Source organism: Phyllobates terribilis, unplaced genomic scaffold (assembly GCF_046119375.1).
Source record: "Phyllobates terribilis strain yellow unplaced genomic scaffold, ASM4611937v1 Scaffold_11__3_contigs__length_659146591, whole genome shotgun sequence".
Taxonomy (NCBI): domain Eukaryota; kingdom Metazoa; phylum Chordata; class Amphibia; order Anura; family Dendrobatidae; genus Phyllobates; species Phyllobates terribilis.
Window position 1 is genome coordinate 652949514 of NW_027362771.1, and position 72089 is coordinate 653021602.

Below are 72089 nucleotides of genomic sequence, written 5' to 3' on the forward strand. Positions count from 1 at the left end.
TGCGGATTGTGCGTGCGGATTGTACATGCGGATTGTACATGCGGATTGTACATGCGGATTGTACATGCGGATTGTACGTGCGGATTGTGCATGCGGATTGTACATGCGGATTGTACATGCGGATTGTACATGCGGATTGTGCATGCGGATTGTACATGCGGATTGTACATGCGGATTGTACATGCGGATTGTACGTGCGGATTGTACGTACGGATTGTACGTGCGGATTGTACGTGCGGATTGTACATGGGGATTGTACATGTGGATTGTACATGCGGATTGTACATGCGGATTGTACGTGCGGATTGTACATGCGGATTGTACATGCGGATTGTACGTGCGGATTGTACGTACGGATTGTACATGCGGATTGTACATGCGGATTGTACATGCGGATTGTACGTGCGGATTGTACGTGCGGATTGTACATGCGGATTGTACGTGCGGATTGTACGTGCGGATTGTACATGCGGATTGTACGTGCGGATTGTACGTGCGGATTGTGCATGCGGATTGTACATGCGGATTGTACATGCGGATTGTACATGCGGATTGTGCATGCGGATTGTGCATGCGGATTGTACATGCGGATTGTACATGCGGATTGTACGTGCGGATTGTACGTGCGGATTGTACGTGCGGATTGTACATGCGGATTGTACATGCGGATTGTACGTGCGGATTGTACGTACGGATTGTACATGCGGATTGTACATGCGGATTGTACATGCGGATTGTGCATGCGGATTGTACATGCGGATTGTACATGCGGATTGTACGTGCGGATTGTACATGCGGATTGTACATGCGGATTGTACGTGCGGATTGTACATGGGGATTGTACATGTGGATTGTACATGCGGATTGTACATGCGGATTGTACGTGCGGATTGTACATGCGGATTGTACGTGCGGATTGTACGTGCGGATTGTACGTGCGGATTGTACCTGCGGATTGTACGTGCGGATTGTACGTACGGATTGTACATGCGGATTGTACATGCGGATTGTACATGCGGATTGTACATGCGGATTGTACATGCGGATTGTGCGTGCGGATTGTACATGTGGATTGTACATGCGGATTGTACATGCGGATTGTGCATGCGGATTGTACATGCGGATTGTACATGCGGATTGTACGTGCGAATTGTACATGCGGATTGTACATGCGGATTGTACGTGCGGATTGTACATGGGGATTGTACATGCGGATTGTACATGCGGATTGTACGTGCGGATTGTACGTGCGGATTGTACGTGCGGATTGTACGTGCGGATTGTACGTACGGATTGTACATGCGGATTGTACATGCGGATTGTACGTGCGGATTGTACGTGCGGATTGTACGTGCGGATTGTACGTGCGGATTGTACGTGCGGATTGTACGTGCGGATTGTGCATGCGGATTGTACATGCGGATTGTACATGCGGATTGTACATGCGGATTGTGCATGCGGATTGTAAATGCGGATTGTACATGCGGATTGTACATGCGGATTGTACGTGCGGATTGTACGTACGGATTGTACGTGCGGATTGTACGTGCGGATTGTACATGGGGATTGTACATGTGGATTGTACATGCGGATTGTACATGCGGATTGTACGTGCGGATTGTACATGCGGATTGTACGTGCGGATTGTACGTGCGGATTGTACGTACGGATTGTACATGCGGATTGTACATGCGGATTGTACATGCGGATTGTACGTGCGGATTGTACGTGCGGATTGTACGTGCGGATTGTACGTGCGGATTGTACGTGCGGATTGTACGTGCGGATTGTACATGCGGATTGTACGTGCGGATTGTACGTGCGGATTGTGCATGCGGATTGTACATGCGGATTGTAGATGCGGATTGTACATGCGGATTGTGCATGCGGATTGTACATGCGGATTGTACATGCGGATTGTACGTGCGGATTGTACGTGCGGATTGTACGTGCGGATTGTACATGGGGATTGTACATGTGGATTGTACATGCGGATTGTACATGCGGATTGTACGTGCGGATTGTACATGCGGATTGTACATGCGGATTGTACGTGCGGATTGTACGTACGGATTGTACATGCGGATTTTACATGCGGATTGTACATGCGGATTGTACGTGCGGATTGTACGTGCGGATTGTACGTGCGGATTGTACGTGCGGATTGTACGTGCGGATTGTACATGCGGATTGTACATGCGGATTGTACATGCGGATTGTACATGCGGATTGTACGTGCGGATTGTACGTGCGGATTGTACGTGCGGATTGTACGTGCGGATTGTACATGGGGATTGTACATGTGGATTGTACATGCGGATTGTACATGCGGATTGTACGTGCGGATTGTACATGCGGATTGTACATGCGGATTGTACGTGCGGATTGTACGTGCGGATTGTACGTGCGGATTGTACGTGCGGATTGTACATGCGGATTGTACATGCGGATTGTACGTGCGGATTGTGCGTGCGGATTGTACATGCGGATTGTACATGCGGATTGTACATGCGGATTGTACATGCGGATTGTACGTGCGGATTGTACGTGCGGATTGTACGTGCGGATTGTACGTGCGGATTGTACGTGCGGATTGTACATGCGGATTGTACATGCGGATTGTACGTGCGGATTGTGCGTGCGGATTGTACATGCGGATTGTACATGCGGATTGTACATGCGGATTGTGCATGCGGATTGTACATGCGGATTGTACATGCGGATTGTACATGCGGATTGTACATGCGGATTGTACATGCGGATTGTGCATGCGGATTGTACATGCAGATTGTACATGCGGATTGTACGTGCGGATTGTACGTGCAGATTGTACGTGCGGATTGTACGTGCGGATTGTACGTACGGATTGTACATGCGGATTGTGCATGCGGATTGTACATGCGGATTGTACGTGCGGATTGTACATGTGGATTGTACATGCGGATTGTACATGCGGATTGTGCATGCGGATTGTACATGCAGATTGTACATGCGGATTGTACGTGCGGATTGTACGTGCAGATTGTACGTGCGGATTGTACGTGCGGATTGTACGTACGGATTGTACATGCGGATTGTACATGCGGATTGTACATGCGGATTGTACCTGCGGATTGTACGTGCGGATTGTACATGCGGATTGTACATGCGGATTGTACATGTGGATTGTACGTGCGGATTGTACGTGCGGATTGTACATGCGGATTGTACATGCGGATTGTACATGCAGATTGCACGTGCGGATTGCATGTGCTGATTGTACATGCTGATTGTACATGCTGATTGTACATGCGGATTGCACATGCGGATTGCGCATGCGGATTGTGCATGCGGATTGTAGGTGCGGATTGTACATGCGGATTGTACATGCAGATTGTACATGCGGATTGTACATGCGGTTTGTACATGCGGATTGTACATGCAGATTGTACGTGCGGATTGTACATGCGGATTGTACATGCAGATTGTACATGCAGATTGTACATGCGGATTGTAGGTGCGAATTGTACATGCGGATTGTACATGCGGATTGTACGTGCGGATTGTACGTGCGGATTGTACGTGCGGATTGTACATGTGGATTGTACATGCGGATTGTACATGCGGATTGTACGTGCGGATTGTACGTACGGATTGTACATGCGGATTGTACATGCGGATTGTACATGCGGATTGTACATGCGGATTGTACGTGCGGATTGTACATGCGGATTGTACATGTGGATTGTACATGCGGATTGTGCGTGCGGATTGTACGTGCGGATTGTACATGCGGATTGTGCATGCGGATTGTACATGCGGATTGTACATGCGGATTGTACATGCGGATTGTACATGCGGATTGTACGTGCGGATTGTACATGCGGATTGTACATGCGGAATGTACATGCGGATTGTACATGCGGATTGTGCGTGCGGATTGTACATGTGGATTGTACATGCGGATTGTACATGCGGATTGTGCATGCGGATTGTGCATGCGGATTGTACATGCGGATTGTACATGCGGATTGTACATGCGGATTGTACGTGCGGATTGTACATGCGGATTGTACATGCGGATTGTACGTGCGGATTGTACATGCAGATTGTACATGCGGATTGTACATGCGGATTGTACGTGTGGATTGTACATGCGGATTGTACATGCGGATTGTACATGTGGATTGTACATGCGGATTGTACGTGCGGATTGTACGTGCGGATTGTACATGCGGATTGTACATGCGGATTGCACATGCGGATTGCACGTGCGGATTGCACGTGCTGATTGTACATGCTGATTGTACATGCTGATTGTACATGCGGATTGCACATGCGGATTGCGCATGCGGATTGTGCATGCGGATTGTAGGTGCGGATTGTACGTACGGATTGTACATGCGGATTGTACATGCGGATTGTACGTGCGGATTGTGCATGCGGATTGTACATGCGGATTGTACATGCGGATTGTACATGCGGATTGTGCATGCGGATTGTACATGCGGATTGTACATGCGGATTGTACATGCGGATTGTACGTGCGGATTGTACGTACGGATTGTACGTGCGGATTGTACGTGCGGATTGTACATGGGGATTGTACATGTGGATTGTACATGCGGATTGTACATGCGGATTGTACGTGCGGATTGTACATGCGGATTGTACATGCGGATTGTACGTGCGGATTGTACGTACGGATTGTACATGCGGATTGTACATGCGGATTGTACATGCGGATTGTACGTGCGGATTGTACGTGCGGATTGTACATGCGGATTGTACGTGCGGATTGTACGTGCGGATTGTACATGCGGATTGTACGTGCGGATTGTACGTGCGGATTGTGCATGCGGATTGTACATGCGGATTGTACGTGCGGATTGTACATGCGGATTGTGCATGCGGATTGTACATGCGGATTGTACATGCGGATTGTACATGCGGATTGTACGTGCGGATTGTACGTGCGGATTGTACGTGCGGATTGTACATGGGGATTGTACATGTGGATTGTACATGCGGATTGTACGTGCGGATTGTACGTGCGGATTGTACATGCGGATTGTACATGCGGATTGTACGTGCGGATTGTACGTACGGATTGTACATGCGGATTGTACATGCGGATTGTACGTGCGGATTGTACGTGCGGATTGTACGTGCGGATTGTACGTGCGGATTGTACGTGCGGATTGTACGTGCGGATTGTACATGCGGATTGTACATGTGGATTGTACGTGCGGATTGTGCATGCGGATTGTACATGCGGATTGTACATGCGGATTGTGCATGCGGATTGTACATGCGGATTGTACATGCGGATTGTACATGCGGATTGTACGTGCGGATTGTACGTGCGGATTGTACGTACGGATTGTACGTGCGGATTGTACGTGCGGATTGTACGTGCGGATTGTACGTGCGGATTGTACGTGCGGATTGTACGTGCGGATTGTGCGTGCGGATTGTACGTGCGGATTGTACATGCGGATTGTACGTGCGGATTGTGCGTGCGGATTGTACATGCGGATTGTACATGCGGATTGTGCATGCGGATTGTACATGCGGATTGTACATGCGGATTGTACATGCGGATTGTACATGCGGATTGTACATGCGGATTGTACGTGCGGATTGTACATGCGGATTGTACATGCGGATTGTACATGCGGATTGTGCATGCGGATTGTACATGCAGATTGTACTTGCGGATTGTACGTGCGGATTGTACGTGCAGATTGTACGTGCGGATTGTACGTGCGGATTGTACGTACGGATTGTACATGCGGATTGTACATGCGGATTGTACCTGCGGATTGTACGTGCGGATTGTACATGCGGATTGTACATGCGGATTGTACATGTGGATTGTACATGCGGATTGTACATGCGGATTGTACCTGCAGATTGCACGTGCGGATTGCACGTGCTGATTGTACATGCTGATTGTACATGCGGATTGCACATGCGGATTGCGCATGCGGATTGTGCATGCGGATTGTAGGTGCGGATTGTACATGCGGATTGTACATGCAGATTGTACATGCGGATTGTACATGCGGTTTGTACATGCGGATTGTACATGCAGATTGTACGTGCGGATTGTACATGCGGATTGTACATGCGGATTGTACATGCGGATTGTACGTGCGGATTGTACGTGCGGATTGTACATGTGGATTGTACATGCGGATTGTGCATGCGGATTGTACATGCGGATTGTACATGCGGATTGTACATGCGGATTGTACGTGCGGATTGTACGTGCGGATTGTACATGCGGATTGTACGTGCGGATTGTACGTACGGATTGTACATGCGGATTGTACATGCAGATTGTACATGCGGATTGTACATGCGGATTGTACGTGTGTATTGTACATGCGGATTGTACATGCGGATTGTACATGTGGATTGTACATGCGGATTGTACGTGCGGATTGTACGTGCGGATTGTACATGCGGATTGTACATGCGGATTGCACATGCGGATTGCACGTGCGGATTGCACGTGCTGATTGTACATGCTGATTGTACATGCTGATTGTACATGCGGATTGCACATGCGGATTGCGCATGCGGATTGCGCATGCGGATTGTGCATGCGGATTGTAGGTGCGGATTGTACGTACGGATTGTACATGCGGATTGTACATGCGGATTGTACATGCGGATTGTACATGCGGATTGTACGTGCGGATTGTACATGCGGATTGTACATGCGGATTGTACATGTGGATTGTACATGCGGATTGTACGTGCGGATTGTACGTGCGGATTGTACATGCGGATTGTACGTGCGGATTGTACATGTGGATTGTACATGCGGATTGTACATGCGGATTGTGCATGCGGATTGTACATGCAGATTGTACATGCGGATTGTACGTGCGGATTGTACGTGCGGATTGTACGTGCGGATTGTACGTGCGGATTGTACGTGCGGATTGTACGTACGGATTGTACATGCGGATTGTACATGCGGATTGTACATGCGGATTGTACATGCGGATTGTACGTGCGGATTGTACATGCGGATTGTACATGCGGATTGTACATGTGGATTGTACATGCGGATTGTACGTGCGGATTGTACATGCGGATTGTACGTGCGGATTGTACATGGGGATTGTACATGTGGATTGTACATGCGGATTGTACATGCGGATTGTACGTGCGGATTGTACGTGCGGATTGTACGTGCGGATTGTACGTGCGGATTGTACGTGCGGATTGTACGTGCGGATTGTACATGCGGATTGTACGTGCGGATTGTACGTGCGGATTGTACGTGCGGATTGTACGTGCGGATTGTACGTGCGGATTGTACATGCGGATTGTACATGCGGATTGTACGTGCGGATTGTGCATGCGGATTGTACATGCGGATTGTACATGCGGATTGTACATGCGGATTGTGCATGCGGATTGTACATGCGGATTGTACATGCGGATTGTACATGCGGATTGTACGTGCGGATTGTACGTACGGATTGTACGTGCGGATTGTACGTGCGGATTGTACATGGGGATTGTACATGTGGATTGTACATGCGGATTGTACATGCGGATTGTACGTGCGGATTGTACATGCGGATTGTACATGCGGATTGTACGTGCGGATTGTACGTACGGATTGTACATGCGGATTGTACATGCGGATTGTACATGCGGATTGTACGTGCGGATTGTACGTGCGGATTGTACATGCGGATTGTACGTGCGGATTGTACGTGCGGATTGTACATGCGGATTGTACGTGCGGATTGTACGTGCGGATTGTGCATGCGGATTGTACGTGCGGATTGTACGTGCGGATTGTACGTGCGGATTGTACATGCGGATTGTACATGTGGATTGTACATGCGGATTGTACATGCGGATTGTACGTGCGGATTGTACGTACGGATTGTACATGCGGATTGTACATGCGGATTGTACATGCGGATTGTACATGCGGATTGTACGTGCGGATTGTACATGCGGATTGTACATGTGGATTGTACATGCGGATTGTGCGTGCGGATTGTACGTGCGGATTGTACATGCGGATTGTGCATGCGGATTGTACATGCGGATTGTACATGTGGATTGTACATGCGGATTGTACATGCGGATTGTACGTGCGGATTGTACATGCGGATTGTACATGCGGATTGTACATGCGGATTGTACATGCGGATTGTGCGTGCGGATTGTACATGTGGATTGTACATGCGGATTGTACATGCGGATTGTGCATGCGGATTGTGCATGCGGATTGTACATGCGGATTGTACATGCGGATTGTACGTGCGGATTGTACGTGCGGATTGTACATGCGGATTGTACGTGCGGATTGTACGTGCGGATTGTACGTGCGGATTGTACGTGCGGATTGTACATGTGGATTGTACATGCGGATTGTACATGCGGATTGTGCATGCGGATTGTACATGCGGATTGTACATGCGGATTGTACGTGCGGATTGTACATGTGGATTGTACATGCGGATTGTACATGCGGATTGTGCATGCGGATTGTACATGCAGATTGTACATGCGGATTGTACGTGCGGATTGTACGTGCGGATTGTACGTGCGGATTGTACGTGCGGATTGTACGTGCGGATTGTACGTACGGATTGTACATGCGGATTGTACATGCGGATTGTACATGCGGATTGTACATGCGGATTGTACGTGCGGATTGTACATGCGGATTGTACATGCGGATTGTACATGTGGATTGTACATGCGGATTGTACGTGCGGATTGTACATGCGGATTGTACATGCGGATTGTACATGCGGATTGCACATGCGGATTGCACGTGCTGATTGTACATGCTGATTGTACATGCTGATTGTACATGCGGATTGCACATGCGGATTGCGCATGCGGATTGTAGGTGCGGATTGTAGGTGCGGATTGTAGGTGCGGATTGTACATGCGGATTGTACATGCAGATTGTACATGCGGATTGTACTTGCGGTTTGTACATGCGGATTGTACATGCAGATTGTACGTGCGGATTGTACATGCGGATTGTACATGCGGATTGTACATGCAGATTGTACGTGCGGATTGTACATGCGGATTGTACATGCAGATTGTACATGCAGATTGTACATGCGGATTGTAGGTGCGGATTGTACATGCGGATTGTACATGCGGATTGTACATGCGGATTGTACATGCGGATTGTACGTGCGGATTGTACATGCGGATTGTACATGCGGATTGTACATGCGGATTGTACATGCGGATTGTACGTACGGATTGTACATGCGGATTGTACATGCGGATTGTACGTGCGGATTGTACGTGCGGATTGTACATGCGGATTGTACATGCGGATTGTACATGCGGATTGTGCGTGCGGATTGTACATGTGGATTGTACATGCGGATTGTACATGCGGATTGTACATGCGGATTGTGCATGCGGATTGTGCATGCGGATTGTACATGTGGATTGTACATGCGGATTGTGCATGCGGATTGTACATGCGGATTGTACATGCGGATTGTACGTGCGGATTGTACGTGCGGATTGTACATGCGGATTGTACGTGCGGATTGCACGTACGGATTGTACATGCGGATTGTACATGCGGATTGTACGTGCGGATTGTACATGTGGATTGTACATGCGGATTGTACATGCGGATTGTGCATGCGGATTGTGCGTGCGGATTGTACATGCGGATTGTACATGCGGATTGTACATGCGGATTGTACGTGCGGATTGTACATGCGGATTGTACATGCGGATTGTACGTGCGGATTGTACGTGCGGATTGTACGTGCGGATTGTACATGCGGATTGTACATGCGGATTGCACATGCGGATTGCACGTGCGGATTGCACGTGCTGATTGTACATGCTGATTGTACATGCTGATTGTACATGCGGATTGCACATGCGGATTGCGCATGCGGATTGTGCATGCGGATTGTAGGTGCGGATTGTACGTACGGATTGTACATGCGGATTGTACATGCGGATTGTACATGCGGATTGTACATGCGGATTGTACGTGCGGATTGTACATGCGGATTGTACATGCGGATTGTACATGCGGATTGTACATGCGGATTGTACGTGCGGATTGTACATGCGGATTGTACGTGCGGATTGTACATGCGGATTGTACGTGCGGATTGTACATGTGGATTGTACATGCGGATTGTACATGCGGATTGTGCATGCGGATTGTACATGCAGATTGTACATGCGGATTGTACGTGCGGATTGTACGTGCGGATTGTACGTGCGGATTGTACGTGCGGATTGTACGTGCGGATTGTACGTACGGATTGTACATGCGGATTGTACATGCGGATTGTACATGCGGATTGTACATGCGGATTGTACGTGCGGATTGTACATGCGGATTGTACATGCGGATTGTACATGTGGATTGTACATGCGGATTGTACGTGCGGATTGTACATGCGGATTGTACATGCGGATTGTACATGCAGATTGCACATGCGGATTGCACGTGCTGATTGTACATGCTGATTGTACATGCTGATTGTACATGCGGATTGCACATGCGGATTGCGCATGCGGATTGTAGGTGCGGATTGTAGGTGCGGATTGTACGTGCGGATTGTACATGCGGATTGTACATGCAGATTGTACATGCGGATTGTACATGCGGTTTGTACATGCGGATTGTACATGCAGATTGTACGTGCGGATTGTACATGCGAATTGTACATGCGGATTGTACATGCAGATTGTACGTGCGGATTGTACATGCGGATTGTACATGCAGATTGTACATGCAGATTGTACATGCGGATTGTACATGCAGATTGTACGTGCGGATTGTACATGCGGATTGTACATGCAGATTGTACATGCGGATTGTACATGCGGATTGTACGTGCGGATTGTACATGCGGATTGTACATGCGGATTGTACATGCGGATTGTACGTGCGGATTGTACGTACGGATTGTACATGCGGATTGTACATGCGGATTGTACGTGCGGATTGTACGTGCGGATTGTACATGCGGATTGTACATGCGGATTGTACATGCGGATTGTGCGTGCGGATTGTACATGTGGATTGTACATGCGGATTGTACATGCGGATTGTACATGCGGATTGTGCATGCGGATTGTGCATGCGGATTGTACATGTGGATTGTACATGCGGATTGTGCATGCGGATTGTACATGCGGATTGTGCATGCGGATTGTACATGCGGATTGTACATGCGGATTGTACGTGCGGATTGTACGTGCGGATTGTACATGCGGATTGTACGTGCGGATTGCACGTACGGATTGTACATGCGGATTGTACATGCGGATTGTACGTGCGGATTGTACATGTGGATTGTACATGCGGATTGTACATGCGGATTGTGCATGCGGATTGTACATGTGGATTGTACATGCGGATTGTACATGCGGATTGTGCATGCGGATTGTGCATGCGGATTGTACATGCGGATTGTACATGTGGATTGTACATGCGGATTGTACATGCGGATTGTGCATGCGGATTGTACATGTGGATTGTATATGCGGATTGTACATGCGGATTGTGCATGCGGATTGTGCATGCGGATTGTACATGCGGATTGTACGTGCGGATTGTACGTACGGATTGTACGTGCGGATTGTACGTGCGGATTGTACATGGGGATTGTACATGTGGATTGTACATGCGGATTGTACATGCGGATTGTACGTGCGGATTGTACATGCGGATTGTACATGCGGATTGTACGTGCGGATTGTACGTACGGATTGTACATGCGGATTGTACATGCGGATTGTACATGCGGATTGTACGTGCGGATTGTACGTGCGGATTGTACGTGCGGATTGTACATGCGGATTGTACGTGCGGATTGTACATGCGGATTGTACGTGCGGATTGTACGTGCGGATTGTGCATGCGGATTGTACATGCGGATTGTACATGCGGATTGTACATGCGGATTGTGCATGCGGATTGTACATGCGGATTGTACATGCGGATTGTACATGCGGATTGTACGTGCGGATTGTACGTGCGGATTGTACGTGCGGATTGTACATGGGGATTGTACATGTGGATTGTACATGCGGATTGTACATACGGATTGTACGTGCGGATTGTACATGCGGATTGTACATGCGGATTGTACGTGCGGATTGTACGTACGGATTGTACATGCGGATTGTACATGCGGATTGTACGTGCGGATTGTACGTGCGGATTGTACGTGCGGATTGTACGTGCGGATTGTACGTGCGGATTGTACATGCGGATTGTACATGCGGATTGTACATGCGGATTGTACATGCGGATTGTGCATGCGGATTGTACATGCGGATTGTACATGCGGATTGTACATGCGGATTGTACATGCGGATTGTACATGCGGATTGTACATGCGGATTGTGCATGCGGATTGTACATGCGGATTGTACATGCGGATTGTACGTGCGGATTGTACGTGCGGATTGTACGTGCGGATTGTACATGGGGATTGTACATGTGGATTGTACATGCGGAATGTACATGCGGATTGTACGTGCGGATTGTACATGCGGATTGTACATGCGGATTGTACGTGCGGATTGTACGTACGGATTGTACATGCGGATTGTACATGCGGATTGTACGTGCGGATTGTACGTGCGGATTGTACGTGCGGATTGTACGTGCGGATTGTACGTGCGGATTGTACGTGCGGATTGTACGTGCGGATTGTACATGCGGATTGTACATGCGGATTGTACGTGCGGATTGTGCGTGCGGATTGTACATGCGGATTGTACATGCGGATTGTACATGCGGATTGTGCATGCGGATTGTACATGCGGATTGTACATGCGGATTGTACATGCGGATTGTACATGCGGATTGTACATGCGGATTGTACGTGCGGATTGTACATGTGGATTGTACATGCGGATTGTACATGCGGATTGTGCATGCGGATTGTACATGCAGATTGTACATGCGGATTGTACGTGCGGATTGTACGTGCAGATTGTACGTGCGGATTGTACGTGCGGATTGTACGTACGGATTGTACATGCGGATTGTACATGCGGATTGTACATGCGGATTGTACCTGCGGATTGTACGTGCGGATTGTACATGCGGATTGTACATGCGGATTGTACATGTGGATTGTACATGCGGATTGTACGTGCGGATTGTACATGCGGATTGTACATGCGGATTGTACATGCAGATTGCACGTGCGGATTGCATGTGCTGATTGTACATGCTGATTGTACATGCTGATTGTACATGCGGATTGCACATGCGGATTGCGCATGCGGATTGTGCATGCGGATTGTAGGTTCGGAATATACATGCGGATTGTAGGTGCGGATTGTACATGCGGATTGTACATGCGGATTGTACGTGCGGATTGTACGTGCGGATTGTACGTGCGGATTGTACATGTGGATTGTACATGCGGATTGTACATGCGGATTGTACGTGCGGATTGTACATGCAGATTGTACATGCGGATTGTACATGCGGTTTGTACATGCGGATTGTACATGCAGATTGTACGTGCGGATTGTACATGCGGATTGTACATGCGGATTGTACATGCAGATTGTACGTGCGGATTGTACATGCGGATTGTACATGCAGATTGTACATGCAGATTGTACATGCGGATTGTAGGTGCGGATTGTACATGCGGATTGTACGTGCGGATTGTACGTGCGGATTGTACGTGCGGATTGTACATGTGGATTGTACATGCGGATTGTACATGCGGATTGTACGTGCGGATTGTACGTGCGGATTGTACGTACGGATTGTACATGCGGATTGTACATGCGGATTGTACGTGCGGATTGTACGTGCGGATTGTACGTGCGGATTGTACGTGCGGATTGTACATGCGGATTGTACATGCGGATTGTACGTGCGGATTGTGCATGCGGATTGTACATGCGGATTGTACATGCGGATTGTACATGCGGATTGTGCATGCGGATTGTACATGCGGATTGTACATGCGGATTGTACATGCGGATTGTACGTGCGGATTGTACGTACGGATTGTACGTGCGGATTGTACGTGCGGATTGTACATGGGGATTGTACATGCGGATTGTACATGCGGATTGTACATGCGGATTGTACGTGCGGATTGTACATGCGGATTGTACATGCGGATTGTACGTGCGGATTGTACGTACGGATTGTACATGCGGATTGTACATGCGGATTGTACATGCGGATTGTACGTGCGGATTGTACATGCGGATTGTACGTGCGGATTGTTCATGCGGATTGTACGTGCGGATTGTACGTGCGGATTGTACGTGCGGATTGTACATGCGGATTGTACATGCGGATTGTACGTGCGGATTGTGCATGCGGATTGTACATGCGGATTGTACATGCGGATTGTACATGCGGATTGTGCATGCGGATTGTACATGCGGATTGTACATGCGGATTGTACATGCGGATTGTACGTGCGGATTGTACGTACGGATTGTACGTGCGGATTGTACGTGCGGATTGTACATGGGGATTGTACATGCGGATTGTACATGCGGATTGTACATGCGGATTGTACGTGCGGATTGTACATGCGGATTGTACATGCGGATTGTACGTGCGGATTGTACGTACGGATTGTACATGCGGATTGTACATGCGGATTGTACATGCGGATTGTACGTGCGGATTGTACATGCGGATTGTACGTGCGGATTGTTCATGCGGATTGTACGTGCGGATTGTACGTGCGGATTGTACGTGCGGATTGTGCATGCGGATTGTACATGCGGATTGTACATGCGGATTGTGCATGCGGATTGTACATGCGGATTGTACATGCGGATTGTACATGCGGATTGTACGTGCGGATTGTACGTGCGGATTGTACGTGCGGATTGTACATGGGGATTGTACATGTGGATTGTACATGCGGATTGTACATGCGGATTGTACGTGCGGATTGTACATGCGGATTGTACGTGCGGATTGTACGTACGGATTGTACATGCGGATTGTACGTGCGGATTGTACGTGCGGATTGTACGTGCGGATTGTACGTGCGGATTGTACGTGCGGATTGTACATGCGGATTGTACGTGCGGATTGTGCATGCGGATTGTACATGCGGATTGTACATGCGGATTGTGCATGCGGATTGTACATGCGGATTGTACATGCGGATTGTACGTGCGGATTGTACGTGCGGATTGTACGTGCGGATTGTACGTACGGATTGTACGTGCGGATTGTACGTGCGGATTGTACGTGCGGATTGTACGTGCGGATTGTACGTGCGGATTGTGCGTGCGGATTGTACATGCGGATTGTACATGCGGATTGTACGTGCGGATTGTGCGTGCGGATTGTACATGCGGATTGTACATGCGGATTGTACATGCGGATTGTGCATGCGGATTGTACATGCGGATTGTACATGCGGATTGTACATGCGGATTGTACATGCGGATTGTACATGCGGATTGTACGTGCAGATTGTACATGTGGATTGTACATGCGGATTGTACATGCGGATTGTGCATGCGGATTGTACATGCGGATTGTGCGTGCGGATTGTACATGTGGATTGTACATGCGGATTGTACATGCGGATTGTGCATGCGGATTGTACATGCGGATTGTACATGTGGATTGTACATGTGGATTGTACATGCGGATTGTACATGTGGATTGTACATGCGGATTGTACGTGCGGATTGTGCGTGCGGATTGTACATGTGGATTGTACATGCGGATTGTACATGCGGATTGTGCATGCGGATTGTACATGCGGATTGTGCATGCGGATTGTACATGCGGATTGTACATGTGGATTGTACATGCGGATTGTACATGTGGATTGTACATGCGGATTGTACATGCGGATTGTGCATGCGGATTGTACGTGCGGATTGTACATGCGGATTGTACATGCGGATTGTACATGCGGATTGTACGTGCGGATTGTACATGCGGATTGTACATGCAGATTGTACGTGCGGATTGTACATGGGGATTGTACATGCGGATTGTACATGCGGATTGTACATGCGGATTGTACGTGCGGATTGTACGTACGGATTGTACATGCGGATTGTACATGCGGATTGTACATGCGGATTGTACGTGCGGATTGTACGTGCGGATTGTACGTGCGGATTGTACATGCGGATTGTACATGCGGATTGTACATGCGGATTGTACATGCGGATTGTACATGCGGATTGTGCGTGCGGATTGTACATGTGGATTGTACATGCGGATTGTGCATGCGGATTGTACATGCGGATTGTACATGCGGATTGTACATGCGGATTGTACGTGCGGATTGTACATGCGGATTGTACGTGCGGATTGTACGTGCGAATTGTACATGTGTATTATACATGCGGATTGTACATGCGGATTGTACATGCGGATTGTACATGCGGATTGTACGTGCGGATTGTACGTGCGGATTGTACATGCGGATTGTACGTGCGGATTGTACGTACGGATTGTACATGCGGATTGTACATGCGGATTGTACATGCGGATTGTACATGCGGATTGTGCGTGCGGATTGTACATGTGGATTGTACATGCGGATTGTACATGCGGATTGTGCATGCGGATTGTACATGCGGATTGTACATGCGGATTGTACGTGCGGATTGTACATGCGGATTGTACATGCGGATTGTACGTGCGGATTGTACATGGGGATTGTACATGTGGATTGTACATGCGGATTGTACATGCGGATTGTACGTGCGGATTGTACATGCGGATTGTACGTGCGGATTGTACGTGCGGATTGTTCATGCGGATTGTACGTGCGGATTGTACGTGCGGATTGTACGTGCGGATTGTACATGCGGATTGTACATGCGGATTGTACGTGCGGATTGTGCATGCGGATTGTACATGCGGATTGTACATGCGGATTGTACATGCGGATTGTGCATGCGGATTGTACATGCGGATTGTACATGCGGATTGTACATGCGGATTGTACGTGCGGATTGTACGTACGGATTGTACGTGCGGATTGTACGTGCGGATTGTACATGGGGATTGTACATGCGGATTGTACGTGCGGATTGTACATGGGGATTGTACATGCGGATTGTACATGCGGATTGTACGTGCGGATTGTACGTGCGGATTGTACGTACGGATTGTACATGCGGATTGTACATGCGGATTGTACATGCGGATTGTACGTGCGGATTGTACATGCGGATTGTACGTGCGGATTGTTCATGCGGATTGTACGTGCGGATTGTACGTGCGGATTGTACGTGCGGATTGTGCATGCGGATTGTACATGCGGATTGTACATGCGGATTGTGCATGCGGATTGTACATGCGGATTGTACATGCGGATTGTACATGCGGATTGTACGTGCGGATTGTACGTGCGGATTGTACGTGCGGATTGTACATGGGGATTGTACATGTGGATTGTACATGCGGATTGTACATGCGGATTGTACGTGCGGATTGTACATGCGGATTGTACGTGCGGATTGTACGTACGGATTGTACATGCGGATTGTACGTGCGGATTGTACGTGCGGATTGTACGTGCGGATTGTACGTGCGGATTGTACGTGCGGATTGTACATGCGGATTGTACGTGCGGATTGTGCATGCGGATTGTACATGCGGATTGTACATGCGGATTGTGCATGCGGATTGTACATGCGGATTGTACATGCGGATTGTACGTGCGGATTGTACGTGCGGATTGTACGTGCGGATTGTACGTACGGATTGTACGTGCGGATTGTACGTGCGGATTGTACGTGCGGATTGTACGTGCGGATTGTACGTGCGGATTGTGCGTGCGGATTGTACATGCGGATTGTACATGCGGATTGTACGTGCGGATTGTGCGTGCGGATTGTACATGCGGATTGTACATGCGGATTGTACATGCGGATTGTGCATGCGGATTGTACATGCGGATTGTACATGCGGATTGTACATGCGGATTGTACATGCGGATTGTACATGCGGATTGTACGTGCAGATTGTACATGTGGATTGTACATGCGGATTGTACATGCGGATTGTGCATGCGGATTGTACATGCGGATTGTGCGTGCGGATTGTACATGTGGATTGTACATGCGGATTGTACATGCGGATTGTGCATGCGGATTGTACATGCGGATTGTACATGTGGATTGTACATGTGGATTGTACATGCGGATTGTACATGTGGATTGTACATGCGGATTGTACGTGCGGATTGTGCGTGCGGATTGTACATGTGGATTGTACATGCGGATTGTACATGCGGATTGTGCATGCGGATTGTACATGCGGATTGTGCATGCGGATTGTACATGCGGATTGTACATGTGGATTGTACATGCGGATTGTACATGTGGATTGTACATGCGGATTGTACATGCGGATTGTGCATGCGGATTGTACGTGCGGATTGTACATGCGGATTGTACATGCGGATTGTACATGCGGATTGTACGTGCGGATTGTACATGCGGATTGTACATGCAGATTGTACGTGCGGATTGTACATGGGGATTGTACATGCGGATTGTACATGCGGATTGTACATGCGGATTGTACGTGCGGATTGTACGTACGGATTGTACATGCGGATTGTACATGCGGATTGTACATGCGGATTGTACGTGCGGATTGTACGTGCGGATTGTACGTGCGGATTGTACATGCGGATTGTACATGCGGATTGTACATGCGGATTGTACATGCGGATTGTACATGCGGATTGTGCGTGCGGATTGTACATGTGGATTGTACATGCGGATTGTGCATGCGGATTGTACATGCGGATTGTACATGCGGATTGTACATGCGGATTGTACGTGCGGATTGTACATGCGGATTGTACGTGCGGATTGTACGTGCGAATTGTACATGTGTATTATACATGCGGATTGTACATGCGGATTGTACATGCGGATTGTACATGCGGATTGTACGTGCGGATTGTACGTGCGGATTGTACATGCGGATTGTACGTGCGGATTGTACGTACGGATTGTACATGCGGATTGTACATGCGGATTGTACATGCGGATTGTACATGCGGATTGTGCGTGCGGATTGTACATGTGGATTGTACATGCGGATTGTACATGCGGATTGTGCATGCGGATTGTACATGCGGATTGTACATGCGGATTGTACGTGCGGATTGTACATGCGGATTGTACATGCGGATTGTACGTGCGGATTGTACATGGGGATTGTACATGTGGATTGTACATGCGGATTGTACATGCGGATTGTACGTGCGGATTGTACATGCGGATTGTACGTGCGGATTGTACGTGCGGATTGTACGTGCAGATTGTACGTGCGGATTGTACATGCGGATTGTACGTGCGGATTGTACGTACGGAATGTACATGCGGATTGTACATGCGGATTGTACATGCGGATTGTACATGCGGATTGTACATGCGGATTGTACGTGCGGATTGTGCGTGCGGATTGTACATGTGGATTGTACATGCGGATTGTACATGCGGATTGTGCATGCGGATTGTACATGCGGATTGTACGTGCGGATTGTACGTGCGGATTGTACATGCGGATTGTACATGCGGATTGTACGTGCGGATTGTACATGGGGATTGTACATGCGGATTGTACATGCGGATTGTACGTGCGGATTGTACGTGCGGATTGTACGTGCGGATTGTACGTGCGGATTGTACGTACGGATTGTACATGCGGATTGTACGTGCGGATTGTACGTGCGGATTGTACGTGCGGATTGTACGTGCGGATTGTACGTGCGGATTGTACGTGCGGATTGTACATGCGGATTGTACGTGCGGATTGTACGTGCGGATTGTACGTGCGGATTGTGCATGCGGATTGTACATGCGGATTGTACATGCGGATTGTACATGCGGATTGTGCATGCGGATTGTACATGCGGATTGTACATGCGGATTGTACATGCGGATTGTACGTGCAGATTGTACGTACGGATTGTACGTGCGGATTGTACGTGCGGATTGTACATGGGGATTGTACATGTGGATTGTACATGCGGATTGTACATGCGGATTGTACGTGCGGATTGTACATGCGGATTGTACATGCGGATTGTACGTGCGGATTGTACGTACGGATTGTACATGCGGATTGTACATGCGGATTGTACATGCGGATTGTACATGCGGATTGTACGTGCGGATTGTACGTGCGGATTGTACATGCGGATTGTACGTGCGGATTGTACGTGCGGATTGTACATGCGGATTGTACGTGCGGATTGTACGTGCGGATTGTGCATGCGGATTGTACATGCGGATTGTACATGCGGATTGTACATGCGGATTGTGCATGCGGATTGTACATGCGGATTGTACATGTGGATTGTACGTGCGGATTGTACGTGCGGATTGTACGTGCGGATTGTACGTGCGGATTGTACATGCGGATTGTACATGCGGATTGTACGTGCGGATTGTACGTACGGATTGTACATGCGGATTGTACATGCGGATTGTACATGCGGATTGTGCGTGCGGATTGTACATGTGGATTGTACATGCGGATTGTGCATGCGGATTGTACATGCGGATTGTACATGCGGATTGTACATGCGGATTGTACGTGCGGATTGTACATGCGGATTGTACGTGCGGATTGTACGTGCGAATTGTACATGTGTATTATACATGCGGATTGTACATGCGGATTGTACGTGCGGATTGTACGTGCGGATTGTACGTGCGGATTGTACGTGCGGATTGTACATGCGGATTGTACGTGCGGATTGTACGTACGGATTGTACATGCGGATTGTACATGCGGATTGTACATGCGGATTGTACATGCGGATTGTACATGCGGATTGTGGGTGCGGATTGTACATGTGGATTGTACATGCGGATTGTACATGCGGATTGTGCATGCGGATTGTACATGCGGATTGTACATGCGGATTGTACGTGCGGATTGTACATGCGGATTGTACATGCGGATTGTACGTGCGGATTGTACATGGGGATTGTACATGTGGATTGTACATGCGGATTGTACATGCGGATTGTACGTGCGGATTGTACATGCGGATTGTATGTGCGGATTGTACGTGCGGATTGTACGTGCGGATTGTACCTGCGGATTGTACGTGCGGATTGTACATACGGATTGTACATGCGGATTGTACATGCGGATTGTACATGCGGATTGTACATGCGGATTGTGCGTGCGGATTGTACATGTGGATTGTACATGCGGATTGTACATGCGGATTGTGCATGCGGATTGTACATGCGGATTGTACATGCGGATTGTACGTGCGAATTGTACATGCGGATTGTACATGCGGATTGTACGTGCGGATTGTACATGCGGATTGTACATGCGGATTGTACGTGCGGATTGTACGTGCGGATTGTACGTGCGGATTGTACGTGCGGATTGTACGTACGAATTGTACATGCGGATTGTACATGCGGATTGTACGTGCGGATTGTACGTGCGGATTGTACGTGCGGATTGTACATGCGGATTGTACGTGCGGATTGTACGTGCGGATTGTGCATGCGGATTGTACATGCGGATTGTACATGCGGATTGTACATGCGGATTGTGCATGCGGATTGTACATGCGGATTGTACATGCGGATTGTACATGCGGATTGTACATGCGGATTGTACGTACGGATTGTACGTGCGGATTGTACGTGCGGATTGTACATGGGGATTGTACATGTGGATTGTACATGCGGATTGTACATGCGGATTGTACGTGCGGATTGTACATGCGGATTGTACATGCGGATTGTACGTGCGGATTGTACGTACGGATTGTACATGCGGATTGTACATGCGGATTGTACATGCGGATTGTACGTGCGGATTGTACGTGCGGATTGTACGTGCGGATTGTACATGCGGATTGTACGTGCGGATTGTACGTGCGGATTGTACATGCGGATTGTACGTGCGGATTGTACGTGCGGATTGTGCATGCGGATTGTACATGCGGATTGTACATGCGGATTGTACATGCGGATTGTGCATGCGGATTGTACATGCGGATTGTACATGCGGATTGTACGTGCGGATTGTACGTGCGGATTGTACGTGCGGATTGTACATGGGGATTGTACATGTGGATTGTACATGCGGATTGTACGTGCGGATTGTACGTGCGGATTGTACATGCGGATTGTACGTGCGGATTGTACGTGCGGATTGTACGTACGGATTGTACATGCGGATTGTACATGCGGATTGTACATGCGGATTGTACGTGCGGATTGTACGTGCGGATTGTACGTGCGGATTGTACGTGCGGATTGTACGTGCGGATTGTACATGCGGATTGTACGTGCGGATTGTACATGCGGATTGTACATGCGGATTGTGCATGCGGATTGTACATGCGGATTGTACATGCGGATTGTACGTGCGGATTGTACGTGCGGATTGTACGTGCGGATTGTACATGGGGATTGTACATGTGGATTGTACATGCGGATTGTACATGCGGATTGTACGTGCGGATTGTACATGCGGATTGTACATGCGGATTGTACGTGCGGATTGTACGTACGGATTGTACATGCGGATTGTACATGCGGATTGTACGTGCGGATTGTACGTGCGGATTGTACGTGCGGATTGTACGTGCGGATTGTACGTGCGGATTGTACGTGCGGATTGTACATGCGGATTGTACATGCGGATTGTACGTGCGGATTGTGCGTGCGGATTGTACATGCGGATTGTACATGCGGATTGTGCATGCGGATTGTACATGCGGATTGTACATGCGGATTGTACATGCGGATTGTACATGCGGATTGTACATGCGGATTGTGCATGCGGATTGTACATGCGGATTGTACATGCGGATTGTACATGCGGATTGTACGTGCGGATTGTACGTGCGGATTGTACGTGCGGATTGTACATGGGGATTGTACATGTGGATTGTACATGCGGATTGTACATGCGGATTGTACGTGCGGATTGTACATGCGGATTGTACATGCGGATTGTACGTGCGGATTGTACGTACGGATTGTACATGCGGATTGTACATGCGGATTGTACGTGCGGATTGTACGTGCGGATTGTACGTGCGGATTGTACGTGCGGATTGTACGTGCGGATTGTACATGCGGATTGTACATGCGGATTGTACGTGCGGATTGTGCGTGCGGATTGTACATGCGGATTGTACATGCGGATTGTACATGCGGATTGTACGTGCGGATTGTACGTACGGATTGTACATGCGGATTGTACATGCGGATTGTACATGCGGATTGTACGTGCGGATTGTACGTGCGGATTGTACGTGCGGATTGTACGTGCGGATTGTACGTGCGGATTGTACATGCGGATTGTACATGCGGATTGTACGTGCGGATTGTACATGTGGATTGTACGTGCGGATTGTACGTGCGGATTGTACATGCGGATTGTACATGCGGATTGTACATGCAGATTGCACGTGCGGATTGCATGTGCTGATTGTACATGCTGATTGTACATGCTGATTGTACATGCGGATTGCGCATGCGGATTGTGCATGCGGATTGTAGGTGCGGATTGTACATGCGGATTGTACATGCAGATTGTACATGCGGATTGTACATGCGGTTTGTACATGCGGATTGTACATGCAGATTGTACGTGCGGATTGTACATGCGGATTGTACATGCAGATTGTACATGCAGATTGTACATGCGGATTGTAGGTGCGGATTGTACATGCGGATTGTACGTGCGGATTGTACGTGCGGATTGTACGTGCGGATTGTACGTGCGGATTGTACATGTGGATTGTACATGCGGATTGTACATGCGGATTGTACGTGCGGATTGTACGTACGGATTGTACATGCGGATTGTACATGCGGATTGTACATGCGGATTGTACATGCGGATTGTACGTGCGGATTGTACATGCGGATTGTACATGTGGATTGTACATGCGGATTGTGCGTGCGGATTGTACGTGCGGATTGTACATGCGGATTGTGCATGCGGATTGTACATGCGGATTGTACATGCGGATTGTACATGCGGATTGTACATGGGGATTGTACGTGCGGATTGTACATGCGGATTGTACATGCGGAATGTACATGCGGATTGTACATGCGGATTGTGCGTGCGGATTGTACATGCGGATTGTACATGCGGATTGTACATGCGGATTGTACATGCGGATTGTACGTGCGGATTGTGCATGCGGATTGTACATGCGGATTGTACATGCGGATTGTACATGCGGATTGTGCATGCGGATTGTACATGCGGATTGTACATGCGGATTGTACATGCGGATTGTACGTGCGGATTGTACGTACGGATTGTACGTGCGGATTGTACGTGCGGATTGTACATGGGGATTGTACATGTGGATTGTACATGCGGATTGTACATGCGGATTGTACGTGCGGATTGTACATGCGGATTGTACATGCGGATTGTACGTGCGGATTGTACGTACGGATTGTACATGCGGATTGTACATGCGGATTGTACATGCGGATTGTACGTGCGGATTGTACGTGCGGATTGTACATGCGGATTGTACGTGCGGATTGTACGTGCGGATTGTACATGCGGATTGTACGTGCGGATTGTACGTGCGGATTGTGCATGCGGATTGTACATGCGGATTGTACATGCGGATTGTACATGCGGATTGTGCATGCGGATTGTGCATGCGGATTGTACATGCGGATTGTACATGCGGATTGTACGTGCGGATTGTACGTGCGGATTGTACGTGCGGATTGTACATGCGGATTGTACATGCGGATTGTACATGCGGATTGTACGTGCGGATTGTACGTACGGATTGTACATGCGGATTGTACATGCGGATTGTACATGCGGATTGTGCATGCGGATTGTACATGCGGATTGTACATGCGGATTGTACGTGCGGATTGTACATGCGGATTGTACATGCGGATTGTACGTGCGGATTGTACATGGGGATTGTACATGTGGATTGTACATGCGGATTGTACATGCGGATTGTACGTGCGGATTGTACATGCGGATTGTACGTGCGGATTGTACGTGCGGATTGTACGTGCGGATTGTACCTGCGGATTGTACGTGCGGATTGTACGTACGGATTGTACATGCGGATTGTACATGCGGATTGTACATGCGGATTGTACATGCGGATTGTACATGCGGATTGTGCGTGCGGATTGTACATGTGGATTGTACATGCGGATTGTACATGCGGATTGTGCATGCGGATTGTACATGCGGATTGTACATGCGGATTGTACGTGCGAATTGTACATGCGGATTGTACATGCGGATTGTACGTGCGGATTGTACATGGGGATTGTACATGCGGATTGTACATGCGGATTGTACGTGCGGATTGTACGTGCGGATTGTACGTGCGGATTGTACGTGCGGATTGTACGTACGGATTGTACATGCGGATTGTACATGCGGATTGTACGTGCGGATTGTACGTGCGGATTGTACGTGCGGATTGTACGTGCGGATTGTACGTGCGGATTGTACGTGCGGATTGTGCATGCGGATTGTACATGCGGATTGTACATGCGGATTGTACATGCGGATTGTGCATGCGGATTGTAAATGCGGATTGTACATGCGGATTGTACATGCGGATTGTACGTGCGGATTGTACGTACGGATTGTACGTGCGGATTGTACGTGCGGATTGTACATGGGGATTGTACATGTGGATTGTACATGCGGATTGTACATGCGGATTGTACGTGCGGATTGTACATGCGGATTGTACGTGCGGATTGTACGTGCGGATTGTACGTACGGATTGTACATGCGGATTGTACATGCGGATTGTACATGCGGATTGTACGTGCGGATTGTACGTGCGGATTGTACGTGCGGATTGTACGTGCGGATTGTACGTGCGGATTGTACGTGCGGATTGTACATGCGGATTGTACGTGCGGATTGTACGTGCGGATTGTGCATGCGGATTGTACATGCGGATTGTAGATGCGGATTGTACATGCGGATTGTGCATGCGGATTGTACATGCGGATTGTACATGCGGATTGTACGTGCGGATTGTACGTGCGGATTGTACGTGCGGATTGTACATGGGGATTGTACATGTGGATTGTACATGCGGATTGTACATGCGGATTGTACGTGCGGATTGTACATGCGGATTGTACATGCGGATTGTACGTGCGGATTGTACGTACGGATTGTACATGCGGATTTTACATGCGGATTGTACATGCGGATTGTACGTGCGGATTGTACGTGCGGATTGTACGTGCGGATTGTACGTGCGGATTGTACGTGCGGATTGTACATGCGGATTGTACATGCGGATTGTACATGCGGATTGTACATGCGGATTGTACGTGCGGATTGTACGTGCGGATTGTACGTGCGGATTGTACGTGCGGATTGTACATGGGGATTGTACATGTGGATTGTACATGCGGATTGTACATGCGGATTGTACGTGCGGATTGTACATGCGGATTGTACATGCGGATTGTACGTGCGGATTGTACGTGCGGATTGTACGTGCGGATTGTACGTGCGGATTGTACATGCGGATTGTACATGCGGATTGTACGTGCGGATTGTGCGTGCGGATTGTACATGCGGATTGTACATGCGGATTGTACATGCGGATTGTACATGCGGATTGTACGTGCGGATTGTACGTGCGGATTGTACGTGCGGATTGTACGTGCGGATTGTACGTGCGGATTGTACATGCGGATTGTACATGCGGATTGTACGTGCGGATTGTGCGTGCGGATTGTACATGCGGATTGTACATGCGGATTGTACATGCGGATTGTGCATGCGGATTGTACATGCGGATTGTACATGCGGATTGTACATGCGGATTGTACATGCGGATTGTACATGCGGATTGTGCATGCGGATTGTACATGCAGATTGTACATGCGGATTGTACGTGCGGATTGTACGTGCAGATTGTACGTGCGGATTGTACGTGCGGATTGTACGTACGGATTGTACATGCGGATTGTGCATGCGGATTGTACATGCGGATTGTACGTGCGGATTGTACATGTGGATTGTACATGCGGATTGTACATGCGGATTGTGCATGCGGATTGTACATGCAGATTGTACATGCGGATTGTACGTGCGGATTGTACGTGCAGATTGTACGTGCGGATTGTACGTGCGGATTGTACGTACGGATTGTACATGCGGATTGTACATGCGGATTGTACATGCGGATTGTACCTGCGGATTGTACGTGCGGATTGTACATGCGGATTGTACATGCGGATTGTACATGTGGATTGTACGTGCGGATTGTACGTGCGGATTGTACATGCGGATTGTACATGCGGATTGTACATGCAGATTGCACGTGCGGATTGCATGTGCTGATTGTACATGCTGATTGTACATGCTGATTGTACATGCGGATTGCACATGCGGATTGCGCATGCGGATTGTGCATGCGGATTGTAGGTGCGGATTGTACATGCGGATTGTACATGCAGATTGTACATGCGGATTGTACATGCGGTTTGTACATGCGGATTGTACATGCAGATTGTACGTGCGGATTGTACATGCGGATTGTACATGCAGATTGTACATGCAGATTGTACATGCGGATTGTAGGTGCGAATTGTACATGCGGATTGTACATGCGGATTGTACGTGCGGATTGTACGTGCGGATTGTACGTGCGGATTGTACATGTGGATTGTACATGCGGATTGTACATGCGGATTGTACGTGCGGATTGTACGTACGGATTGTACATGCGGATTGTACATGCGGATTGTACATGCGGATTGTACATGCGGATTGTACGTGCGGATTGTACATGCGGATTGTACATGTGGATTGTACATGCGGATTGTGCGTGCGGATTGTACGTGCGGATTGTACATGCGGATTGTGCATGCGGATTGTACATGCGGATTGTACATGCGGATTGTACATGCGGATTGTACATGCGGATTGTACGTGCGGATTGTACATGCGGATTGTACATGCGGAATGTACATGCGGATTGTACATGCGGATTGTGCGTGCGGATTGTACATGTGGATTGTACATGCGGATTGTACATGCGGATTGTGCATGCGGATTGTGCATGCGGATTGTACATGCGGATTGTACATGCGGATTGTACATGCGGATTGTACGTGCGGATTGTACATGCGGATTGTACATGCGGATTGTACGTGCGGATTGTACATGCAGATTGTACATGCGGATTGTACATGCGGATTGTACGTGTGGATTGTACATGCGGATTGTACATGCGGATTGTACATGTGGATTGTACATGCGGATTGTACGTGCGGATTGTACGTGCGGATTGTACATGCGGATTGTACATGCGGATTGCACATGCGGATTGCACGTGCGGATTGCACGTGCTGATTGTACATGCTGATTGTACATGCTGATTGTACATGCGGATTGCACATGCGGATTGCGCATGCGGATTGTGCATGCGGATTGTAGGTGCGGATTGTACGTACGGATTGTACATGCGGATTGTACATGCGGATTGTACGTGCGGATTGTGCATGCGGATTGTACATGCGGATTGTACATGCGGATTGTACATGCGGATTGTGCATGCGGATTGTACATGCGGATTGTACATGCGGATTGTACATGCGGATTGTACGTGCGGATTGTACGTACGGATTGTACGTGCGGATTGTACGTGCGGATTGTACATGGGGATTGTACATGTGGATTGTACATGCGGATTGTACATGCGGATTGTACGTGCGGATTGTACATGCGGATTGTACATGCGGATTGTACGTGCGGATTGTACGTACGGATTGTACATGCGGATTGTACATGCGGATTGTACATGCGGATTGTACGTGCGGATTGTACGTGCGGATTGTACATGCGGATTGTACGTGCGGATTGTACGTGCGGATTGTACATGCGGATTGTACGTGCGGATTGTACGTGCGGATTGTGCATGCGGATTGTACATGCGGATTGTACGTGCGGATTGTACATGCGGATTGTGCATGCGGATTGTACATGCGGATTGTACATGCGGATTGTACATGCGGATTGTACGTGCGGATTGTACGTGCGGATTGTACGTGCGGATTGTACATGGGGATTGTACATGTGGATTGTACATGCGGATTGTACGTGCGGATTGTACGTGCGGATTGTACATGCGGATTGTACATGCGGATTGTACGTGCGGATTGTACGTACGGATTGTACATGCGGATTGTACATGCGGATTGTACGTGCGGATTGTACGTGCGGATTGTACGTGCGGATTGTACGTGCGGATTGTACGTGCGGATTGTACGTGCGGATTGTACATGCGGATTGTACATGTGGATTGTACGTGCGGATTGTGCATGCGGATTGTACATGCGGATTGTACATGCGGATTGTGCATGCGGATTGTACATGCGGATTGTACATGCGGATTGTACATGCGGATTGTACGTGCGGATTGTACGTGCGGATTGTACGTACGGATTGTACGTGCGGATTGTACGTGCGGATTGTACGTGCGGATTGTACGTGCGGATTGTACGTGCGGATTGTACGTGCGGATTGTGCGTGCGGATTGTACGTGCGGATTGTACATGCGGATTGTACGTGCGGATTGTGCGTGCGGATTGTACATGCGGATTGTACATGCGGATTGTGCATGCGGATTGTACATGCGGATTGTACATGCGGATTGTACATGCGGATTGTACATGCGGATTGTACATGCGGATTGTACGTGCGGATTGTACATGCGGATTGTACATGCGGATTGTACATGCGGATTGTGCATGCGGATTGTACATGCAGATTGTACTTGCGGATTGTACGTGCGGATTGTACGTGCAGATTGTACGTGCGGATTGTACGTGCGGATTGTACGTACGGATTGTACATGCGGATTGTACATGCGGATTGTACCTGCGGATTGTACGTGCGGATTGTACATGCGGATTGTACATGCGGATTGTACATGTGGATTGTACATGCGGATTGTACATGCGGATTGTACCTGCAGATTGCACGTGCGGATTGCACGTGCTGATTGTACATGCTGATTGTACATGCGGATTGCACATGCGGATTGCGCATGCGGATTGTGCATGCGGATTGTAGGTGCGGATTGTACATGCGGATTGTACATGCAGATTGTACATGCGGATTGTACATGCGGTTTGTACATGCGGATTGTACATGCAGATTGTACGTGCGGATTGTACATGCGGATTGTACATGCGGATTGTACATGCGGATTGTACGTGCGGATTGTACGTGCGGATTGTACATGTGGATTGTACATGCGGATTGTGCATGCGGATTGTACATGCGGATTGTACATGCGGATTGTACATGCGGATTGTACGTGCGGATTGTACGTGCGGATTGTACATGCGGATTGTACGTGCGGATTGTACGTACGGATTGTACATGCGGATTGTACATGCAGATTGTACATGCGGATTGTACATGCGGATTGTACGTGTGTATTGTACATGCGGATTGTACATGCGGATTGTACATGTGGATTGTACATGCGGATTGTACGTGCGGATTGTACGTGCGGATTGTACATGCGGATTGTACATGCGGATTGCACATGCGGATTGCACGTGCGGATTGCACGTGCTGATTGTACATGCTGATTGTACATGCTGATTGTACATGCGGATTGCACATGCGGATTGCGCATGCGGATTGCGCATGCGGATTGTGCATGCGGATTGTAGGTGCGGATTGTACGTACGGATTGTACATGCGGATTGTACATGCGGATTGTACATGCGGATTGTACATGCGGATTGTACGTGCGGATTGTACATGCGGATTGTACATGCGGATTGTACATGTGGATTGTACATGCGGATTGTACGTGCGGATTGTACGTGCGGATTGTACATGCGGATTGTACGTGCGGATTGTACATGTGGATTGTACATGCGGATTGTACATGCGGATTGTGCATGCGGATTGTACATGCAGATTGTACATGCGGATTGTACGTGCGGATTGTACGTGCGGATTGTACGTGCGGATTGTACGTGCGGATTGTACGTGCGGATTGTACGTACGGATTGTACATGCGGATTGTACATGCGGATTGTACATGCGGATTGTACATGCGGATTGTACGTGCGGATTGTACATGCGGATTGTACATGCGGATTGTACATGTGGATTGTACATGCGGATTGTACGTGCGGATTGTACATGCGGATTGTACGTGCGGATTGTACATGGGGATTGTACATGTGGATTGTACATGCGGATTGTACATGCGGATTGTACGTGCGGATTGTACGTGCGGATTGTACGTGCGGATTGTACGTGCGGATTGTACGTGCGGATTGTACGTGCGGATTGTACATGCGGATTGTACGTGCGGATTGTACGTGCGGATTGTACGTGCGGATTGTACGTGCGGATTGTACGTGCGGATTGTACATGCGGATTGTACATGCGGATTGTACGTGCGGATTGTGCATGCGGATTGTACATGCGGATTGTACATGCGGATTGTACATGCGGATTGTGCATGCGGATTGTACATGCGGATTGTACATGCGGATTGTACATGCGGATTGTACGTGCGGATTGTACGTACGGATTGTACGTGCGGATTGTACGTGCGGATTGTACATGGGGATTGTACATGTGGATTGTACATGCGGATTGTACATGCGGATTGTACGTGCGGATTGTACATGCGGATTGTACATGCGGATTGTACGTGCGGATTGTACGTACGGATTGTACATGCGGATTGTACATGCGGATTGTACATGCGGATTGTACGTGCGGATTGTACGTGCGGATTGTACATGCGGATTGTACGTGCGGATTGTACGTGCGGATTGTACATGCGGATTGTACGTGCGGATTGTACGTGCGGATTGTGCATGCGGATTGTACGTGCGGATTGTACGTGCGGATTGTACGTGCGGATTGTACATGCGGATTGTACATGTGGATTGTACATGCGGATTGTACATGCGGATTGTACGTGCGGATTGTACGTACGGATTGTACATGCGGATTGTACATGCGGATTGTACATGCGGATTGTACATGCGGATTGTACGTGCGGATTGTACATGCGGATTGTACATGTGGATTGTACATGCGGATTGTGCGTGCGGATTGTACGTGCGGATTGTACATGCGGATTGTGCATGCGGATTGTACATGCGGATTGTACATGTGGATTGTACATGCGGATTGTACATGCGGATTGTACGTGCGGATTGTACATGCGGATTGTACATGCGGATTGTACATGCGGATTGTACATGCGGATTGTGCGTGCGGATTGTACATGTGGATTGTACATGCGGATTGTACATGCGGATTGTGCATGCGGATTGTGCATGCGGATTGTACATGCGGATTGTACATGCGGATTGTACGTGCGGATTGTACGTGCGGATTGTACATGCGGATTGTACGTGCGGATTGTACGTGCGGATTGTACGTGCGGATTGTACGTGCGGATTGTACATGTGGATTGTACATGCGGATTGTACATGCGGATTGTGCATGCGGATTGTACATGCGGATTGTACATGCGGATTGTACGTGCGGATTGTACATGTGGATTGTACATGCGGATTGTACATGCGGATTGTGCATGCGGATTGTACATGCAGATTGTACATGCGGATTGTACGTGCGGATTGTACGTGCGGATTGTACGTGCGGATTGTACGTGCGGATTGTACGTGCGGATTGTACGTACGGATTGTACATGCGGATTGTACATGCGGATTGTACATGCGGATTGTACATGCGGATTGTACGTGCGGATTGTACATGCGGATTGTACATGCGGATTGTACATGTGGATTGTACATGCGGATTGTACGTGCGGATTGTACATGCGGATTGTACATGCGGATTGTACATGCGGATTGCACATGCGGATTGCACGTGCTGATTGTACATGCTGATTGTACATGCTGATTGTACATGCGGATTGCACATGCGGATTGCGCATGCGGATTGTAGGTGCGGATTGTAGGTGCGGATTGTAGGTGCGGATTGTACATGCGGATTGTACATGCAGATTGTACATGCGGATTGTACTTGCGGTTTGTACATGCGGATTGTACATGCAGATTGTACGTGCGGATTGTACATGCGGATTGTACATGCGGATTGTACATGCAGATTGTACGTGCGGATTGTACATGCGGATTGTACATGCAGATTGTACATGCAGATTGTACATGCGGATTGTAGGTGCGGATTGTACATGCGGATTGTACATGCGGATTGTACATGCGGATTGTACATGCGGATTGTACGTGCGGATTGTACATGCGGATTGTACATGCGGATTGTACATGCGGATTGTACATGCGGATTGTACGTACGGATTGTACATGCGGATTGTACATGCGGATTGTACGTGCGGATTGTACGTGCGGATTGTACATGCGGATTGTACATGCGGATTGTACATGCGGATTGTGCGTGCGGATTGTACATGTGGATTGTACATGCGGATTGTACATGCGGATTGTACATGCGGATTGTGCATGCGGATTGTGCATGCGGATTGTACATGTGGATTGTACATGCGGATTGTGCATGCGGATTGTACATGCGGATTGTACATGCGGATTGTACGTGCGGATTGTACGTGCGGATTGTACATGCGGATTGTACGTGCGGATTGCACGTACGGATTGTACATGCGGATTGTACATGCGGATTGTACGTGCGGATTGTACATGTGGATTGTACATGCGGATTGTACATGCGGATTGTGCATGCGGATTGTGCGTGCGGATTGTACATGCGGATTGTACATGCGGATTGTACATGCGGATTGTACGTGCGGATTGTACATGCGGATTGTACATGCGGATTGTACGTGCGGATTGTACGTGCGGATTGTACGTGCGGATTGTACATGCGGATTGTACATGCGGATTGCACATGCGGATTGCACGTGCGGATTGCACGTGCTGATTGTACATGCTGATTGTACATGCTGATTGTACATGCGGATTGCACATGCGGATTGCGCATGCGGATTGTGCATGCGGATTGTAGGTGCGGATTGTACGTACGGATTGTACATGCGGATTGTACATGCGGATTGTACATGCGGATTGTACATGCGGATTGTACGTGCGGATTGTACATGCGGATTGTACATGCGGATTGTACATGCGGATTGTACATGCGGATTGTACGTGCGGATTGTACATGCGGATTGTACGTGCGGATTGTACATGCGGATTGTACGTGCGGATTGTACATGTGGATTGTACATGCGGATTGTACATGCGGATTGTGCATGCGGATTGTACATGCAGATTGTACATGCGGATTGTACGTGCGGATTGTACGTGCGGATTGTACGTGCGGATTGTACGTGCGGATTGTACGTGCGGATTGTACGTACGGATTGTACATGCGGATTGTACATGCGGATTGTACATGCGGATTGTACATGCGGATTGTACGTGCGGATTGTACATGCGGATTGTACATGCGGATTGTACATGTGGATTGTACATGCGGATTGTACGTGCGGATTGTACATGCGGATTGTACATGCGGATTGTACATGCAGATTGCACATGCGGATTGCACGTGCTGATTGTACATGCTGATTGTACATGCTGATTGTACATGCGGATTGCACATGCGGATTGCGCATGCGGATTGTAGGTGCGGATTGTAGGTGCGGATTGTACGTGCGGATTGTACATGCGGATTGTACATGCAGATTGTACATGCGGATTGTACATGCGGTTTGTACATGCGGATTGTACATGCAGATTGTACGTGCGGATTGTACATGCGAATTGTACATGCGGATTGTACATGCAGATTGTACGTGCGGATTGTACATGCGGATTGTACATGCAGATTGTACATGCAGATTGTACATGCGGATTGTACATGCAGATTGTACGTGCGGATTGTACATGCGGATTGTACATGCAGATTGTACATGCGGATTGTACATGCGGATTGTACGTGCGGATTGTACATGCGGATTGTACATGCGGATTGTACATGCGGATTGTACGTGCGGATTGTACGTACGGATTGTACATGCGGATTGTACATGCGGATTGTACGTGCGGATTGTACGTGCGGATTGTACATGCGGATTGTACATGCGGATTGTACATGCGGATTGTGCGTGCGGATTGTACATGTGGATTGTACATGCGGATTGTACATGCGGATTGTACATGCGGATTGTGCATGCGGATTGTGCATGCGGATTGTACATGTGGATTGTACATGCGGATTGTGCATGCGGATTGTACATGCGGATTGTGCATGCGGATTGTACATGCGGATTGTACATGCGGATTGTACGTGCGGATTGTACGTGCGGATTGTACATGCGGATTGTACGTGCGGATTGCACGTACGGATTGTACATGCGGATTGTACATGCGGATTGTACGTGCGGATTGTACATGTGGATTGTACATGCGGATTGTACATGCGGATTGTGCATGCGGATTGTACATGTGGATTGTACATGCGGATTGTACATGCGGATTGTGCATGCGGATTGTGCATGCGGATTGTACATGCGGATTGTACATGTGGATTGTACATGCGGATTGTACATGCGGATTGTGCATGCGGATTGTACATGTGGATTGTATATGCGGATTGTACATGCGGATTGTGCATGCGGATTGTGCATGCGGATTGTACATGCGGATTGTACATGTGGATTGTACATGCGGATTGTTTGTGCGGATTGTACATGCGGATTGTACGTGCGGATTGTACGTGCGGATTGTACATGGGGATTGTACATGCGGATTGTACATGCGGATTGTGCATGCGGATTGTACATGCGGATTGTACATGCGGATTGTACGTGCGGATTGTACGTGCGGATTGTACATGCGGATTGTACGTGCGGATTGTACGTACGGATTGTACATGCGGATTGTACATGCGGATTGTACGTGCGGATTGTACGTGCGGATTGTACATGCGGATTGTACATGCGGATTGTACATGTGGATTGTACATGCGGATTGTACGTGCGGATTGTACATGCGGATTGTACATGCGGATTGTACATGCGGATTGCACATGCGGATTGCACGTGCGGATTGCACGTGCTGATTGTACCTGCTGATTGTACATGCTGATTGTACATGCGGATTGGACATGCGGATTGTACATGCGGATTGCGCATGCGCATTGTGCATGCGGATTGTAGGTGCGGATTGTACATGTGGATTGTACATGCAGATTGTACATGCGGATTGTACATGCGGTTTGTACATGCGGATTGTACATGCAGATTGTACGTGCGGATTGTACATGCGGATTGTACATGCGGATTGTACATGCAGATTGTACGTGCGGATTGTACATGCGGATTGTACATGCAGATTGTACATGCAGATTGTACATGCGGATTGTAGGTGCGGATTGTACATGCGGATTGTACATGCGGATTGTACATGCGGATTGTACGTGCGGATTGTACATGCGTTTTTCCTGCCAGGGACATGCGGATGTGAAGCGTCTTCACTTGCATTTCCGCATGCGGGTTGTGATTTTAGCATCACTTGGAAAGTGCTTGACAACTTGGTCACACTATATAAATCCATGCAAACGGCAACCGGCATATATAGTGTGACCGTAAAAGAATGGGAAAAAATAAAAATAAATCTATACTTACCTTCTGATGGCCCCCGCAGTCTTTATTCCCTCCGTCCTGGCTGCTGGCAGCTCGTGGTACACTGAAGGACCTGCCGTCACATGACTATGACGTCAGCGCAGGTCCTTCAGTCCACCGCGATCTGCTGGCATGGGAGGACGAGTGCAGCGGGGGCCATAAGAAGGTGAGTATAACATTTATTTTTTATTTTATTCTTTTTTACAGGTTCTGTGGTACCCGGGTCTGGATGAGTCTCCTGTACTCCACACCCGGGTATCATCCGCACATTGAACGCATGGATTCCGCATCTACATATACAGTGATGCATGCGTTCCAATACAAGTCAATGGCGGCAAAAACGCAGCGCTTCCGCAAAATAATTGTTAGTGCTGCGTTTTTTTCCACAATGATAATCCGCAGCGGAAATTTCCGCAGCATGTGCACAGCAGATGCGGATTATCATTGGGGAACATGGCAGACCTTCTACCAAGCGGTTTTTAAGCGTTTCTGCAGCAGAATTGTCGCTGCAGAAACGCTTAAAAAAACGCATCGTGGACACACAGCCTTAGAGACAGAAGATGAGCGGCCAATGGGGAGAGCGAATCATCAATAGGGATGGTAAAGTCTTCCAACCCTTCTCGTAGGGAGAAGGGTTGGAAGAGTCTAATGGTGTGGCCCTGAAAGGAGGGAAAACATAAGCGGGTTCCAGGAGTATTACCTGGAAACACATTGTGATGGAAGGAGCAGACCAACATCTCCATCTTCTCTGTGTTCAATTCTGGGGGTATGTGAAAAATGTAGGGCACCATACGAGAGCAGCAGTGGCGGGGGTGTCCGTCTGCTGGATCCAGGGTTCAGCGAGAGCTGGAAGGTTTAGCGAATTAGTAAGGAGGAAGTCGTAGATATCGGGAGTTTGTTACACTCAGATCTGGAGTTACAGAGAGCACAAATAAAGGAGACAAGAGAAAGCTGCACTGAATGATAAAGAGGTTAGCAGGGTTTCTGTGCAGCAGAGAATGAATTAAATTTACGAGTTTGAGGAGTGTCGGGGATTGGGGAGAAGGAGAATGGAGAGAGTGAGCAGATGGTTCAGTGATCTGTGAAAGCGTCTCTTGTGTTGTATGATGGGAGTGGATGGATCTGTGTGGTTTAAGAATGTGAAAAGAGCATTAGTGCTGCACATAGGAGAGGGGAGGATAGAGGGACTGATATGGGAGTGTCATGGTACATCGTTTTCCCTGTCCTGCACTTCTGTATAAAATGTCATGATGTGATGTAAATACCCATGCTCTTTCCCAGATCTTTGTTCCTCAACCATAATTTAACTTGGGCTTGTGTCAACACCACTAGAGGACTCCCCATTGTTCTCTTAAGCAGGGGGAGAACTCACAGTACACATCTTTATAGACACATCGGAGCCATGCCATGGCCTAAACCATCGACTAGGAGGGGGGAAACCTCTCCTCCCCTACCCTTGGGCTGTTCCCGGTAGCCCAAGACAATGGACTTATGCGTGACCAGTGTTGTGTTGGGAGATCTCTGGAGGAAGAAGTGTGGGGGCTCTTAGCTGCGGCAAGACCTCACGCCCGTCGGTGATTGTGGACTTATTATGAACCTTAGGAATAACTTGGATTTTTGATTTGGTATGCTGCCTGCCTTAATAAATCCCGTTGGAGCGTTCTTAGTCCGGTGGTCTCTTCTTGCTCTGCCGCATACCCCGTCACAAACTGGTTGGCAGCGGTGGGATCAGAGCAGAAGGAATGGAGGACAACGGCCCATCAACTGCTAGAACCAGAGCCTCAGAGTACAAGAACTGGACTGTGGTGAGCTTACAAACAAAGGCCCGTGAACTGGGGGTCAGCTACAAGGGACTCTCAAAGGAGCAGCTAACTGAGGCTTTGGAAGGAGTTCGCCTGCAAGAGGACGCTGAGGAAGCACCTCCACGGCCAATGGAGGAAAGGCGACAGGCAGAGGTAAATACCCAAAAAAGTCAGTGGGCTGTGTGGTACGAGGAGGAGATGGCAATGATGGGAGAGGAGGTCTCCATAGACTATAAGATGGAGGTCATGCGAGGAGCTAAGGAGATGGCATTTCTGGAGAGGCAGATAGCTTTGGAAGCAGCTAGAAGCGCCAGACAGACTGTAACCCCAGCACCCACCATGAGGGAACTCCCCAGAGTGTCCCGCAAAGATTTCAAGCCATTCCAGGAGGCTGCAGGTGACATTGAGGGCTTCTTCCAGGACTTTGAGCTTCAGTCTCGATTAATGGAAGTCCCAGAAAGGGAGCGAGTCCGACATCTGGTGGGGCTCTTAGAGGGTGGAGCTGCCGCAGCCTATAGAGCTATGGACCCTCGGGGGGACTGTGAGTATGCAGACATTAAACGGACTATTCTGGAACACCACGCTGTGACCCCAGACACTTATAGGACCCAGTTTCGTACTTTGGCCTGTGATGATGAGGTGTCCTTCAAGATGTATGCCCACAGACTCAAACAAATATGTCATCGCTGGCTGGAGGGAGAGGATGCCTTAACTTGGGGGGCCTTCCTCCAGGTCATCTTGAAAGAGCAGTTTTACTTCAAGTGTCCCGCTGAGATCCGAGAATGGGTGCGTGAAAGGAGACCAGCCACGGTGGAGGAAGCTGCAGCTCTAGCGGATGAGGCTCTCACCATCAAGCCTCAATGGAAAAAATTACTACTCAGTGAGAAAAGAACTACCAGCCCCCTGACGATGGCGGCCCCTGGTCCTTCGGCCTCCCATACTCACCATCCCAATAGACCATCCACTCATGGTGACTTTTGTGTGACTGTGCCTCGCATTACTCCTGCTCCGCCTTCGGGACTACGACATGGAGGAAGAGTCCCAGAGCGCAGATGTTATAGATGTGGGCTGCCTGGGCATCTGCAATTCCAATGTCCAGGTGTTCAGAGGCAGGACAGCTACAGACCGCCTTTGCCGGTTCATTATCTACAGACACCCTCACCAGGAGAAGAGCTGGATTCAGTCCCTGACGACTTGCCAAGTGACTCTGACTCGCCCCCTGGGCCAGTGCTGTAGTGCGGTGCGCGTGCGCGCGGGGGATACCCGGAGCCGGATCCGATGGGGGTAGTAGTCTTCGTGTGGCGGTGACCCGGTCCGCGCCCAGGGTGGTCAAACTAAGTGGCAGTTATTGGTATGATGGTATTAGTGTCCGACTACGCCACCCGTTGAATGCGGTTATGAAACCGCCGCTGCAGGGCAGACCGCTGAGGCCGGTGGTATAGGTGTGCAGCAATGTTGATATAACCCCCAACGGGAGAGGTATGGCCTCAGGGCAGCGGATGTGGGTGATGTTGGGAGTGATGGTGTGGATGTCCCAGCACTAACGGTGCGACAAGGAAGCACGGAGACGTGAGGGTACAGTTCAGGGCCTTTACTGATGGTACAAGGCAAATTCCCCCTGGAGTACTGGCTAGTAGTTGGGGCCTGGTTAGTCTGCGAGTAAGCCGGAGTTCCCCTGGCCAGGTGGAGTTGTAGGCCTTCCCGTTAGTCTGTACCCTTCCTGGCTACCCTGCTTTCAGCGGTTACAAGTAGCCCACGTCCCTGGGTATACCGTGTGGTGCTCACCCGTATGGCTGGTGACCTGGGGCCTCCTGTTAGCCTCCGCTCCGGGATGGCGGTGCTGGTCCCTTCGTTGTGACTGAGCCTCCGGGCTTTTATGGCCAGAGGACCTGGAATCCCCTGCCGGATGGATTCTGCTGCTGGGTATATCTTAGTCCCCACAGCCTCGGACTCCTGTGTCCGGTTTTAGTACCTTCTACCAGGGCGAGCTCTGCACAGCTCCAGCCCCTGGCGCTTCTCCTTGGCTCCTACAGAGCTCCTGATGTCTGTCTGTCCCTGTTTCTGCGTGTCCAGACCAGACTCCGTCTCTGTCTGGAACTCCTCTCTCTAACCCTGCCTCAGCCCCAGTTTATGTAGGGGAAGTTCTTCCCCTCCCAGGACTGGGCAGGAGGTGTGGCATGCTTAGGATTCCTGCCCAGGAGACCTCCCACCTGCTCACAGACGTAATACTGCTATTACTGTGGAAACCAGACCCCTGGGGTGCCACATTCCCCCCTAGTGAAATTTAGTACTCCCGGACTAAACATATTTTTTTTTTTTCAAAACATAACAGGGTATAAACAATATCAATTAAATACATGAGATGGTCACGGCGTGTCCGTAACCGGGAAGCAATAAGGGTGTCCATTTCACCAAAGAACAGGGAGCCGTAACCAGGTAGGGGTCTGTCCTGCCCCGAGTCTTCACAGTCTTTAGTCCATTCCTGGGTTACGCTCCAAACATATTTACAACAGAGTTCCGGTTACTCACTGTCCATAACCTGTCAGTCCATATAAAGAAATCTGTAACTGAAAAACATAATTAGCAACAGCTACAACAAAACAGGTAAACATAAAATAGTTAAAGCAACTAGCCAACTTAGATTCTCCAACGTACGGGCATCTGGCCTCTGGTAACCCTAGTGGACCTACAGAGCTCACTAACTGGTCCTGCACTACAGGGTGTAGGAGGTGTTATGGGCAGGCTGGGCAGCTTTCTGCGCACTCTTTGGCTCACTAGGGGCACGGCAGGCTCACTACTAGCAGAGGGTTGATGCTCCTGTACTGCTGGTGTGGACTCTTCTGCCTCTTGGGCCAGCTGCTCTTCCAGCTCTACTGGTTCCTCTGTAGGCACTTGCGGGGCTGGCTGGAGAAAGGTGAGGACGGGTACCACGACAGCACGGTTTACTTGTGTCCAAGACCGGGGGAAGTCTCCGAGTACAGTCCTGATCATTTCTTCCCTTTCCTCTGCGGGTCGAGGGTTTTCTTGATCTTCCTCTTCGGGGCTTTGCAGCTGCTCGGGACACTTCTTCAGGTGGTCTCTGGAGACAACAGCTGTGGTTTCTCCTCCATCCTTACTGATCACGCAAATCTTTGGGCTCTCATGGCTTGATGGCAGTACGGTGTACGGGTCCTTCTCCCACTGGTCGTCCAACTTGTGGAGCCATCTTTTCCTCTTCAAGACCTGCTCTCCAGGTACCAGGGGAACAGCGGGAGCATACTGATTATAAGCCCTCTCTTGCCTTTCTCTAGCTTGAGACAGACTTCGCTCCACGCTCTCCTGCACTTTCCGATACTGCTGCTGCCGTTCTGTATCCCAGTCTGCCTCTGGCGAGGTGTCCTCGGGCGTCAGGACTCCCATATCCAGGTCGATAGGCAGCTTACCAGGTCTCGCTCTCATTAGGTAAGCCGGGGTACAGTTGGTAGAACCTACAGGGATGTGGTTGTATAGGTCCACCAGATCAGGCAGCTTCTCAGGCCACATACTGCGTTCTTCCAGGGGCAATGTTTTCAGGAGGTCTATCACCACCTGGTTCATCTTCTCGCAGAGTCCATTAGTTTGTGGGTGATAGGGCGTTGTTCTTATCTTCGTGCAGCCATACAGGTTGCAGAACTCCTGGAAGACTTCCGCTTCGAAGGCTGGCCCTTGGTCTGTCAGCACTTGGTCCGGGTACCCGTGTGGACGGCAGAAGTGCTGCTGGAAGGCTCTAGCTGCTGTTTGAGCCGTTAAGTCCTTGACCGGGACCACCACCAGGAACCGGGAGTAATGATCTACGATTGTGAGGGCGTAGACATACCCAGATCTGCTTGGAGCCAGTTTCACATGGTCCAGGGCTACCAGTTCCAGTGGCTGTCGGGTGATGATGGGCTGCAAGGGAGTCTTCTGGCTGGCACGGTCCTTCCTTCTTAGGTGGCACGGTCCACAGTCTCTGCACCACCTCTCGATGGGTCCTCTCATGCCTACCCAGTAGAACCGCTCACGCAATAAGAACTCCAGCTTCTTCCACCCGAAATGTCCTGCTCCGTTGTGGTACGCCTCCAGAATCATAGCCGCGTCTTGTCTGGGGACCACTACCTGCCAGGTCAACTCATGTGTTCGAGAGTTAACCATTCTCCGGCACAACTTCTCCCTGTAGAGGAACAGCCTACTTTTCTCCTTCCACAGTTGCTTAGTCTCCTCTGGGGCGTCTGGGTCCAGACTGGCATCGGCTTGGGTCAGCATTTCCTTCACCAGACGGACTGCAGGATCACTGTCTTGCGTCTCCGCCCAGTTGTAGTGGGGCAAGGGATTGAACGTCGCGGAGCGCCTGTCCTTCACACGGTGGGAATACAGGGTAATCCCATGACGGTGGAACGCAGGGAGCTCAACTTCTTCCAGATCTTCTGGATCTTCCCCTACGTCCGGTAAGTTCGGCATTCTAGACAGGGCATCCGCGTTGGCATTTGAGCGTCCTGCCCGGTATTTGATGGTGAATTCAAAGTTGGACAGGCGAGCCATCCATCTCTGTTCCAGAGCACCGAGCCTTGCAGTGTCCAGGTGTGTCAACGGGTTGTTATCCGTGTACACGATGAATTTGGAGGAGGCAAGGTAATGCTTGAAACGGTCGGTCACTGCCCACACTACTGCCAGGAACTCCAGCTTGAATGAGCTATAATTCTCAGGGTTCCTCTCCGTGGGCCGTAGCTTTCGGCTGGCGTAAGCGATTACCCATTCTTTCCCTTGCTGGATCTGGGACAGTACGGCTCCTAGCCCGATGTTGCTTGCGTCCGTGTGGAGGATAAAGGGCTGGCTGTAGTCTGGATATGCCAGGATTTCTTCCCCCGTGAGGGCCATCTTCAGCTGGCTAAAGGACTCCTCTTCCAGCTTTTCCCACCTGAAGGGCGGCTTCTGGTTTTTGGCTTTTCGAGATTGACCTATCAGGAGGTCCTGCATAGGGGCTGCCATTTTGGTGAAACCGGGAATGAATCTTCGGTAGTAGCCTACCAACCCGAGGAACTGCCGCACTTCTTTTATGCTGGAGGGTCTTGGCCAGTCCTTAATCACGGTGATCTTATCAGGGTCAGGAGCCACTCCATCAGCACTCACCACGTGTCCCAGGTATTGCACCTTTGGTTTCAGGAGGTGACACTTGGAGGGTTTCACCTTTAGGCCGTAGTTTGCCAGAGCTTCGAACACTTCTGCCAGGTGTTTCAGGTGGTCCTCGTAGGTCTTGGAATAGACGATGACATCGTCCAGGTATAACAGGACCGTCTCGAAGTTCCGGTGTCCCAGACAGCATTCCATCAACCGTTGGAAGGTTCCTGGTGCGTTGCAGAGCCCGAACGGCATGCAGTTAAATTCGCTGAGACCCATCGGGGTGGTGAATGCGGTCTTCTCCCGGTCTGCCTCTGCTACAGGAACCTGCCAGTACCCGCTAGTGAGATCCAAAGTAGAGAAGAAGTTAGCAGATTTTAATGCAGCTAAGGACTCTTCTATCCTTGGTAACAGGTACGCATCTTTGTGTGTGATACGGTTGACCTTCCTGTAGTCTACACACATTCTCATAGTGTTGTCCTTCTTTTTCACTAAGACTAGTGGAGCTGCCCAGGGGCTACAGCTGTCCCTGATTACCCCAGCCTCCTTCATGTCTCTAAGCATCCCCTTGGCGTGTTGGTAGTGTGCAGGGGGTACGGGTCGGTATCTCTCCTTTATGGGAGGATGGTCTCCCGTGGGGATGTGGTGTTCTACCCCCTTTACTCGCCCGAAATCTAACGGGTGTTTACTAAACACTCTCTCGTACTCTTGAACCACCCGATAGACTCCTTGTTTCTGGTGTGAGGGAGTGGATTCGGTACCCAGATGTAGTTGCTGACACCAGTCCCCCACTGGTTTCTTAGAGCCGTTACCTTCCTCTGGTTGAGATGGAGGCAAGGGTTCCACGGCCTGTACAGAATTCTGGTTTATGGTGAACAATTTAGCTAGCGTGGCATACCGGGGCAGGTGTACTTCTCTCTCACCGATATTTATGATGTGAACGGGCACCCTCCCATGGCGTACATCGACCACCCCCCGTGCTGTCAAAATGGTGGGCCTACTGTCTGAGTAGACGGGTTCTACCATTGCTTGGTAGTCTCTACCTCTTAGACCAATAGCTGCCCGGCACCAAATCATCATCTCACTTTTTGGGGGCATGGCAATAGGGAACGGGTCACACATTCTCACGCTACCTATCTCACCACCAGATAGTTCCACCTGTTGCCGCTTCATCAGTGCCCGGATCTCTTTTTGGAGCACACGCTGCTGGCCAGAACTGGCGTTCTTGGCAACCTGCTGTAAAATGAGAATCACCTCTGCAAGACAATTTTCAATTACATTGGTTCCCAGGGTGATTCTAGGGTGACTCTCATGACGGTCTATGTCCACTATAATCAGTCCTTGTGCCGCCAGTTCGACTTTACCGATTTTAATGGTCACCTCCTTGAATCCCACCTGCGGCACGGGCTGACCATTGCTGGCGATGATACTCAGGTCGTCATCTGGGTAGCGGGTTATGTCCGAGTCATTCCAGTACTGCTTGAAGAGCACGTACGGGATGGTGGTGACCTGTGACCCAGTGTCTAGTAGGGCACTCATAGTAATGCCATCCAGTACTACAGGCAAGATTGGACGTCCCCCTACGTATTTATCACGCCAGTTTGATGGGCCTGATGGTCTTATGCCTGGGGGTTGGCCCTCTACCCCAGGTTGTGCCCGTTTAAATGACAGTACCTTGCCACATGTCCGGGTTGATTGCAGCGGCGGCAAATAGGTCGTCCGTCCTCGTTGTATCGATCGCTGGGTCTTCCTCTGGCCGGTGGGGTCCTCCTTGGTCGGCGCCACGGGATGTCCTCCGGTCCGGATGCCAGCTCGATCTTCCCTGCAGTAGAAACCTGTAAAGACTGCACAGTTCGGGTTAGCGCGGCAACGCTCTTAGTCAGCTCTTGGACCTGATGGTGCAGGTCTGTAGCCGGGTCACTGTTTAAAGCCTGCGCATCAGCTCCCACAGGCCCTGCAGACAAGGGCGCCGTCTCCTGGTGATAAGTGATAGCAGGGCGCCTGTGGGTCACAGCGCCACCTGGTGCCGGTTCTCGGAGCACCCGGATGGCTCTGTCCTTGAACTGTGCAAAGTCCAGGTCAGGGTCCTGTAAGGCCATTGCCCGCAACTGGGTTCGGTGGGCATTGCACAGTAGACCCTCAATGAATTGTTCAGTCAACAGCTTATCTTCATTTCCCACGCTGTCAGGGTCTGCCTGCTTAATGGCTCTCAGGGCCTCTTGTAGGTTTAGAGCATAGTCTCTTATACTCTCATGTGCCCGTTGTTTGCACCCATAAAATCTTAGTTTTATTTCGGCTGAGGTGCGGGTATCAAATGTGTCTTTCAGCCGGGTTAGTATGTCTCTGACAGTCCTCTTCCTCCCAGGTGGCCAGGACTTTACCTCCCTTTGGGCTGCCCCGATTAATTGGGCCACCAGGATGCTCACTTTTTGCTCCTCTGTGAGGGGGTACACCTGGAAGAGGATATCCAGCCTTTTTCTGAAGTCATTTAGGGTATGTGACTCCCCTGAGTACTGGGGTAGCCAGGCTGCCCCCGGGATATAGGGCATGGTGAAAGGCATGACCGCAGCAGCGGTGGCGCTGGCGGCGGCTGTGGCGGTGAAGCTCTCCTCCGTATCCGACATCCTCCTCCCCCCTAGTGGACCGTGGCCTACCTTGCGATGATCCTCTTCCGTAGGCCGCGGCTCCGCAGTCGATCGTCAGGGTTGAGGACCTTCCGTCGCGCTCCTGTGACGTCGGCGTCCGCTGGGCTCCTTCCAGGACCTTACGCAACGTCCGGACGTGAGGCGGGGCTTCAGTTCTCGCGGGCTTTCGGAGTCCACGCCCCTCTTCTTCCCGCGCGGCGCCCTCAAGATGGCGTCCAATGGCGAGAAAACTCCACGGATGGCGGGAAGAAGGCAGAAGATGGCGTCGGATGGCGGGAATCGGCTCCAGATGGCGGGAAACGACTCCGGACGGCGGGAAACTTCACCACAGGTAAGTATAAAAGTCTCTTTTTTTTTTTTTTTTTCAGGCACGCAGTACCCGGTGGTTGCGGGCACGTAATCCTGCCGACTACGCCAAAGTTGACTCGCCCCCTGGGCCAGTGCTGTAGTGCGGCGCGCGTGCGCGCGGGGGATACCCGGAGCCGGATCCGATGGGGGTAGTAGTCTTCGTGTGGCGGTGACCCGGTCCGCGCCCAGGGTGGTCAAACTAAGTGGCAGTTATTGGTATGATGGTATTAGTGTCCGACTACGCCACCCGTTGAATGCGGTTATGAAACCGCCGCTGCAGGGCAGACCGCTGAGGCCGGTGGTATAGGTGTGCAGCAATGTTGATATAACCCCCAACGGGAGAGGTATGGCCTCAGGGCAGCGGATGTGGGTGATGTTGGGAGTGATGGTGTGGATGTCCCAGCACTAACGGTGCGACAAGGAAGCACGGAGACGCGAGGGTACAGTTCAGGGCCTTTACTGATGGTACAAGGCAAATTCCCCCGGGAGTACTGGCTAGTAGTTGGGGCCTGGTTAGTCTGCGAGTAAGCCGGAGTTCCCCTGGCCAGGTGGAGTTGTAGGCCTTCCCGTTAGTCTGTACCCTTCCTGGCTACCCTGCTTTCAGCGGTTACAAGTAGCCCACGTCCCTGGGTATACCGTGTGGTGCTCACCCGTATGGCTGGTGACCTGGGGCCTCCTGTTAGCCTCCGCTCCGGGATGGCGGTGCTGGTCCCTTCGTTGTGACTGAGCCTCCGGGCTTTTATGGCCAGAGGACCTGGAATCCCCTGCCGGATGGATTCTGCTGCTGGGTATATCTTAGTCCCCACAGCCTCGGACTCCTGTGTCCGGTTTTAGTACCTTCTCCCAGGGCGAGCTCTGCACGGCTCCAGCCCCTGGCGCTTCTCCTTGGCTCCTACAGAGCTCCTGATGTCTATCTGTCCCTGTTTCTGCGTGTCCAGACCAGACTCCGTCTCTGTCTGGAACTCCTCTCTCTAACCCTGCCTCAGCCCCAGTTTATGTAGGGGAAGTTCTTCCCCTCCCAGGACTGGGCAGGAGGTGTGGCATGCTTAGGATTCCTGCCCAGGAGACCTCCCACCTGCTCACAGACGTAATACTGCTATTACTGTGGAAACCAGACCCCTGGGGTGCCACAACTCCGATACCCTGGCTCCCATACCAGGAGTCTATGGGGTGCGAGCCCCAGCCACCTGTTCTTCTGACCGTCAGCACAAACATCTACAGGAGGTCGTGCTGGATGGCCAAAAGGTTGTCGGCTTCCGTGACACTGGGGCTTTTCTCACCATAGCCGATCCCCATCGTACTTCAGCCAGAAGCAATTCAAAAGGGACCAGGAATTGCCATTGAATTGGCTGGAAGCACCCAGAGATATATTCCAAGAGCAAGGGTGACCCTGGATTATGGCTTTGGGGCCAAACAATGCGTGGTCGGTGTGATGAGCGGCCTCCCCGCAGACGTTCTTTTAGGAAATGATGTGGGACATCTGCATTGCCACTTCGTCGGTGCGGTAACCAGAAGTCAAGCCAAGAGAGCAGCAAATGGGGACGTATACAACTCATCCATGGAAATGAGGCCACCAGAACCGCCGACACCACCGGTGAGTGATTCTTCTTGTGGGGACAATGTGAGTGATACCTGGGATAGAGTTCAGTTTCGACAAGAGGTCGATACTGACCCCACCCTAGCTAGTTTTAGAGCACGAGCTGAGACAGGGCAGTTAGGGCAGAACAGGGAAAGGTTTATCTGAGAAAATGGACTTTTGTATAGGGTTACCAATGCTGCCTCCCCAGATAAGCCCTGGACTTGTAACAAACAGATGATTGTTCCTCAGAAATACAGAATTCCCCTATTACATCTTGCTCATGATATTCCTACTGCTGGCCATCAAGGCAAAACCCGCACCGAGAGACGATTGACTCAAACCTTCTATTGGCCAGGGATTTCTCAGGCAGTGGCGCATTTCTGCCGAACTTGCGATATATGTCAGCGTAGAGGGCGACCCGGAGATCACCCAAAGGCCCCTCTGCAACCACTCCCTATCATAGAAGAGCCATTTCAAAGAGTAGCTGTCGATATCATTGGGCCTCTAGCTAAGCCAAGTAGATCAGGAAAGCAGTACATTCTCACTGTTGTGGACTACGCCACCCGATATCCGGAAGCTGTGGCCTTGTCCAGTATTTCTGCAGCCAAGGTGGCCAAGGCCCTGGTTACCATTTTCACCAGAGTAGGATTTCCCAGTGAGATCTTGTCGGACCAAGGCTCCCAGTTCATGTCAGAACTAGTCCAGTGTCTGTGGCGCACCTGTGGAGTACGAGCGATTCGAACGACACCGTATCATCCACAAACAAATGGACTTTGTGAACGATTTAACGGCACTCTGAAGAATATGCTGAGGGCCTTCATGGACAGAGATTCAGACTGGGAGAAATACCTACCCCATCTCTTGTTTGCCTATCGGGAAGTTCCTCAGGAGTCCACCGGGTTTTCCCCCTTTGAACTCCTCTATGGAAGAAAGGTCCGAGGACCCTTAACTCTGCTCAATGAATACTGGGCGGGGCAAATTGAAGATACAGGCGCCCCTGTTGTCCCTTATGTCCTAAAGCTGCGAGAAACCCTGGCTCAACTTGCTAGTTTCGCCCAGAGTCATGTGCATATAGCTCAAACCCGACAGAAGACCTGGTATGACCGTAAAGCACGCTATCGGGAGTTTGTAGAAGGACAACCGGTCTTAATGATTATTCCCCATCCACAAAATAAATTGCAGACCACGTGGGAGGGTCCCTTCCGGGTTCTCAAGAAACTAAATGACACCAATTACCTTCTTGCTCTAAATGATCAGGGACTAAGACAAAAGACTGTCCATGTGAAAATGATTAAGGAATACCACGACCGGAACCTTCCAATGATAGCAAGCTGTCGGCTAGCTTCAGAAGACGGTCCCGAGGAAGAGGACTCCCTACCGGATCTCGTGGAAGCCACGAGAGCCCCGTCCACTGTGGAACAGGTTCCTCTGGGAGATCACCTGGACCCCTTAAAGAAAGACCAGATGCTGGGAGTGCTTCAACAGAGACAGGCTGCTTTCTCATCTCAACCAGGTCGAACCACCGTCACCCAACATCATGTAGACACTCAGGGTATCGGTCCCATACAACAGGCTCCTTACCGGGTACCTGAATCAGTTCGAAACACCATGCAGCACGAACTAGAGGAGATGTTACAGCTGGGGGTAATCCAGGCCTCTCATAGCCCTTGGGCCTCTCCTGTGGTGTTAGTACCAAAGAAGGATGGGAGTACTCGATTTTGTGTGGACTACAGACGACTTAATGAACATACTGTCAGTGATCCTTACCCAATGCCCCGTATTGACGAACTTCTAGACCGAATGGCTGGATCCCGATATGTCACTACCTTAGATCTCAGTAAGGGATACTGGCAAATTCCTCTGACGGAGGAAGGGAGAGGACGGTCCGCTTTTATAACCCCCTTTGGTCTGTATGAATTTCTAAGCATGCCTTTTGGAATGAAAAATGCCCAGGCAACCTTCCAGAGAATGGTAGATCAGATCCTCCGCGGATGTGGGGACTTTGCGTGTGCCTACTTAGATGATATCGCCGTCTTCAGTCAGACGTGGGAGGAACATCTGAATCAAGCAGCAGTTGTTCTTGACCGGATTCTTGCTGCCGGCCTAACCATTCGACCCGATAAATGTCAATTGGGGATAGGTGAAGTCCAGTACCTAGGGCATAGAGTAGGAGGAGGGAAGCTCCGTCCAGAACCTGCAAAAATCCAGGCTATTAGAGACTGGCCTGTACTCCAAACTAAGAAACAAGTTATGGCTTTTTTGGGCACTGCTAGCTACTACCGAAAATTTGTTTCTCATTTTAGTACTGTGGCCAAGCCTCTTACAGACCTCACCAAGAAAACGATGCCCCGGGTGGTAATCTGGACTCCAGCCTGTGAGGAGGCTTTTAACCGGCTGAAGGACGCCCTGGTCTGTGACCCTGTTCTGGCTGCTCCGGACTACAAGAGGCGATTCATTGTGCAGACGGACGCCTCTGCTTATGGATTGGGAGCTGTACTCAGCCAGGTGAATGCAGCGGGGGACGAGTACCCCGTCGCCTACCTCAGCAGGAAACTGCTGGACCGAGAAGTGGCCTATGCAACTGTAGAAAAAGAATGTCCGGCTATAGTGTGGGCCCTCTGGAAACTAAAGCCGTATCTGTATGGATGAGAATTCTCTGTGGTTACTGATCACAATCCCATCACCTGGCTGAACAGAGCTTCTGGGGACAATGGATGCTTACTACGATGGAGCCTGGCTCTGCAGCCCTATAACTTTACAGTACAGTATAGAAGAGGCCGCCAACACCAAAATGCAGATGGACTGTCCAGGCAGGAGGAGCCCTGAGTCCGGTCAGCCCTGCCTGTGTGTACTTAACAAGCGACATGTAGAGGTCCCTCGTACGTACACAAAATTGGAGGGGAAGGAATTGTCATGGTACATCGTTTTCCCTGTCCTGCACTTCTGTATAAAATGTCATGATGTGATGTAAATACCCATGCTCTTTCCCAGATCTTTGTTCCTCAACCATAATTTAACTTGGGCTTGTGTCAACACCACTAGAGGACTCCCCATTGTTCTCTTAAGCAGGGGGAGAACTCACAGTACACATCTTTATAGACACATCGGAGCCATGCCATGGCCTAAACCATCGACTAGGAGGGGGGAAACCTCTCCTCCCCTACCCTTGGGCTGTTCCCGGTAGCCCAAGACAATGGACTTATGCGTGACCAGTGTTGTGTTGGGAGATCTCTGGAGGAAGAAGTGTGGGGGCTCTTAGCTGCGGCAAGACCTCACGCCCGTCGGTGATTGTGGACTTATTATGAACCTTAGGAATAACTTGGATTTTTGATTTGGTATGCTGCCTGCCTTAATAAATCCCGTTGGAGCGTTCTTAGTCCGGTGGTCTCTTCTTGCTCTGCCGCATACCCTGTCACAGGGTGGAATGCACAAAGTGTTTAAAGTGGCTGGATATATGAAGGAATGCAGCAGCAAGAACAGTGTTCTCCAACCTTTCTGACCTTGAGAGCCACATTCAGCTCTGAGAGAGAGTCACGAGCCACATCCAGCTTCCGCTCCCCTCACAGTAGTGGCAACCAAAGGCCCCATTACAGGTATAATGATAACCAAAGCAGAAGTAGTATACCAAGATCAAGGGGTTCCCATAATACCCCCATTCAGTATTCTCCCATCACACTGTAGCACCTCTTCTGACTCGTAGTAGCATTCTGTCTCCAGCATACCTGACTTACATTATCTCTAAACCCCTAAGACGAGTATAAGAGCATTCAGATCTGCTCTTCTGTGCAGGCTACTCACAAAATTTACCATTTTGAGATGTGCTCTTCATAGCTATTTGCTGGACCTGGAGCTAATTCACCAAGCTGGCAGACAGCCGCGAGCCACCTTTCATGGAACTGTGAGCCACATGTGGCGTTCGAGCTACAGGTTGGGAATCCCCGAGATAGAACATAGATATAGCACATAGATGTGGTAGATGTCCTGCAACACAAGTGACCTAGAGACAAGTTTTATTTGAATGCCCTGCAAGGTTTACCTGTCTCCTGCCCGACTGCCATGTAAGACTGCCTTGCACTTTGAAAAATATGGCACTTCGATAAAATCTGCACAAGTTTTCCCTGCACAAGCTGCTTTCTGCTGTTTCGCTTTTATAGTGGTACTGAAAAATGGAAGGGATTAGCAGTATTGAGAAAACAGTCTTAAAGGGGTTGTTCATCACTTTCTAACATTTTCTTTATGTGAACAGGGAGGAATGAAATGGTATGGCTTAAGGGTATGGTCAGGGGGTTGTGGCCTGGAATTTTGAAGCGGTGCACTTAGTGCGCAGTATTGTGTATCCGTCTTTCCTTTCTTCTGACGTTGGGAGGTGTATTTATTGCTTTGTGTAAGGTGCAATAGCACAGTGCACAGGACTGCAGGGATACCTGGCTGACTGAGCTATCAGGCACAGGTTAGACTGCCATTTTGTCTGTGCAACACGAGCTGTGGCCAAAGAATATCCCGTGCAGCTTTTATATCGCATAATGACATTGGTCCATTATGTCGGTCTATGAAGTCTCATTACGACCGATGGACTGCGGCCGCAGCAAGCAAGTGGCAGGAAGTCAGAATTCATTGGATGTTTTGTTACTTGCTTGCAGCGGTCATAGTCCCCCAGGTCATAATGAGATCCCCATGGACCAGCATCATGCTGCGATGTTGTGGCTGGCTGGAGCAATGATTTACTGGAGACCTGAGTCGAGAACAAAGTCGCCATCAAGCCACAAACTTCTAACTAGAAAACTACTGAGAGCGGAGGAAAATCTGATACTAGTGGAGGAGAGGAAGCAGCCACCGATAAAGAGGAGAAACAGGAAACCTCAAAGAATCTGAGAAGGAAATCCATGACCTCCTCTGCATCATCAATAATCAGAAAACCCCCCCAACATTCCCTGAAATCCCCCAACATGATGTCTTGCAGATATGGCCAGCCGCCAGTGTCAGTCAGCAGCGTCATCAAAAATCAAGAACCAACCAGGAGAAAAACCATAAACAGAGAGGAAGCAAAAATCCTCCAACATTCTGTGCGACAAAGGATAGAAAAAGTCATAGATCACTGAGGAGAAGCCCACCCAAGACCCCCACCTTGAATATGAATGGCCTCCTTCTTGCTGTGTGTTTCACCTCAGACATAAATTTTAAAGGTTCGCTGGAGAAAAATATCAAATTGATGGTGTAGAGGTGGAAATGTGTGTAAATTGTGCACCAAAATATGAGCTGGTGGAGATTATAGCTACACTACTCTAGTTTCTGGGGTAAGTTTCTGCCTATCAGACCACAGCGCCTCTTTAACTCTCCCTCTAAAATTCTTGTTCTTGGCTGCTGAACACCGGACTCCTGTCATCGGCTGCAGATCATCGGACTCGTGTCCTCTGCTGTCGATTACTGGATTCAAGTCCGTGGCTGCCAGACATCGGACTTGTGTACTCTGCTGCCAAATACCGGACTTATGTCCTCTGCTTCCAAATACCGGACTTGTGTCCTCTGCTGCCAAATACCGGACTTATGTCCTCTGCTTCCAAATACCGGACTTGTGTCCTCTGCTGCCAAATACCGGACTTGTGTCCTCTGCTGCCAAATATTAGATTTGTATCTTTGTTTACCAAATACAGGACTTGTGTCCTCTGCCGCTAAATTCCAGAGTCGTATTCTCAGCTTCCGAATACCAGACTTGTGTCCTCAGTTACCGAATACTGTACTGTACAGGTAACACACTGACTCATCGGTGACGTCTCTAGGTGAAGTCCTTCATCTTTGCTTTTCTCCTTCATCCGGCACAGACCGCCATCACTTCTTCCAGCCAGGACTCGTCTCTGCAGAAAATAACACACATTTATGTAGAGCACATTCCCCAACTTCTACATTACACAACTGAATACAGACGTGCACCCACCATTAATATATTAGCTATTATGCAGCCCACCATTCCAAATATAAATTGTAACCAACCCCTGCGCCCCCCAGTAACTGTAAATAGCCTCTTCCCCACCTAATAAATATATAAATTAATTAGAACCTGTACTCTCTCCCCAATTTCCCCTACTCTGTACCTCCTGCTCCCCCGATTCATTATGTCATATCCTTGCTCTCCCCACCCCCACCCTCTCTTCATCATTTACTCTCCCCCACTCTCAAATTCATCATTTGCTCTCCCCACCCCCATTCACGATTTGCTTTCCCCATCCCCACTCCCAGTTCATCACTTGCTTCAATCACCCCCCAATTCCAATTCACCTTTTGCACTCCCCACCCGAACTCTCAATTCACCATTTGCTCTCCCCAACCTCCACTCCCAATTCTCCTTTTGCTCATCCCCCCAATCCCAATTCTTCATGTGCTTATCCCCCACTCCCAATTCTCCATGTGCTAATCCCCCCCACTCCCAATTCTCCATGGGCTCAACCCCCCACACCCAATTCTCCATGTGCTCATCCCCCCACTCCCAATTCTCCATTTGCTCATCCTCCCATACCCAATGCATCATGTGCTCATCCCCCCACTCCCAATTCTCCATGTGCTCATCCCCCCACACCCAATTCTCCATGTGCTCATCCCCCCACTCCCAATTCTCCATTTGCTCATCCTCCCACACCCAATGCATCATGTGCTTAACCCCCCACTCCCAATTCTCCATGTGCTCATCCCCTCACTCCCAATTCTCCATGTGCTCATCCCCCACACCCAATTCTCCATGTGCTCATCCCCCCACTCCCAATTCTCTATGTGCTCATCCCCCCACACCCAATTCCCTATGTGCTCATCCCCCCACTCCCAATTCTCCATCTGCTCATCCCCCCACTCCCAATTCTCTATGTGCTTATCCCCCCACACCCAATGCATCATGTGCTCATCCCCCACTCCCAATTCTCTATGTGCTCATCCCCCCACACCCAATTCTCCATGTGCTCATCCCCACACTCCCAATTCTCCATGTGCTCATCCCACCACTCCCAATTCTCCATGTGCTCATCCCCCCACACCGAATACATCATGTGCTCATTCCCCCACACCCAATGCATCATGTGCTCATCCCCCCACTCCCAGTTCTCTATGTGCTCATCCCCCCACTCCCAATTCTCTATGTGCTCATCCCCCCACACCAAATTCTCCATGTGCTCATCCCCCCACACCCAATGCATCATGTGCTCATCCCCCCACTCCCAGTTCTCTATGTGCTCATCCCCCCACTCCCAATTCTCTATGTGCTCATCCCCCCACTCCCAATTCTCCATGTGCTCATTCCCCCACACCCAATGCATCATGTGCTCATCCCCCCACTCCCAGTTCTCTATGTGCTCATGCCCCCACACCCAATTCTCCATGTGCTCATCCCCCCACTCCCAATTCTCCATCTGCTCATCCCCCCACACCCAATTCTCCATGTGCTCATCCCACCACTCCCAATTCTCCATGTGCTCATCCCCCCACACCGAATACATCATGTGCTCATTCCCCCACACCCAATGCATCATGTGCTCATCCCCCCACTCCCAGTTCTCTATGTGCTCATCCCCCCACTCCCAATTCTCTATGTGCTCATCCCCCCACACCAAATTCTCCATGTGCTCATCCCCCCACACCCAATGCATCATGTGCTCATCCCCCCACTCCCAGTTCTCTATGTGCTCATCCCCCCACTCCCAATTCTCTATGTGCTCATCCCCCCACTCCCAATTCTCCATGTGCTCATTCCCCCACACCCAATGCATCATGTGCTCATCCCCCCACTCCCAGTTCTCTATGTGCTCATGCCCCCACACCCAATTCTCCATGTGCTCATCCCCCCACTCCCAATTCTCCATCTGCTCATCCCCCCACACCCAATTCTCCATGTGCTCATCCCACCACTCCCAATTCTCCATGTGCTCATCCCCCCACTCCCAATTCTCCATCTGCTCATCCCCCCACTCCCAATTCTCCATGTGCTCTCCCCACCCGCCACTCCCAATTCTCCATGTGCTCATCCCCCCACACCCAATGCATCATGTGCTCTCCCCCAAGACCATTTAATTAATTCTATTTAAAAAAATAGCATTTTCATACTTACCTCTTACACGATGCCTGCAGCTGTACTGGCATCCTGGCGCTCTCTGCAGGTGGCCATTCAGTCTTGAAGACTGTGAGCGCTCCTAGGGTCCCTGCGCCAAGGAGGGTTTACGCCACCGGGTTCTTCTGACTTCTGGTCAGGTGACGGCACGTATGCGATGTCACCTGACCAGAAGTCAGGAGAAGTATGAGGGAGCTGCTGGAGCTGCGCGGCTGCGGAGCTCAAATAAGGAATTCAGCTGTGTGGTGTGCGCCGCCTTTGGCGGTGCCCCGGCACTCGACACTTTGTTACAGCATGGGGCCCCGTGAGCAGAATCACAAGAGGGGGGCCCCAACTGGGCTCAGGCTCCATCTCTGTACTGCTGCTCATGGGGCCCCATACAGCAGTAAGGGCAGTAATGCCCTGATGGCGGCCCTGCTCAGTCTGCTCTGATGTCCGCAACTCTCTTTTTGTAGATGAGGTGTGTTCTGCTATTGGGTCACTCTACTTCCCTCAGGAGGCTTCAAGTGTACAACCGCAGTTTAGGAGAACAAAGTTAGGACCTGATCATTTCTATAATCACAGAACAATCCAAGTTTCGGTCACCTTTTACCAGGTGAAGATGTGGATAACCACAGAGGCTTTTCTATATAGGACTGTCTCTGGGGTGCGAGCACAGCTGCTGAAAGAGAACCACAGCCTTGTTACTTTTTATTGCAGTCCGCCCCGTTCTACGCAGTCCCTGAATATCTGGAATTTGTGGTTCGGTCTCCTCACTTTCCAGTAGCTCCCGAATGTTCTGGGGGAGGTGGCAGGAACTACTGGATATGTAAGATTTGTCTGTTGGAGATAAACAAAGATACAGAGGCCCAGTAACAGGGGACAATGACCCTACGTAAGCTGACACCGTTACAAAGATAACTAGGCTTCACCGCACCAGTGTGAATGGTCACCGTAGCGAGCTGTCCACGGAGCGTAGTGAGATGTCTATAGATCTAGCGAGGTGTCCATAGAGGTAATTGAGATGTCCATAGAGCGTAGCGAGCTGTCCATAGAGCGTAGCGAGCTGTCCATAGACAGTAGTGAGCTGACCATAGAGCATAGCGAGCTGTTCATAGAGAGTAGCCAGCTGTCCATAGAGTGTAGCGAGATGCCCATAGAGCGTACAGAGCTGGCCATATAGCGTAGCGATGTCACGGGTGTGTCAGATGTGACAGTCGCCCTGCAGTTGGTTGCAGAAGATCCCTTTGTTTGGCATTACAGATACCTTCTTATATCTGTCTCACTCTAGGACTCAACGGCTACCTCCCTCCTGCTAATTGACACCCAGGCCTGGGTGTTTAAATACTTTTTGTTTGCAGCAGGGTGGTGCTGGTGATATTCACATGTTTCCTTGCGAAGACTTGGAGCTGTTGTAGTCTGCTTACTTCCTCTCTGTAGCTCGGAGAACGTGTGGTGTAATCTCTCTGAAGTCGGCTCAAACTAAGTTACTTTTCCCTGTGTTTGTCTCCCTTGTTGTCCTTAGTTGCAAGTGGGGACTGACTAGTGGTCATCCCCCCTTCCCTATCTAGGGCCAAGTGCTAGGGAAATACAGGGCTTAGGCTTCTGTTCGGCGATTGGTGAGGAACTAATATAGGGACGTTAGGGGAGACAGGGGGATATCAGATCAGCCTAGGAGATGTCCACTCCTCCTTACCCTAGCGACTGGACTCCCTTCCGCTCTTCCCTTCGTGTTGCACTTAGTCTTTCCCACACCTTGCGTGACAAGCGAGTTGTCCATAGAGCTTAGCGAGATGTCCAGAGAGCATAAGTGAGCTGTGCATTGAGCGTGGCAAGCTGTCCACAGAGCATAGCGAGATGTCCACCGAGCGTGTTGAGATGTCCACTGAGCGTGGCGAGCTGTCCACAGAGCATAGTGAGATGTCCATCGAGCATGGCGAGCTCTCCACAGAGCATAGCGAGATGTCCACCGAGCGTGTTGAGATGTCCACCGAGTGTGTTGAGATGTCCACCGAGCGTGGCGAGCTGTCCACAGAGCATAGTGAGATGTCATCCGAGCATGGCAAGCTGTCCACAGAGCATAGCAAGATGTCCACCGATCGTGTTGAGATGTCCACTGAGTGTGGCGAGCTGTCCACCGAGCGTGGCGAGCTGTCCACCGAGTGTGGCGAGCTGTCTACAGAGCATAGCGAGATGCCCACCGAGCATGTTGAGATGTCCACCGAGCGTGGCGAGCTGTCCACCGAGTGTGGCGAGCTGTCCACAGAGCACAGCGAGATGTCCACCAAGCGTGTTTAGATGTCCACCGAGCATGGCGAGCTGTCCACCGAGTGTGGTGAGCTGTCCACGGAGCAGAGCGAGATGTCCACCGAGCGCGTTGAGAAGTCCACTGAGCGTGGCGAGCTGTCCACTGAGCGTGGCGAGCTGTCCACAGAGCATAGCGAGATGTCCACCGAGCGTGTTGAGATGTCCACCGAGCGTGGCGAGCTGTCCACCGAGTGTGGCGAACTGTCCACAGAACATAGCGAGATGTCCACCGAGCGTGTTGAGATGTCCACCGAGCGTGGCGAGCTGTTCACAGAGCATAGTGAGATGTCCACCGAGCGTGGCGAGCTGTCCACAGAGCATAGCGAGATGTCCACCGAGCGTGGCGAGCTGTCGACCGAGCATGGCGAGCTGTCCACCGAGTGTGGCGAGCTGTCTACAGAGCATAGCGAGATGTCCACCGAGTGTGTTTAGATGTCCACCGAGCGTGGCGAGCTGTCCACCGAGTGTGGCGAGCTGTCCACAGAGCATAGCGGGATGTCCACTGAGCGTGTTGAGATGTCCACCGAGCATGGCAAGCTGTCCACCGAGTGTGGCGAGCTGTCCACAGAGCATAGCGAGATGTCCACCGAGCGTGTTGAGATGTCCACTGAGCGTGGTGAGCTGTCCACCGAGCGTGGCGAGCTGTCCACGGAGTGTGGCGAGCTGTCCACAGGGCATGGCGAGATGTCCACTAAGCGTGTTGAAATGTCCACCGAGCGTAGCGAGCTGGCCATATAGCGTAGCGATGTCACGGGTGTGTCAGATGTGACAGTCACCCTGCAGTTGGTTGCAGAAGATCCCTTCATTTGGCATTACAGATACCTTCTTATATCTGTCTCACTCTAGGACCCAGCGGCTACCTCCCTCTGCTTATTGACACCCAGGCCTGGGTGTTTAAATACTTTTTGTTTGCAGCAGGGTGGTGCTGGTGATATTCACATGTTTCCTTGTGAAGACTTGGAGCTGTTGTAGTCTGCTAACTTCCTCTCTGTAGCTCGGAGAACGTGTGGTGTAATCTCTCTGAAGTCGGCTCAAGCTAAGTTACTTTTCCCCGTGTTTGTCTCCCTTGTTGTCCTTAGTTGCAAGTGGGGACTGACTAGTGGTCATCCCCCCTTCCCTATCTAGGGCCAAGTGCTAGGGAAATACAGGGCTTAGGTTTCTGTTCGGCGATTGGTGAGGAACAAATATAGGGATGTTAGGGGAGACAGGGGGGATATCAGATCAGCCTAGGAGATGTCCACTCCTCCTTACCCTAGCGACTGGGCTCCCTTCCCCTCTTCCCTTCGTGTTGCACTTAGTCTTTCCCACACCTTGCGTGACAAGAGAGTTGTCCATAGAGCTTAGCGAGATGTCCATAGAGCATAGTGAGCTGTGCATTGAACGTGGCGAGCTGTCCACCGAGCGTGGCGAGCTGTCCACCGAGTGTGGCGAGCTGTCCACAGAGCATAGCGAGATGTCCACCGAGCGTGTTGAGATGTCCACTGAGCATGGCGAGTTGTCCACAGAGCATAGTGAGATGTCCACCGAGCGTGGCGAGCTGTCCACAGAGCATAGCGAGATGTCCACCGAGCATGTTGAGATGTCCATCGAGTGTGTTGAGATGTCCACCGAGCGTGGCGAGCTGTCCACAGAGCATAGCAAGATGTCCACCGAGCGTGTTGAGATGTCTACTGAGCGTGGCGAGTTGTCCACCGAGAGTGGCGAGCTGTCCACCGAGTATGGCAAGCTGTCTACAGAGCATAGCGAGATGCCCACCGAGCGTGTTGAGATGTCCACCGAGCGTGGTGAGCTGTCCACCGAGTGTGGCGAGCTGTCCACAGAGCATAGCGAGATGTCCACCGAGCGTGGCGAGCTGTCCACCGAGTGTGGCGAGCTGTCCACAGAGCATAGTGAGATGTCCACCGAGCGTGTTGAGATGTCCACTGAGCGTGGCGACCTGTCCACCGAGCGTGGCGAGCTGTCCACCGAGTGTGGCGAGCTGTCTACAGAGCATAGCGAGATGCCCACCGAGCGTGTTGAGATGTCCACCGAGCGTGGCGAGCTGTCCACCGAGTGTGGCGAGCTGTCCACAGAGCATAGCGAGATGTCCACCAAGCGTGTTTAGATGTCCACCGAGCATGGCGAGCTGTCCACCGAGTGTGGCGAGCTGTCCACGGAGCAGAGCGAGATGTCCACCGAGCGCGTTGAGATGTCCACTGAGCATGGCGAGCTGTCCACTGAGCGTGGCGAGCTGTCCACAGAGCATAGCGAGATGTCCACCGAGCGTGTTGAGATGTCCACCAAGTGTGGCGAGCTGCCCAACGAGTGTGGTGAGCTGTCCACAGAGCATAGCGAGATGTCCACCGAACGTGTTGAGATGTCCACCGAGTGTGGCGAGCTGTCCACCGAGTGTGGCGAGCTGTCCACAGAGCATAGCGAGATGTCCACTGAGCGTGTTGAGATGTCCACCGAGTGTGTTGAGATGTCCACCGAGCGTGGCGAGCTGTTCACAGAGCATAGTGAGATGTCCACCGAGCGTGGCGAGCTGTCCACAGAGCATAGCGAGATGTCCACCGAGTGTGGCGAGCTGTCCATCGAGCATGGCGAGCTGTCCACTGAGTGTGGCGAGCTGTCTACAGAGCATAGCGAGATGTCCACCAAGCGTGTTTAGATGTCCACCGAGCATGGCGAGCTGTCCACCGAGTGTGGCGAGCTGTCCACGGAGCAGAGCGTGATGTCCACCGAGCGTGGCGAGCTGTCCACCGAGTGTGGAAAGCTGTCCACAGAGCATAGCGAGATGTCCACCGAGCGTGTTGAGATGTCCACTGAGCGTGGCGAGCTATCCACCGAGTGTGGCGAGCTGTCCACCGAGCATGGCGAGCTGTCCACAGAGCATAGTGAGATGTCCACCGAGCGTGTTGAGATGTCCACTGAGCGTGGCGAGCTGTCCACCGAGCGTGGCGAGCTGTCCACCGAGTGTGGCGAGCTGTCTACAGAGCATAGCGAGATGTCCACCAAGCATGTTTAGATGTCCACCGAGCATGGCGAGTTGTCCACCGAGTGTGGCGAGCTGTCCACGGAGCAGAGCGAGATGTCCACCGAGCGTGTTGAGATGTCCACCGAGCGAGGCGAGTTGTCCACCGAGTGTGTCGAGCTGTCCACAGAGCATAGCGAGATGTCCACCGAGCGTGTTGAGATGTCCACCGAGTGTGTTGAGATGTCCACCGAGCGTGGCGAGCTGTTCACAGAGCATAGTGAGATGTCCACCGAGTGTGGCGAGCTGTCCACAGAGCATAGCGAGATGTCCACCGAGCATGGCGAGCTGTCCACCGAGCATGGCGAGCTGTCCACCGAGTGTGGCGAGCTGTCTACAGAGCATAGCGAGATGTCCACCGAGCGTGTTTAGATGTCCACCGAGCGTGGCGAGCTGTCCACCGAGTGTGGCGAGCTGTCCACAGAGCATAGCGAGATGTCCACTGAGCGTGTTGAGATGTCCACCGAGCGTGGCGAGCTGTCCACCGAGTGTGGCGAGCTGTCCACAGAGCATAGCGAGATGTCCACCGAGCGTGTTGAGATGTCCACTGAGCATGGTGAGCTGTCCACCGAGCGTGGCGAGCTGTCCACCGAGTGTGGCAAGCTGTCCACAGAGCATAGCGAGATGTCCACTGAGCGGGTTGAGATGTCCACCGAGGGTAGCGAGCTGTCCATATAGCGTAGCGATGTCACGGGTGTGTCAGATGTGACAGTTGCCCTGCAGTTGGTTGCAGAAGATCCCTTCGTTTGCCATTACAGATACCTTCTTATATCTGTCTCACTCTAGGACCCAGCGGCTACCTCCCTCCTGCTAATTGACACCCAGGCCTGGGTGTTTAAATACTTTTTGTTTGCAGCAGGGTGGTGCTGGTGATATTCACATGTTTCCTTGTGAAGACTTGGAGCTGTTGTAGTCTGCTTACTTCCTCTCTGTAGCTCGGAGAACGTGTGGTGTAATCTCTCTGAAGTCGGCTCAAGCTAAGTTACTTTTCCCCGTGTTTGTCTCCCTTGTTGTCCTTAGTTGCAAGTGGGGCCTGACTAGTTGTCATCCCCCCTTCCCTATCTAGGGCCATGTGCTAGGGAAATACAGGGCTTAGGTTTCTGTTCGGCGATTGCTGAGGAACAAATATAGGGACGTTAGAGGAGACAGGGGGGATATCAGATCAGCCTAGGAGATGTCCACTCCTCCTTACCCTAGCGACTGGGCTCCCTTCCCCTCTTCCCTTTGTGTTGCACTTAGTCTTTCCCACACCATGCGTGACAAGCAAGTTGTCCATAGAGCTTAGCGAGATGTCCATAGAGCATAGTGAACTATGCATTGAGCGTGGCGAGCTGTCCACCGAGCGTGGCGAGCTGTCCACAGAGCATAGCGAGATGTCCACCGAGCGAGTTGAGATGTCCACTGAGCGTGGTGAGCTGTCCACCGAGCGTGGCGAGCTGTCCACCGAGTGTGGCGAGCTGTCCACAGGGCATAGCGAGATGTCCACTAAGCATGTTGAGATGTCCACCGAGCGTAGCGAGCTGGCCATATAGCGTAGCGATGTCACGGGTGTGTCAGATGTGACAGTCACCCTGCAGTTGGTTGCAGAAGATCCCTTTGTTTGGCATTACAGATACCTTCTTATATCTGTCTCACTCTAGGACCCAGCGGCTACCTCCCTCCTGCTAATTGACACCCAGGCCTGGGTGTTTAAATACTTTTTGTTTGCTGCAGGGTGGTGCTGGTGATATTCACATGTTTCCTTGTGAAGACTTGGAGCTGTTGTAGTCTGCTAACTTCCTCTCTGTAGCTCGGAGAACGTGTGGTGTAATCTCTCTGAAGTCGGCTCAAGCTAAGTTACTTTTCCCCGTGTTTGTCTCCCTTGTTGTCCTTAGTTGCAAGTGGGGACTGACTAGTGGTCATCCCCCCTTCCCTATCTAGGGCCAAGTGCTAGGGAAATACAGGGCTTAGGTTTCTGTTCGGCGATTGGTGAGGAACAAATATAGGGATGTTAGGGGAGACAGGGGGGATATCAGATCAGCCTAGGAGATGTCCACTCCTCCTTACCCTAGCGACTGGGCTCCCTTCCCCTCTTCCCTTCGTGTTGCACTTAGTCTTTTCCACACCTTGCGTGACAAGCGAGTTGTCCATAGAGCTTAGCGAGATGTCCATAGAGCATAGCGAGATGCCCACCGAGCGTGTTGAGATGTCCACCTAGCGTGGCGAGCTGTCCACCGAGTGTGGCGAGCTGTCCACAGAGCATAGCGAGATGTCCACCGAGCGTGTTGAGATGTCCACTGAGCGTGGCGAGCTGTCCACTGAGCGTGGCGAGCTGTCCACAGAGCATAGTGAGATGTCCACCGAGCGTGGCGAGCTGTCCACAGAGCATAGCGAGATGTCCACCGAGCGTGTTGAGATGTCCACCAAGCGTGGCGAGCTGTCCACCGAGTGTGGCGAGCTGTCCACAGAGCATAGCGAGATGTCCACCGAACGTGTTGAGATGTCCACCGAGCGTGGCGAGCTGTCCACCGAGTGTGGCGAGCTGTCCACAGAGCATAGCGAGATGTCCACCGAGCGTGTTGAGATGTCCACCGAGTGTGTTGAGTTGTCCACAGAGCGTGGCGAGCAGTTCACAGAGCATAGTGAGATGTCCACCGAGCGTGGCGAGCTGTCCACAGAGCATAGCGAGATGTCCACCGAGCGTGACGAGCTGTCCACCGAGCATGGCGAGCTGTCCACTGAGTGTGTCGAGCTGTCCACAGAGCATAGCGAAATATCCACTGAGCATGTTGAGATGTCCACCGAGCGTGTTGAGATGTCAACTGAGCGTGGCGAGCTGTCCACAGAGCATAGTGAGATGTCCACCGAGCGTGGCGAGCTGTCCACAGAGCATAGCGAGATGTCCACTGAGTGTGTTGAGATGTCCACTGAGCGTGGCGAGCTGTCCACCGAGCGTGGCGAGCTGTCCACCGAGTGTGTTGAGCTGTCTACAGAGCATAGCGAGATGTCCACCGAGCGTGTTGAGATGTCCACTGAGCGTGGCGAGCTGTCCACCGAGCGTGGCGAGCTGTCCACCGAGTGTGGCGAGCTGTCTACAGAGCATAGCGAGATGTCCACCGAGCGTGATGAGATGTCCACCGAGTGTGGCGAGCTGTCCACTGAGTGTGGCGAGCTGTCTACAGAGCATAGCGAGATGTCCACTGAGTGTGTTGAGATGTCCACCGAGCATGGCGAGCTGTCCACCGAGTGTGGTGAGCTGTCCACAGAGCATAGCAAGAAGTCCACCGAGCGTTTTGAGATGTCCACTGAGCGCGTCGAGCTGTCCACCGACTGTGACGAGATGTCCACCGAGCATGGCGAGCTTTCCACCGAGCATATTGAGAAGTCCACAGAACAACAGCCATGTTTTGTTAGGACATTGTGTAAGAGGAAATCCACTCTGATGTGGTCAGTGAAATCTCTACAGAATGTGCCAAGAAGAAACCAAAAAGGAGAACAGCGACCCGAAAATCAGGAAGAACCGGAGAGCTGCGACTGACTGGTAATATACAACCAATGATCTACTAGTCGCAGGATGTAAAGAGATTCTAGAAAAATAATGAAAAATAAATATTTTTTTATTGAATCAATCAATTAAAAATGACATATAAAATAAAAAGACCGAGTCTCAAAGCCCAAAAAGCCGAGACGCAGAATGCTACAAGTCACGAGAGGCGACTCTCACAATGTCCTTGATGAATTTACAATGAATTATTTTTGCATCATATATTTCAATAATTCTATTATAGGAACACAACCCCCAACATTTTCTATATACAAAGTGGATAAGATTATATCTGGAGAAGTAACGGAGGATAAAGGACGTCATCCGGTGACAAGGAGGACATGTTTGTGCCATGCTCCTGATGACAGATTCTGTGGACTGCGGATACATTTATTGTTCCTTTGTCTTTTTTTCTGTATTTTTCTTCTACATGTATACGGTATATATATATATCAATAATATATCCGGGGATGCGTGTCTCTGTCCGAAGCCTCGATAGACTGCACATGTGTGACGCGCAGTCTGGCTCCAGAGAGAAGCAGGCATCCAGCCGTTACAGGTAAGAGGAGTGTATGGGGTCGGAGATCGCGGTATGCGTGGACACTGAATGCATACCGCGGATCTCCGGTGCCATACTTACCTGATCGGGAGGAGCGTTGCCGCGGCGCCTCTCTTCAGCGGAGACCGGGGGCGGAGTAAGACGTCGGATCGGCGCGTGCGCATAGCGCTATCCGGCGCCATTTTACTGAAGACACATTTACAGTGTGTCTTCAGCAAAATGGGGCCGGACAGCACGGTGCTCCATCGCCACACTCTTCCCCCGGCCTCCGGTAGAACAGGACGCTGCAGCGCTGGAGCACAGAGAAGAAAGGTAAGTATAACTGTTTATTTTTTGGGGGATGTGTGTATAGTGGGGGGATGAGGGGTGCCACGCATACCAGAATAGGGATGAGGGGTGCCACGCATACCAGGATTGGGAATGAGGGGAGCCATGCATACCAGAATAGGGATGAGGGGAGCCATGCATACCAGAATAGGGATGAGGGGAGCCATGCATACAAGAATAGGGATGAGGGGTGCCATGCATACCAGAATAGGGATGAGGGGTGCCACGCATACCAGAATAGGGATGAGGGGAGCCATGCATACCAGCATTGGGGATGAGGGGAGCCATGCATACCAGAATAGGGATGAGGGGAGCCATGCATACCAGAATAGGGATGAGGGGAGCCATGTATACCAGAATAGGGATGAGGGGAGCCATGCATACCAGAATAGGGATGAGGGGAGCCATGCATACAAGAATAGGGGTGAGGGGTGCCACGCATACCGGGATTGGGGATGAGGAGTGCCACGCATACCAGGATTGGGGATGAGGGGTGCCACGCATAACAGGATTGGGGTTGAGGGGTGCAATGCATACCAGAATAGGGATGAGGGGTGCCATGCATACCTGGATAGGGGGATGAGGGGTGCCACGCATACCAGGATTGGAGATGAGGGGTGCCACGCATACCAGGATTGGGGATGAGGGATGCCACGCATACCAGGATTGGGGATGAGGGGTGCCACGCATACCAAAATAGGGATGAGGGGTGCCAAGCATACCAGGATAGGGGGATGAGGGGTGCCATGCATACCGGGATAGGGGGATGAGGAGTGCCATGCATACCGGGATTGGGGATGAGGGGTGCCACGCATACCAGGATTGGGGATGAGGGGTGCCACACATACCAGGATTGGGGATGAGGGGTGCCACGCATACCAGGATTGGGGATGAGGGGAGCCACGCATACCAGAATAGGGATGAGGGGTGCCATGCATACGAGAATAGGGATGAGGGGAGCCATGCATACCAGAATAGGGATGAGGGGAGCCTCACTTCATTATGTTTTGCTACTTTGTCTATTTGTCCTAATAGCAGATTCTCATTCTCCTCTGTTATATTTGGTGGCTTATAGCAGACCCCCAGTAATATTTTATTATTATTTTTTGCCCCCTCTATCTCTACCCACATGGACTCGACCCCCTCTTCTCCCTCTCCTATATCTTCCCTTAGTCTGGGTTTTAGACATGACTTTACATATAAGCAGACTCCTCCGCCTTTCCCCTGTTTCCGGTCCCTTCTAAATAAACTATAATCTAATAAATTTACCGCCCAGTCATAGCTATCGTCTAGCCAAGTCTCTGTTATACCTACGATGTCATACCTCTCCTCCGATATAAGCACCCGCAGCTCATCCGCCTTATTGGTCAGGCTTCTTGCGTTGGTCAGCATGCAAGATAAAACTTTGGGGTTATTTAGCATCCTATTCTTCTCTAACGATCTAACTGTACTATCCCCACCCCCCTCTCCACCCTCATTATATTCACTTCTCCCCTTCCCCCTTGCTTGCCTCACATCCCACCTATTTCCTTGGTCCCCCCCCCGTCTCTAGTTTAAAAACTCCTCCAACCTATTAGCCATCTTCTTCCCCAGCACCGCTGCACCCTCCCCATTGAGGTGCAGCCCATCCCTACGGTAGAGCCTGTAGCCGACCGCGAAGTCGGCCCAGTTCTCCATGAACCCAAACCCTTCTGCCTTGCACCAACTCTTTAGCCACTTATTCACCTCCCTAACTTCCCGTTGGCGCTCCTGTGTGGCTCGCGGGATTGGTAGTATTTCTGAGAAAACTACCTTGGAGGTCCTTGCCCTAAGCTTCCTACCTAGGTCCCTGAAATCATTTTTAAGGACCCTCCATCTACCACTCACTTTGTCATTGGTGCCGATGTGGACCATGACCGCTGGGTCTTCACCAGCCCCACCCAGTAACCTGTCAACCCGATCCGCGATGTGCCGGACTCGAGCGCCAGGGAGGCAGCACACCATTCGGCGATCCCGGTCTTTGTGACAGATTGCCCTGTCTGTCCCCCTAATAATAGAGTCACCCACTACCAGAACCTGTCTTGCCTGCCCTACACTTCCCCCCTCCCCCTCATTACTGGAGCATACACTCCCCCGGCGGTCAGAGGATCTGTCGTGCTCCAATAATGCCGGTTCTGAACCAGCCTTCCTATACTTCTTCCCTCTATCCCTCCTAACTGTTACCCAGCTCCCTGCCTGTTCAGCCTGCACTTCCCCTCTATGCTCCACCCCCAGTATTGACCCATTTAGTGTCTGCTTGGTGAGCAGCAAACTCCGTTCCATGTTGTCGATGCTCCTCAGTACCGCTATCTGAGCACTTAGATCCAGAATTTGGGCCTCCAAGTGCACGATATGCTCACATCTCTCGCAGCAGTATGGATCCTCGAGCGGTTGCTCACGGAATGCATACATTGCGCAAGATGTACACTGCACGGCTCCGGCCAACATGGACGTCATTCTAAATATGGGGATACAGTCAGTATATATATACAAGTACAAAACACAATTATTTATATATAGGTGTATGGACGGGGATCAATTAGGGATGTGCAAGTGTATCAATTAGATATCGGCGGGGGATCAGTTAAGTATCAAGTATGGACGGGGGAATCAGATACGTAGGTCAGGTGGATTAATTAAGTAAAAAGTAAAGTAAAGAAAGAATGAAATACAGTCAGCAACTCAGTCCTAAGTCCTCCCTTCCAAACTCCCTGAATCCAAAGTCACTGAAAAACAAGTCACACACTTACTTTCGTTCGCACTTACGCTCCGGACACACGCAGCTCGTTCACACTCGCAAACTGAGAGATTTAAAGAGGTTTTTTTTTTTTTTTTCTTCCTTTTCCAGCAATGTACCCTTCACCTCAATGCACTTCCAAAGGACTTGATGTCCAACCAGCTGCCCCTTATAAACCCTTAATTATGACCCCTTCCCCTTAATTAACCCTTTGTGAGTAAATCTACACCTCAGGATTTTAGTGCAATGTAGTTAACCCTTAAATACACAGGTAGTAAACTAAGAAACTAAAACTGTAGTCAGAAAATAGGTCTTAAAAAGCCCAATAAATCTAAACAGGTAGAAAAGCACTCAGCAGGTCACAATGCAGCACTCACCGCAATTCACACAGGTATTTTCTGCAGGATTCCCAATACCTCTTCACTGAAAAACAAGTCACACACTTACTTTCGTTCGATTGTAATGGGGGATTTCAACTACCCGGATATTGACTGGGAAACAGAAACCTGTAGATCGCAGAAAGGAAAAAGGTTCTTGGCAAATATTAAGGATAATTATCTCTCCCAAATAGTGCAGGAACCAACGAGAGGGAAGGCCGTGTTGGACTTAATATTGACTAATAGGCCTGATAGAATAACTGAGGTACAGATAGGGGGGCACCTAGGTAATAGCGACCATAATATTATCAATTTCAAAATGCCCTTCAGTAGGGTTATCAATAAGGGAACAACAAAAACATTAAACTTTAGGAGGGCGAAGTTTGATCAGCTGAAAGAAAGCCTTCAACTTATAGACTGGGACAAAGTTCTTAATCAAAGGAATATGAATAGTAAATGGGAAACCTTCAAAAGAATTCTGAATACTCAGTGCGAGAGGTATATATGTGACACCCCAGGGGTCTGGTTGCCACAGTAATAGAGATATTATGTCTGAGAGCAAGTGGGAGGTTTCTCTGGTCAGGAGCCCTAAACATGCAACACGGTCCGCCCAGACCTGGGAGGGGAGGAATCTGCCCTTATAAACTGGGTCTGGGCGGGATTAGAGCAGTCAGAGCCTGGAGTGAAGTTCCAGACACAGGGAAAGCAAGAACAGGAGCTCTGTAGGAGCAGAGGCAGAAGTCCAGGGGCTGTGAGCAGAGATATAGCTCGCCCTGGCTGAGGACACTAAAACCGGGCACAGGAGTCTGAGACTGTGGGGACTGATATACACCCAGCAGCAGAAACCAGCCGGCAGGGGATTCCAGGTCCTCTGGCCATAGAAGCCCGGAGGCTCAGTCACAAAGAAGGGACCAGCGCCGCCATCCAGGAGCGGAGGCTAACAGAAGGCCCCAAGTCACCAGCCATACGGGTGAGCACCACACGGTATACTCAGGGACGTGGGCTACTTGTAACCGCTGACAGCAAGGTAGCCAGGAAAGAGTGCAGATAGACGGGGAGGACTACAACTCCTCCTGGCCAGGGGAACTCCTGCTTGCTCGCAGACTGACCAGGCCCCTTATACTAGCCAGTACTCCCGGGAGGGTCTGCCTTGTACCATCAGTAAAGACCCTGAACTGCACCTCACGTCTCTGTGATTCCTTGCCGCTCCTGCACCATTAGCACTGGGACCCTCACACCATCACTCCCATCATCTTCCACATTAGCTGCCCTGCAGCAATACTTCTCCCGTGGGGAGTCATCCCATACTCGGCTGCGCAAACAACATCAGCCTCAGCGGTCTGCAGCGCAGCGGCGGTCCCCACTGACCGCAATCCACGGGTGGCGTAGTCGGACACTTATTACAATACAAATAGACTGCCACTGGTTTGACCACCCTGGGCACGGACCGGGTCACCGCCACATGGAGACTACAATCCCCAGCATTCTACAACAGGCCCTGTTCCGGGTTTCCCTGCACAGCAGCACAGCATAGGCCCAGGGGGCGCGTCAACTTTGGCGTAGTCGGCAGGATTTCGTGCCCGCAACCACCGGGTACTGCGTGCCTGAAAAAGAGACTTTTATACTTACCTGTGGTGAAGTTTCCCGCCGTTCGGAGCCGATTCCCGCCATCAGACGCCATCTTGGACCGTTTCCCGCCGTCTTCTGCCTTCTTCCCACCATCCGCAGCTGCTTCCCGCCTTCGGACGCCATCTTCGGGACGCCGCATGGGAAGAAGAGGGGCGTGGACGCCGAAAGCGCGCGAGATCCGAAGCTCTGCCCCACGCTCTGACGCTGCGCAAGGTCCTGGAAGGGAGGAAGAGCGACGCTGACGTCATCGGAGCGCGACGCCAGGTCCTCTACCCCGACGATCGACTGCGGAGCCGCGGCCTACGGAAGAAGAGCATCGCAAGGTAGGCCACGGTCCACTAGGGGGGAGGAGGATGCCGGATACCGAGGGGAGCTCCACTGCCATAGCCACCGCCAGCGCAACTGCTGCAACAGTCATGCCATTCACCATGCCCTACATCCCGGGGTCAACCTGGCTACCCCAGTACTCAGGGGAGTCACATACCCTAAATGACTTTAGAGAAAGACTGGATAGCCTCTTCCAGGTGTACCCCCTCACAGAAGAGCAAAAAGTGAGCATCCTGGTGGTCCAATTAATCGGGGCAGCCCAAAGGGAGGTAAAGTCCTGGCCACCTGGGAGGAAGAGGACTGTCAGAGAAATACTAACCCGGCTGAAAGACACATTTGATACCCGCACCTCAGCCGAAATAAAGCTCAGATTTTACGGGTGTAAACAACGGGCACATGAGAGTATAAGAGACTATGCTCTAAACCTACAAGAGGCCCTGAGAGCCATTAAGCAGGCAGACCCTGACAGCGTGGGAAATGAAGACAAGCTGTTGACTGAACAATTTATTGAGGGTCTACTGTGCAATGCCCATCGAACCCAGTTGCGGGCAATGGCCTTACAGGACCCTGACCTGGACTTTGCACAGTTCAAGGACAGAGCCATCCGGGTGCTCCGAGAACCGGCACCAGGTGGCGCTGTGACCCACAGGCGCCCTGCTATCACTTATCACCAGGAGACGGCGCCCTTGTCTGCAGGGCCTGTGGGAGCTGATGCGCAGGCTTTAAACAGTGACCCGGCTACAGACCTGCACCATCAGGTCCAAGAGCTGACTAAGAGCGTTGCCGCGCTAACCAGAACTGTGCAGTCTTTACAGGTCTCTTCTCCAGGAAAGATCCAGCTGGCATCCGGACCGGAGGACGTCCCGTGGCGCCGACTGAGGAGGACCCCACCGGCCAGACGAAGACCCAGCGACAGATACAACGAGGACGGACGACCCATCTGCCGCCGCTGCAATCAACCCGGACATGTGGCAAGGTACTGTCATTTAAACGGGCACAACCTGGGGTAGAGGGCCAACCCCCAGGCATAAGACCATCAGGCCCATCAAACTGGCGTGATAAATA